This window comes from Lissotriton vulgaris, unplaced genomic scaffold, assembly GCF_964263255.1.
Source record: "Lissotriton vulgaris unplaced genomic scaffold, aLisVul1.2 SCAFFOLD_530, whole genome shotgun sequence".
NCBI lineage: Eukaryota > Metazoa > Chordata > Amphibia > Caudata > Salamandridae > Lissotriton > Lissotriton vulgaris.
In genome coordinates this window covers 12413-84501 of record NW_028254364.1, presented here as the reverse complement: position 1 = coordinate 84501, position 72089 = coordinate 12413, and the positions used below count along the sequence as shown (strand labels likewise).

Genomic DNA, 72089 nt, shown 5'->3' with positions numbered 1-72089 from the left:
ATATTGGGTTTAGTTGAAATACCTGAGTCCTACTATATAAATAATTGTCTTAATTATGAGAAAAGTAAATCCATTTAATATGAACCAATTATGAGATGTAGTTCTACACATATTGGGTGTTATGAATCTTCCATTCAACAATGGCGTCCCTAACCGTGATAATTGCACTCATACATTTTATCGCAAAGGCGCTCTCATATTGGGTTTCAACCGAAATACTGTTAGTCTCCCGTTATAATACTGGTTTTAATAAGGAGGTAGATCAACTTTGGAAAACATCACTCGAGAAAAGCAAATCCATTTAATAAGAACCAAATACGAGATGTGGTTCTACATATATTGGGTGTTATGAATCTTCCATTCAGCAATGGCGTCCGTAACCGTGTGTAATGGCAGAGTTTTTGGCTTTATTTAGTAGTGATATAGATCATTAATCTTGCTCGCATCTAGTATAGGTATTCATAGCCTGTGTTGGCCCTTTTAAGCCCTTTTTCCAGACCTAGAAGAGAATAGCTGCTTAATATGCCTTTATTCTTGACTTTAACCTGTCTATTGCCTATTGGCTTTGACATATTAGACACTTTGGTATGGTTTATGTAGGTATTCTGACAGAGCTAAGGAGCATTTCACCCCTTTCAGGCCTACAGGCCTAGAGCTAGAGGGACTCCATCTTGATGAAGCTGAGAGGCTTTTCAGGGCAAAGGCAAAGTTTATAGTTAAGGCTGTTTTTCACTTGGAGAGAACCGGTCTGGGCCGGCCCTTATCGGTAGGCTGTATTATTCTCTGTGTTGAAGACACCACAAAAGGCTGGCCAGCTGGGTGTGTGTCCTTGATGCGAAGTGATGCAGAGACCTGGTGGGCGGCAGGCTGATGGATGGAACTTTCCATGAGGAAACAGCATTCTATATCAGTGAAGTGCAGAGGCGGAGTCAGTCAGTCAAGCAGAGGGTCAGTCAGCCAGAGAGTCAAGCAGAGAGGGAGTCGAGCAGAGGGAGTCAAGCAGAGAGTCCAGCAGTGGAGTGGAGTTGGCAGAGAGAGAGAGAGGGTTCAAGCTGGAGAAGAGCTGAGTTGAATAGTGAGCTGGAACTGAAGGAAGCAGTCAGAAGCAGTTGCTTATCAGGAGGAGGTGTGAATAGCTGGAGTCTGAAGTAATGCCTTTTAGAAGAGACAGAGGAGAGATCGTGGACTAACCTATGGGAGCAGATGGAGTTAATTGGACATTGGCGCAGAGACAGAGTGAATAAGCTAGTGGAGTGAACGGTGATCAGAGCGGCAGGAACCATTAAGATTGAAGATGGAAGGTGGAGACAGTTCGTGTGGGGGAGAGGAGTCCAGAGACAGAGTGATCAGCGCAGAGGTGTACCCAAGAGTGCAGGAGGGAGAGAGAGTCTGAGATGAGCCAAGGCACAGACGAGAGAGGAACCCAGATGACAGCTAGAACAAGACTTCACACTAATCAGGTGATATTGTTTTCATCACATTAGTTACACTTACACTTTATGTCTAATCTTTTCCCTTTCAGCGGAGTGTTCCTGTTATGTTTAATCCTTCTCTTTCAAGCGGTGTGTTCTACCTATAGTCTTTGTCAGATCTGTGTAAATGTTTATATTGTTATAATAAAACAACCCCCAGTTTGTAGAAAACTGGCACGTGTCCCCTTGTATTCTTGTTCACTGAAGGTAAATGTATCTCCTAGGTAGTTACTAGGTACGTGAATGGATGAGTAATCCCAATCAGGTAAGTGGTGATCACATAAATAGGGAGTGAGTGGACCTTTGATGCCAAGAGCAGGGAGTACACTATATAATCTGGAACTATATTCAAAGTTATTATTGTAGTTTCATCCCGAGTAGACAACTGAGATATTAATATTATTGTAGTAGCAGACCCTTAGTGAAGAGACTTCCCAATATATATATATATATATGTATAGGTGTTCATAGGAATGTGGTCGTCGTTGATATGCGGCGTTAGTGAGAGCACTGAATATGAGATCAGTGTGGATACCCACTGGATTGTGGCTTGAGTAAATGAGAGCACTAGGTAGTCGAACTAGTGTGTAGTTTCGCAGGATTGCGAACAGTTTGGAAAAGGGAGCATTGGGTTCTGCAGGCCCGTGTGTAGACACACCGGATTGTGTGTCATATCTGCCCTAGGGTAGAACGGTCTGGGTCAGGGTGGCCGCGAGACCAACTGATGTGAATAAGTGTGGTGTAGGGTATGGATATCCCTAGTAATCAGTGAGTATTCTTAGTATCCCTATAGATTTAGTGGTGTTCTTAATAATATGAGCTTGTATAGTGCGAGTTCCCCATCCTCAGGTAGGTACCAGGTGCCTGGATAGGTGGTCCTGAGGAGGGAAGGTGAGTACGTTCTGGCTGGGTTGGAGGGGCCCCTGGGGGCTGATCCCACCTACTCAGAAAATCCAGCCATTACACCGTGATAATTGCGCTTATATATTTTATCGAAAAGGCGCTCTCACATTGGGTCTCAACCAACATACTGCTAGTCTCCTGTTATAATACTGGTTTTAACAAGGTGGTAGCACAACTCTGGAAAATATCTGGCGAAATAATTCGCGATTATAATTTTAATTCTTTTCGTACCAAAACCATAATTAAAAAAAACGATAAAATAATATAGTGCTCCTATAACAATTAAAATAACATGGGCATGACATCTCACCCACCTAGAGATAAAACTATGAAACTGATCCTCCATAGTAAAACGATGGCTCACACTGCGAGTCCACTATAAGATGGCGGCCGTTTTCACATGCTTTGTTGCGCTCGTGTATAACGAGCACACACTGAGAAACAGCTGATACCAATTTGCGGGCTATTTAAACCCGCAATTCCTGAACGTATCTCGAACTAAAAACTCGAGACCGGGACCGAGGGAGAATGCACACGCTGTTCGTGATTCAAGTAAGTAAGGACTGGGGGGGCTTTGAATTCACCATTAGCGATTTTAGTATTTTACCTCTCCTTTAGTTAAAGCCTTTGCCATAACGGGGGTTAGGAACGCTCCTTCTCCTTGATAGGGTGCTGGAGGTTCATTTAGATGAATACTCGCTAATCCTATGTGCAGTATGCTCTGTTCCTTTACTCTACTGCGGTTGCCCTCCATGATGTATTGCAGTTTTATTTAAATGCAAATCCTAAAAAGGACCATGTCAGTTTTATTTAGTTTGGGTCTATCGTATTTCTTAGGCTCATATGGAACAAGATTAGCACACTTGCGGCGGTTTAGCCGTGATAGTTGGGATGGAAAAATAAATATGTTCTAGCTAACATTTAACTTGGGTGCTGGGAAAAGATGCGGTTAAATTTGGCTGCTTTTTTCAGTTTTCCTTGATAAATAGGAGAGGAAACCTCAATTACTATATTTATTAGTGACCCTCAATAGAATACTTTTTATACAAACTATGGAAGACTTTGTTCTACTCTCGCTATTCTTATAGGTAGCGTTGTACTACATGACTTCAGGCTTTGGTTTTACTTCGGAAACGATTAAGTTATTAAAAAATTAGTTGATCTACTAAGTTGAGAATAAAATATTACTTGATGCAGTTTTTAAAAACGATTATTATTTTAACTTTAGAACAAGGTAATCATGGACACCATACAAATGGGTTGTGGATAATGAAAAAACTTTTCTGACGGCCTATCTACTATGATGTATACTGATTAGAAGGATTTGACTACTATCCTTTATAATAAGGTATGTGGCATATATGCTTGTTTCATATGTAAAACAACACACTTATATTTGTGTGGTTTATAATTATACAATATTGTCCCTCTCTTAAAATAGGCTATTAATGCCACGCACAACTGAAGCTCTGAATATAAAAGTCTTGAGAGAAAACGTATCGACAAACATCCTCTATATCTTTCGGTAAGGTCTGGTCCTGGATTGTTTAACCTAAATCCGGAGTGAAGCTTAGACTTTATATAGAATATGGAAATGATTCTCCCTTCCTTCCATTGTTACTCTAAATCTCCCTTTCAACAATCAATAAATATTTGGGTGCTTTAGAGTTTTTACCTCACTTTTCAAAGAGTAACACAGGCTCAAGAGCAAATCCTTTCAGTAGGCGATTTATGCTTGATGATTTAGTGATATGTAATTGTGTTATTGTAATCATGATGTATCACAAACTTGTGTTTTAATTGTAAATAGTCTTTGTATAATATATGTATTTTGTATATCTGTTTTTTGTAGCCCTGAAGAAGTCCTTCAGACGAAAAGCGTTGGCTACGTTTTTTACTTGAAGACTTTGAATAAAAGCAAGAAAGAAAACTTTAAGTCCTACTGAATTGTTTTTCTTGATTATTGTTTTGACTACTATTGTCAATTGTACATTGTGTGGGGTGCTGAACCGTTGTGTTGGAAATTATGTGTTTCTGCCATGTTTGGAATTCAGCATGGGGACACTCTGTAATGGAGTTACCATTGCGCTTTATAAGCCGCAAAAATAATAATAATAATAATAAATAATAATAGTTTGTGCATAAGAAGTACTGTACTGCGGGTAGATAAACAAGAATGTCAACAAATACAGTTGCACTGTATACGAATTTCTTTATTATCAATGGTACTTTTCTGTGATTTAAAATTGAGACAGAGTTGAAATAATGTAAAAAATTAAATAAGAAATAAGCAAATTTAGGTTGCCCTTTTCAACTTTCCGCAAAGCTTGCAAAGTTTAAGTCAAGTAATATATTGTAAATTAATGTGAACATGGCAGATATTCCATGACAAAGAAAATAACAATGTGCTGTCTAGTTGTTTTTTAATACATGTAAAAATGAATGATGTACCTAGGTCATGAATGCTAGAAAAAGGACAAGCTAGACAGCAGGACTATGGTCCTGTGGTGCTTAAAACACATAGACTGTCCCTTGCATAATGCGCTGGTGAATCAATAATAAAATCAAAAGAATTTCAGCCCTGCGGTGCTGTTTCTGATTCCTGTCGACACTGGAGAGTTTTGTAATGGAGTTGTGAAAACATATCTATATTCACTTAAAATAAAACAAAGGTTACAGGGACGTTCTAGTTAGAAACCTTCAAAATCCACAGGAAAAAAACAAAGTCTACAGGAACATTATAGTTAGGCTAACATTTCACTCGTACAAATCCAGCCACTGAAATGCAGAAGTTATTGTTACGTCAACTAACTATAACTTACGCCTCTGCAATGCACTGCTTAAGAACTCACATATTACATCATGTATGACATGGTCAGTGACATCACTGATGCCATCACTGATGACATCTCAAATTACAACACCACTGATGACATCATCTAAAGAACTACTCACACACCTACTCACACAGCGCCGTCATAATGCATGGGCAGGCTGGGAAGTTGCCCAGGGGCCTCACAAGCACAGGGGGCCCATGCAGAATTTAACACTTATTTTCTGTTAAATATTTTTTGTTCCTGTGAGTGGTTGTATAGGCAGGGCCCAGTTTACTGCTTTACCCTGGGGCCTGTAGTACTGTTAAGACAGCCCTGCACTCACACCCCTAAATAACCTCTTGTGTGCCAACTCATACCCACACACATACCAGTACTCATACACCATACTCACATACCCACTCACTTCTCCATAAAGCTGCCACTCACACAGACACTCACTCTCTCATACAGGCACTCACATAACCATTCACTCAACTATACAGCCACTCATACAACCAGTCACTCACCCTTACAGACAGTCATAAAGCCATACACTCACCCATACAGCTACTCATACACCCCCTCATTTACCTAAACAGTCACTCCCACAACCACTCACTGACCCATATAGCCTCTCAACACAGCCATTCACTCACCCATAGGAGCACTCACTCACATACCCGCATAACCACTTACATAGCCGTTCATATATTCAAACACTCTCATATCTGCTTTCTCACCCATATAGTAATTCACCCAAACACTCACTCTCCAATACAACTATTCACACAACAACACACACTCAACAACTCACTCACCCATACAGCCATTTACACACCCTGTCAGTCACTCATACAGTCATTCAGACACCCACTCACTCACCCATACAGTACCTCACACAGCCACTCCCTCACCCATACAACCCCAGACACACCCACTCACTCAGCAACATAGTTACTCAAATATCTCTTCACTCACACACACAGCTAATCACTTACCTATGTATTCATACATACAGCCACTCACACACCCATATAATCTCTCACACACTCATACAATATAATAATAATCCACATTTGTAAAGCGCAAACAATCACCCGTAAGGGTCTCCAGGCGCTGGGGACAGTCAGGTCACATGGTGCTGGGCTAATCGGCCGCCGGTGCCAGGAATCGAACCCTGATCCCAAGATTCCAGCGTCAGTTGCCCAGGCCACGGCGCCACACCTCTCCTCACAACCACTCAGATACTCAGTCACACACCCATACAACCACTGACACAGTAACTCACGTACAGACCTAGTCAGAAATCCACTGACTCACCCATACAGTCATTCATGCATGCACTCACCCTTTTTTTTATTCTATTCCTTAATGCTAATGTATCTGTAACCTTTAGTTTTTTAAGTATGTGTGTAAATATAATCTGTCTGTATTATAGCTACCTACTGGCATCTGGCAGTAAGTAAGCTATATTTATCTATCTATCTATCTATCTATCTATCTATCTATCTATCTATCTATCTATCTATCTATCTATCTATCTATCTATCTATCTATCTCTATATTCACTGAACAAACCATAGGTTTCAGGCACATTATAATTAGAAATTAGCATTTAAAAAACCTTAGAAATTCACTGAAAAAAACATAGGTTTCAGGGACGTTACAGTTAGTTGGATATTTCACTCATACAAAACCATAGAAATTCCCCCGTTATAGTTAGTTCAGCTAACTATAACTCACGCCTCCGCAATGCACTGCTGATGACGTCACATATTACATCATTCATGACATGGTCAGTGATATCACTGATGACATCACTGATGACATATCAAATGACATCACTGATGACATCATTGAGTGAATGTGGTTTTCTTTACAATTGAAATATGGATTATATATATATACCAAGCTGTAATGAAGAATGAGTGGATGTATAAGTGTCTGGATGGAGGATTTTGTAGGTGTGTGACTGACTGCTTAAGTGAGTGATTAAAAGTGTCTCACTAAATACATGGGTTAGTGACTAAACTGTGTCGATGTCTGTATCAGTCTGTCTGTTGTTGTATAAGCTGCTGAATCAGTTGGTCAGTAGCTACATGAGTGTCTATATGGGTTATTGATTAGTTGCCTGAGTATTTGTATGGGAGGCTGAGTGTGTGTGGTTGGGTGGGGGTGTGACTGTGCATAGATGTGTGAGTGGTTGATTGACTGGGTGTATGAGTTTAAGAGTGCATGTTGAAATAGTTGTATGGGTGGGTGAGTGTGTGTTTGGGTCTGTTGGAGAGTGAATAGATGTCTCATTGGTACATATCCAAATAAGTACATATGTAAAAGGCAGTGTATGTGAGAGTTGGTATATACAAATGACTGTATGTGAGAGTCAGTGATTGTAAGAGTAGCTATATAGATGAGTGTGTACTTGTATCAGTGGTTGTATAATAGATTAAGAATGTTTTACTATATGTTTGAATAAGTGAGGTGGTGTGTGTATAACTGTATAGGTCAGAAAATGAAAGTGTGATTGATTCTTTGCCTAACTCACTAGGTGTATGAGTAACTGTGGAGAACTGCTGCTGTATGAGTGTCTGTGTAGGTGTATGAGTGTATATGATAGTGCTGTATTGATGATTGACTGCATGTATGAGTGATTCTATGGGTGAATGAGTGGATGTATGTGTAGACCTAAACATCAGTAACTAGATATGTAGTAACAGGTATTGGTGTGTCCATGGTTTCAATAAATGGTATTCTGTATTTTGGAGACGTTGTATAAAGGTTATATTAGGATGTGCGCTCTACAAATCTCCCTATTATTATTATTATTATTATTATTATGTCATCAGTGATGTCATCAGTGATATCATCAGTGATGTCACTGACCATGTCATGAATGATGTAATATGTGACGTCATCAGCAGTGCATTGCGGGGGCACGAGTTATAGTTAGCTGAACTAACTATAACGGGGGAATTTCCATGGTTTTGTATGAGTGAAATGTCCAACTAACTATAACGTCCCTAAAACCTAAGGTTTTTTCAGTGAATTTCTAATGTTTTTTAAATGCTAATTTCTAATTATAATGATAATTAAACCTAACTTTTTTTTCTGTGTTTTTAAATTATCATCCCATTCTCAACCTGGTCAAAACTGCAAACCTCACCACTTTTCCATCGATACCTTCCGCCAAACAAATTGCCACAAATGAGAGCCACAACTAACACTAATGATATGCAAAGAGGGCGTTCACGTGCAAAAAAACACAAAAACACCACTTCTCCATATTTTCAACGATCAGTCAAATCTGCAATGCAATCCAAAAAGCAGGCGATAAGCCAAGTTACCAGTAAGAAATTAAGATCAGCCTTTAACTGCTGTAAGGAAGTTGACTGTCTGTAGTGTGAATTGGAGCCCAACTCACAGCCACATCTAAAGACCAACATGTGATAGAGCTACTGATCATTCAGCTCTGATACCCAAGAAGGCCACAACACCCACTGCCACCCCCACCAAGACCTCCTCCTGGACCATCCCCCTACTACCACGAGCCAGCGCAAAACAGGATAACGGACCTTCTCAAAACGCCATGGCCCCTCAGCCGTACTATATCTGAATGTATGGGAGATGTTGGAACTATGTATGTGTAAAGGATTCAAGTCTCTGGATTCTGTTGAAGGCGATACTGGGAGCTTCGGCCCCCACTAAGTTCTCCCTCCGCATTACTGGCCAGAGAAGCACCCCAAATCTCGGGAGTGCACAATGGCAAATCAGAGCCCCCTTCCGCAAAGGAGGCACCCTCCGGTGCCAGTTCCACATCGGGGGTCAATCCGTGTCTGCTGGTTCCTGCTACTTCTTCTTCCGTGTCAGAGTTCAGTCTTGTTTCAGACCGGGGCAGGCTAAAACCCGCCGGAGCAGCAGGTGATGGATAAAACATCTTGAAGTTTGAAATCCTCAAACTTCAAGATGGTGGACAACCTCGCCAACCTCGGACTCAAGCAACTGGTGAACACCCCCATCCACTACGCCAGCCACACGCTCGACCCCGTCTTCTCATCCAGCAAGCACATCTCCTTCAGCCACGCCACCGTACTTCACTGGACCGACCACAGCTGCGTCCACTTCAGCTTCAGAAGAACTATGACCCACCACAACCCGCAACAGATCCCCCGCCGAAGCTGGAGCAAGATCACCGCCGAGCAGCTCAACGCCTCCCTCAGCCAGAACACTCCCTCCAGCACAACGGACCCCAACAAAGCAGCCAGAAACCTCACCAAGTGGCTGACCGCCTGCGCCGATGACCTCGCGCCACTAAATAACCCTCCCAGCAGACCCGGCAGCAAGAAAACTCCCTGATTCAGCGAAGCACTCAAGGAATCCAAGAAGAACTGCCACACCCTCGAGAAAGCCTGGCGGCTCGACCAGACCACAGACAACAGGACCGCCCTCAAGCACTCCACCCGCAAACACCATCAGCTGATCCGCGCTACCAAGAAGACGGCACTCAAAGAACGACTGGACAACAACGCCCACGACAGCAAGGAACTCTTCAGCATCGTCAAAGAGTTCTCCAACCCCAGCACCGGAAACAACGACATCACTCCCTCGCAAGACCTCTGCAACTCACTCGCCTCGTTCTTCCACCGCAAGATCGCCGACATACACAACAGCTTCGACGCACAGACCATGCACCCTACCACCGAACCAACGCCCGCCACCACCACCCTCTGCAACTGGACCCGGATCCGCACCGAAGACACCACCAGCACGATGAACTCCATCCACTCTGGATCACCAACCGACCCGTGCCCACACCACGTCTTCAACAAAGCCGACGCCATCATCACACCCCATCTCCGAGACACCATCAACTCCTCCTTCCACACCGCCACCTTCCCGGAGAGCTGGAAGCACGCCGAGCTGACCGCCCTCCTGAAGAAACCAACGGCGGACCCCACAGACCTCAAGAACTACTGTCCCATCTCGCTCCTTCCTTTTCCGGCCAAAGTCATCGAGAAGACCGTCAACAAACAGCTTGCCACCTTTCTCGAGACGAACGGATCCCTCGACCCCTCGCAGTCCAGGTTTCGGGCCAACTACAGCACCGAGACCGCCCTAATCGCAGCCACTGATGACATCAGAACCCTGATTGACAACGGGGAAACAGCGGCCCTCATCCTCCTGGACCTCTCTGCGGCGTTCGACACTGTCTGCCACCGCACCCTAGTGAAGCGCCTCAGCAACATCGGAATCCGAGAGAAAGCGCTGGAGTGGATTATCTCGTTCCTCACCGGAAGAACCCAGAGAGTCCGCCTCCCTCCGTTCAGATCCGAGGCCACCGAAGTCATCTGCGGCGTACCACAAGGATCTTCACTCAGTCCAACCCTCTTCAATGTCTACATGAACCCCCTCGCAGCCATCGCACGCCAACACAACCTCAACATCATCTCCTACACCGACGACACCCAGCTCATCCTCTCCCTCACCAACAACCCCACCACCGCCAGAGCCAACCTACACGAAGGGATGAAAAACGTCGCCGACTGGATGAGGAACAGCCGCCTTAAACTGAACTCAGACAAGATGGACGTCCTCATCCTGAGATCATCACCCTCCGCCTGGGACGACTCCTGGTGGCCCCCGGCCCTGGGCACCGCTCCCAAACCAACGGACCATTCACGCAACCTGGGCTTCATCCTGGACTCCTCCCTGTCAATGACCAGACAAGTCAACGCCGTCTCATCCTCATGCTTCAACACCCTGCGCATGCTCCACTAGATCTTCGGATGGATCCCAACTGAAACCAGGAAGACCGTCACCCAGGCACTCGTCACCAGCCGACTGGACTACGGGAACACCCTCTAAGCCGGAACCACAGCCAAACTTCAAAAAAGACTCCAACACATCCAGAACGCCTCCGCACGACTCATCCTGGACATCCCCCGACACAGCCACATCACCGGACACCTGAGAGACCTGCACTGGCTCCACGTCAGCAAGAGAATCACGTTCAGACTCCTCACCCACGCACACAAGGCTCTCCACGACTTGGGCCCCAAGTACCTCAACGACCGCATGACCTTCTACACGCCCACCCGCCAGCTACGATCGACCAGCCACGCACTCGCCACCGTACCACGCATCCGCAGAGCCACTGTCGGAGGAAGATCCTTCTCCTACCTGGCAGCCAAGAATTGGAACTCCCTCCCCACCCACCTTCGGCGAACCCAAGACCATCTCTCCTTCAGGAAGCAGCTCAAGACCTGGCTGTTCGAGCAGTAACATACCCCTCTACCCCAGCGCCTTGAGACTCTCCTGAGTGAGTAGCGCGCATTACAAATGCCGTGATTGCTTGATTGATTGAAATGTTCCGGGTCACTGTTTCACCACCTCTTCTTGCCATGACCTGGGTGCTCTTCAAATGGACTATTACCCAGGGATTCTTTTCATATGGGAGATTAAACTTGCCGTTTGTCAGAAGATTCTTTAGCAGGACCATGTCGCCCACTTTTAATTGGACTGGCCGAGCCCTTCAGCGTCAGCTGATTTGAGCATGAGCACTTTCCCGGTGAGCCTCCACATGATCATCATTTGGACTCTCCGGACACCACTGCAGGTGATGTGGAATGGAGTCAATGACTACTCGGCCCTGTGTTTCTTTCTCTTGACACAGTAACAAATCCCAGTGTGGGGGGTGCCTGGACCCCTGGCACACGGCCTTCTTCAGTCTGGGAGGCTGTGCTGGATACCCCCTCATCCCCAGCACACTCCCATCATGCCTCACTGCCCTTGAACCCTCACTCTCTGCTCCAGTGTGAACCCAGTGTTTCTTTCTCTTGCGACATGGCCCAGAGTGGAGGGCGCCTGGACCCCTGGCACACGGCCTTCATCAGTCTGAGAGGCTGTGCTGGATACACCCTCACTCCTAGCATACTCCCATCATGCCTCACTGCCCTTGAACCCTCACTCTCTGCTCCAGTGTGAACCCAGTGTTTCTTTCTCTTGAGACATGGCCCAGAGTGGAGGGCACCTGGACCCCTGGCACACGGCCTTCTTCAGTCTGGGAGGCTGTGCTGGATACCCCCTCACCCTCAGCGTACTCCCATCATACCTCACTGCCCTTGAACCCTCACTCTCTGCTCCAGTAAGAACCCTGAGTTTCTTTCCCTCACAGCAGGATCCGTCGCACAGAGTGGCTTGGTGTTCTGGCAGGTTCTCCTCATCGCCCTGGGGGCCCTCGGCTGCTGTGTCCTGCTCGTGGTCATAGTCTGCACGGTAAGTTCACAACACTCATGTCCTTCTCAGAGCAGTGTGGCTGCAACTATTATCAGAGTGGGGTCCCATCAATATTACACTCCTGAACTCATAGCCACGCCCCTTCGGCAAGAGAATAATAAGGGTGTGCTAGGTAACTGGTGGTGTGTATATATTACTAAAGCATGGTGCGGTAGAGCTCCGTCTTTCAAAGGCATCAGATTCTACATTAAATTGGCTGTTAATTTGAAGAGAAATACAGTGTTACTTATAAAACAAAAAAGCACACAAATGATAATGCATGTAAATTGGGTATTGCATCACCAAGAAAGTGTTTTTTTATCCTATAATAATCTTTGTTTCCATCACACTTCAGAATTCCAAAAATAGCGCATTATTTTTGCATTCCTAACTTTTGATATATTTTGAAATATTTGTGCATTTCATTTATACTTTACGTTTGTCCAAAAAATGACTCATGGCACTCGTTCATTTTACAAAATCCTCTCCCTTTGAAGTCAGAGAAGGAAACGTAAACATCAATTTCCATGCTAAAAAAATAAGCAGCAGTTTGTCACATGCCATGACATGTCTAGATGAGTAACTGTGAATTAGCCGCAGCCCAATGCACTAATGCACTTTTTCTGTATGTGGGCACTACTTGCACTTTCCCTGTATTGATTTTGTCTACTCACTCTTTTAAGAAACGTATGTAATGTATGAATTTAAGATTGACTTTGTAATTATTGTGATGTTTTTAAAATGAAATATGTAATGTCTTGTACTTTTATGGATTGCAATATATCCGAAATAAAGTCAATTTGAATTTGAATTTTGACTCATGGCACCCGTTCATTTTACAAAATCCTCTCCCTTTGAAGTCAGAGAAGGAAACGTAAACATCAATTTCCATGCTAAAAAAATAAGCAGCAGTTTGTCACATGACATAGCTGGACATGTTTTGCCCTCTGCCTTTTAAAGCACGGCAAATGTGACAAGGTAAAAGCAAAATGTAAAGGCATCTTTAATGCTCATTCACCTGTGAGGCTCCAGCATGTTTATTTTGAGGGGTGCTGAGGCACCCCCATTTTCTAGTGCCCCTAGATTTTGACTCCCTTCCCAAGCTCAACTATGTTCATATACAAGCCCAAAGCGGAGCGATACAGCCCAAACGAAGCCCAAAAGTGTGACACAAATAGGACAAATGAAGCCCAAAGTGGTCCGCATATAGCCCAAATGAAGCACAAAGTGGAACGATATAGCCCAAATGAAGCCCAAGGTGCTCACACATAGCCCAAATAAAGCCCAAAATGGGCCACATATAGGCAAATGTAGCTGGAACATTGCAGCTCTCAAAAGTAGCCTTCAGCATAAACGTTCAAATAAATCTACAATTTCTATTTTGAATGGTGTATCTATAAGACTCAGAGTGCTCAAAATTCGAACCATATTTTAAATATTGAGAAAGAATATTGAGAATTACAAAAATGTTGCTTTGTTTCTTCTCTTGCCATGTTGTAGGAGGGAGAATTATGATCTTCTCTGCGGTCTGTGGGACGCACAAGTATCTTTGAAACTAAAGCAAGCCTCACGATTTGACCAAACATTTGATGAAATCGTTAGGCTTGGGTGGATCCCTTGAAACCATGCGCTCCTGTACCCTGGTCTGAGAAAATGAGGAGTGCTTAGACACAAGCCCGGTGATCTACTTTATATTACTATTCACCAACTCAATGATCTTAAAGCCAGCCAAAAGTTGCAGGGCCGGACTGCCCAGTTTGACGCGGCATTAGTACCCCAGAGGGCTGAGGCGGGTCTTTTCAAGCTGGTTTGTAGGGCAGGGGTCTCTCCTTCAGCCTTGCCTAGTTTTCTTTTTTTTCTTTCTTTTTTTAAATTTTTTAAATTTAATATTTCTTTTTTAAACTTTCTTTATTAAAAAAAAAAATCACCCCATTTTTCTCCCATGACATCAGCACATGTTCACTTCAAAATAAAACAACAGAGATGCAGGCATTAGTCGATGAAAACATCAGAAAAAGACAGTACATTAAATTAAAAGGGTTCGTAAGTCCATCTGCTAGGATATAGACAAAAAAAGACTGTTTTATAAATTGTAGTCATTCATAAATACTTCCAACATATATGAATTGCAAAATAGGCTGTACAAAAGTGAACAAACAATGCAAGTGGTGACTTGTAGTGCTCAGTGCTTATGGCGCAAGAGTGACAAATAAACTGTACAAGTATTATATACAAGGGGGTAACAATAGTTTAGCGTGGCCTATGCTCTTTCAAATATGCAACTGTACACTGCATTTATCAGTATTAGATACAGGATTTTGATGCAACAGGTCCACTATCTTATTTGTCGACGTTTCGACCGTCTGAAAGCGCACATGGGGCGTCAAAGCGGGTCTTCCTCAGTACTGTGTGGGACAGCGGACAGCCTTCATGCAAACACAGCTGGGTTTAAGGTGGAGGTTGAACTGTGTTAATCTGTCGGCGTAGCAGTTAATTGCGCCCCCGACGGTTGTACATAGCGGCTCACAGGCGCTGAAAGCCAAACCTCACTCCTAACTGGGTGTAGGTGTTGTAGATCAACCCAGACGGATCTCCACATCAACTGTTCAGGACAGAAGCTATTTCCAGGTTCCCAAATATGTGATGGAGTCAATAATATTCCCCACTTTTTCGAGTAATAGGTATTGGATTACGGATGCTCAACGCCGAAGGAGAGATATCTTCATGCTCGGCGTGGCCCCAAATCAGTTTTGCTCAGACTAGCTGGAGCAACGCTATTAAACATCAGCTGTTTCCTGTGCAAGGACGCAGACGGCAAAGCATGTCGGACACTCGTCTCAACGCAATGCGTCGGGCAAGTAGGCTGTCGATCGGCTCCAAACCCCTGTAGTTTGCCATAGCAAATGAAGGTATATTTATACCTTGAAGGTGTTTAGGAATGCCATAGTTTGGCGTAAAGTCGGGCTTATGAACGTTATGAATGAACCCCTAAGGAATAGTTGTTAATTGTAAAACTAACTGAGTTCACGGAGAAATCAATATTCAAGCAAGGGGAAATCCCTAAAGGCTTAAGCTGGTTTTCCAAGAATTCCTTTTTTTATGCCTATATAAAGGCAATGTGAATTGTACCTGTATAAGGGCATGAATCGAGAAAATTCACTCTGAGCCTAAAACACAACACAACACCCACTCCACTTTCTTATGTACAACATTATTAAGTTCTAAACACATAAAAACATATCTAAACATGATATGTTAAAAACCCACCCATGATACATAAAAATGCATTAGTACTGGTTGTACACAAAAAGAGCATTTGTGCTGTATGCATTTAAAGCAATGTTTCATTCAAAGCATGAAGTTTGGCATTTGAAAATGCTATCCGAATGAATCACGAAAATACATTTACAAAATGGCTCCTAAATACAGAAGTAATGGTCGAGACCATTTCCTGGCAGAATATATAAACTGTTTGAATATGGACAAGGTTGAATATTGGAAGTTTTTCAAATAGTTCTAGTTCTCTATGAATAGTTCTACTGTAAGCAGATTACTTTGTGCCTAAAAATGAAAAATGTAAATTTGGTAAAATTAATAATCATAGTTAGATCTTTGTTTTGAAAAATGAAGGTCGAATTCAGAGTCTCTCAGAACACTGTGTGCCAAATCAAAAGTCAGAGTTATTGTTTGGAGAAAACATCAAATCCTCTAAGTCTCTAAAGAATTTGTGTACCATTGTAGGTGAGAGTTGGATTACCTTGTTAAGAAGATCAACAGCACATAGATGTGAAGCATCGCCATCAGCTTTGGTCGCATTAGCAATGTTCTAATTGGTAGGTACCTGTGTGCCTGTTTCCTCTCGTACCTCAGCAGTAGCATTTTGCGTCTGTGAGATCTCAATGAATGCTGTCATCAGAATTGGAAGCCTTGAAGCCCATAGGATTCAATAACAAATACCGATTCGGTAATTACCGAATCGGTAAAATTACCGATTTTACAAGGGGGACAGGGTGTCACTTTGACACCCTGTTGCACCCCTGTAACTGGCTTGTGCGCCATGTGGCACACAGACATGCCCTTAGGGCATGTCTGTGTGCCACATGGCACAGGTGTACATGCACAGATGTGCATGTACACAAGAATTCGTAATTTATCATGCAATTGTATTACATGGTAAATAACGAATTCTAAAGGCCCTGTAGCACTGTTAGAAGTGCTACCTACATAGGAAAATACAGATTCGGTAATTTAACCGATCGGTAAATTTACCGAATCAGTAAAATTTACCGGTTCTGTAATTTTACAGAATAAGTAATTTTACCGATTTGGTAAAATTACTGATTCGGTAAAATTACCGAATCTGTATGTTTTCAGTGCCCCTACATACCAATGTCAAAATACCGGTCGGAAACGGCCGAAAATCGGTATTTTCGGCTGATTCCGACCGGTATTTTGACACCTACATCTGGCCCATAATTATTAAAAGTCTCAAAGTCCCAATCATCAGAAAAGGTACTAGATGAAACAAAGTCATTCAAGGAAATGTTGAACTGGTGTGGAATCTTCAACAGCTCCGCCAGACCAAAAATGTCATAATCAGTTCTGTCCCGAACGGCTGTGATGTTCACTGATGACAAGTCTCTCTGTTCACGATGAGATGATTTGTGTGGCTTAAGGAGTAAGTTGATGTTCTTACTTGCTGTGTCCTTTTTAACATATCTTCAATTTATCATCATTCCCAAATGTATTACCAGGGTCAACCAAAGTAGAAGAAAAAGCACACCCAACACAATCCAAAGTTCAATCCATTGTGAAACCAGATAAGTCTTTTCCAGGTGATGAAAAAGTTCTGTTGCTTGTTCGTTGAAAGTTCTTTTTGCTGGAATCGTTTCACGTTCTCTGGGATCCTCAGAAAACGTATCAAAGTAAATGAAATAGCTAGAGGCAGTTCTGTCAATTGTTGGGATTGCATCAGGATTCGTAGAATTCGCTGGAACCACTTGATCACTTGTTACATTTGTATAGTCAGATGCTATTTCATTGTAGACAGGCGTTTCTTGATAAACTGTTATTTGGGTCTCAAGTGTTACAAGTTGCATAGCTTTGTTGCTTAGTCCTTCATTTCGCACTGCAGATTCTTCAAAGGTGATGAGTCTCTCAGTTTGAACCTCTTGGATAGTAGCCAGATTACGGCGTCTGGTACATCTTTGGAGTCCACTTGGCCTACTGCTTATGATCGGCCACAAGATGTGGTTTGACCAGGTTGATGGACATGAACCTGTTCTCCTTTTTACCAGCCAGGGGCAGAAGTATCACTGTTCTTGATCCGTGGATGTCTAGGACAGGTACTTGTTGTCTGTAAGAAGGCCCAAATTCCTTCTTGCCCGCGATCTTTTCTCTGACTAGATCCCCAATCTTTGGAATCCAGACAGGACTTGCTGGGACAGTCAGTTTCACTTCAGTTGTTGTTGGCTTCAGGAGTACGTTACTTTGTTTTTTCCTTATTTCATTTAAATCCTTCAAAACAGCCAAACGATCATTGATATAAAAGGGTTTTTGTTTTACCACTTAAGTCTGACACTCGAGATCCAAAATTATCATTCTGGTGCCAAAAGGATTTCATATGGAGTGATACCCCCTAGAGAACTTCTTGACAGATTATTAAGACTACGTTGGACACTTATTAGATGTTTGACCCACCCGTCACCCGAGCCTAATATCCTAGCTGTTATAGATTGCTTTATGTCCCAGTTTGTTCTCTCCACTACTGAATTTCCCTCAGGATGGAATGGACTAGAGTACTGCAATGCAATGTCCAATTTGGCCATGGCCTCCGTATAAGCTCGAGAGCTAAACGCAGGACCCTGGTTAAAATGTAGCATGCCGACTGCGTATGTGCCGATAAAGACTCGCAAATCTTTTATAACAGTTTGTGCGCCAGCCGAACGCTGAGGCCACATCCAAATGAATCTTGTATTAATATTTGTGGGATTGCATTTGCCATAGGGACGTCTGCGTGTAGATAGTCTAATGCTGTCTAACAATGGTGTCTGTACTGGGCTGGCTATGCTATAGTCAGGTATCTGGCGGTGTTCTGTGCTGCGATCTCTATTGCAGCCTATGCAGTCAATGACAAACATATGAATATGAGCATCCATTCCTGGCCACGGGTACGTCTCTTTTACCTTCAATATAGTTTTAGAGATCCCTTGATGTATCAGACCCTCTCCCAAATGTGCTTCGTATATCAAAGCTACTCTACGTTTCCTGCTTGGAATCACTCAACCCCCCACTCCAGGGATTTGAGCAAAAGGAACAGAGTTTGCATCAATTATGTATGAGTATTCGAGTGGAAACTTATTAGGTAAAACTGCACCGCTGCCTTTGCATGGTGCTTTGACAGCTAGCATTATTTTGTCGTCTATTTTCGTTTTGGAACGAGTGATTGCAACTACGGAAGCCGTTTGCACAGCTGCCTTTGCGGCTTCATCAGCCTTGAATTCACTGCAACGTGAACGCCATCACGTTGATGACTCAGTGTATGTATCACGTGAATGTTTTGTAGTTCTTGTCGTACTTGTTCCCAAAGCAATTTATGCTTGATTGTGCCACCTTTTGCATCTTTTAAAACGTTTTGAATCCAGTTCTGTAAGTATTCATTGTAAGACTGAACACAATAATACGAATCGCACACTGTGAGTGTGGGGAATTCGAGATCAGTATTTTCAAGCACCATCTTGAATGCTTGTAGTTCAGCTCGCTGAGTTGTGTAATATCCTAGAGATTGAGTTTTAGTGACCATAGGTCTGAATTTGCCATTGAGCCATACTTTTCTAGAGGCAGAATTTAAATAGGCAGAGGACATTCTTGTTCATATTGTAGAAATGCTTGTGTTTTCAAATAAGGGTCAAAAACATTTTCATCGTCTGTTGCAGTAAGAGAATGAACCCATTGTATCCATCTCGGATGTAAAGCTTTTGCATTCGGAATGCTCGCTTTTGTCACTGCCTCTAAGGCAGGTACAGGAGTAACGACCATTATGCGTTTACCCTGTGCGAGGGCTCTCCCTTTTGCTACTGCAGTTTGAACCGCTGTCAGAATTTTTTCTGTTGAAGTGAATTTCATTTCTGCTTGTGTGTACAAGTGTGCTTTGTAAGCTATTGGTACTTTTTCTCCTTTCGTTAAAGGTTAAGTACGTGAATCCACATTGTCCTGGAATGATTCGGATCATTAGTTTGCGTACGTTTACACGTGTTTGTAAATGTTTTGTTGCTAACATGTCTGTTTGAAATGAACGCAAAATTTCTGTATGTTTTACAGTCCAATTAATTGTTTTGAAATCAGGTTTAATTAATTTATAGAGGGGTTTAACCCTTTCTGCATAATTTAGAATGTATGTTATTCCGAAATGTAAGAATCTTAGAATTGACTGTAAGTTTTTCAGTGTTTTTGGAGGTTGGAGCAGCGCACATTTCTCTAGAAAGTTTGCTGCCAGGCTTTTGCCTTCACTTGAAAGTTTGTATCCTAGAAAATGGATGTTGAGATGGGCAATTCTTGATTTTTTTAAATTGAATTTGTACCCTTCAGAGGTGAAGCCAAGTATGATGGTGTTCACCCTGTTCAAGTGCCTGTCTAAGTCATCGTCTGTTAGATAGATGTCATCGACATATGATAATGCTTCATCATCATAGGTCTGTAGTAACTATGTTACTCTTGCTGAAAATAACCGAGGACTGTTCTTGAATCCCTGAGGGAGACGACAGAAATGACGGTGTGTCCCCATAATTGAAAAAGCGGTCAAATACCTACTTTCATGTGCAATGTTTTGACAGAAGAAACTGTTAAAAATATCTAATGTGTTTTTTTATTTTTTATGCACAATGTTATTCATTAGTGCTGCACTGTGTGCATTTTGTACTGCAAAAGTTTTGCAACAAGAGTTTAAATGTCTGTAATCCAATACTAGACAATATGTATTGTCTGGTTTGGAGACAGGAAACAAAGGATTGTTCATTGACGAGGTGAATGTTTCAATCACCCCCTGGTATTTAAGTTGATCTAAGATCTCCCTGACCTGTTTTTTTAGCTACTTGCTTAACTGGATACTGCTGTTGTGCAGTTGGTTGATTTTGTAGTTGGATTTTATTGTGAGGAGAATCCTCATCCTATTTTACATGATTTTTGTATAGTGCAGGAGCCTGGGCTACTGCCCATTTCCTGGCATAAGTATATTTTAAATGAATTGGAATGTGATTGGAGAAGGCTGGCATAATGAGGTCTTCGCCATGTGGGCACTCCCCGACAAATTGTGGTGGGCAGTCTTGTTCAGCTAGAAAAATGTCATAACTCTGAGAAAGCCACTCCCAAGAAAGTGCTCTTATTTTTCTAGTTATGTCCCCCTCCATCCGGAGTGTTACTTCATATAACTTTAGGGGGGACGCTAACCCTGGTATCTGCAGTTTCAACTTGGATGTACTCATTCAAGTTCACTGTCTCCAGATGATCCTTCAAGTTCTTGCAAGCTATGGTGACTTCTGCTGCGCTGTCCAACATTGTCTGACCCCTCACCCGTTCTTGTGTTGTGTCCTCAAGATCCTCTGCATGTCTGATTTTTAGACCTGCTACCTAATTTTGGTGAATTGAGTTTTCTTATTTTTCTGAACGTGTTTATCGTCCTTGGACTTCACACATTCTTCCTTGTATTCTGACCGTCCTCTTCTTTCGGATTTCTGGAACGAAGTCTTAAAGGTACGAGAGGAACGTGTATCAGAATCTTGATATCTATCAGGTTTTCTCAAATTATCCCCGTTCCTGAGGTCATACCTTCTTTCTGAGGGCTCCTTTTGAGGAGACCTACCTCTGGATTGAGAACGCTTATCTTTAGAAGTTTGTTTAGTGTTCTCCCACTTCTTTTTAGGAGGAGTAGGAGTGTTTTTTATAAAGACTTTCTGAGAGTTGGGGTTTAACTGATTTCCCACCCAGACTGTTTCTGCGTAATTCTTCATAGATTTTTTCAATTATTCTGGCCAGTTCTTGTGGTTGCTCAGTTACATCAAATTCCCTTAACTTTTGGCGGATCGCCACCGATGCTGCTTCACCTTTAATATTAGCTAATATTATTGTTGAGACCTGTTTGAGATCTTTCAGTAATTTCATACCTAAATTTAAAGCTGGCTCTGTCCCGTATTCATTTTGAATCTGTTTCAGGACGTCTGGTATTACCGCCATAGACTGAACACTATGTGTTTTAGTGTAGATTGCAGCAAAGACTGTACCCCAAGTGTCACAGTCCTCCAGATGTGGTGCGATCTCTATTGGTAAACAGATTGTTAGAATTCTGTGTTTCTCATGAGGGGCAGTATTAGGAAATACTGCCTCAATTTGAGTAATTTTTTGAGCTATCCAGAATGGAATTTGTTCCCGTTTTGCGGGTAATTTACCAACGACTGAGTGTAAAGTCTGTGGTGTAATTTTATTTGTGTTCCCCTGGTAAGGGGGATGTTGTGGAATCATTATTGCTGGTTGGACTGTAAGACTCTGCATGACATATTGAACCAATTGTCTATAGATTTTGATTAGCTCTTTGAGTTGAGCTTATAGTTCTGCATCCGTCATTACATTGATTTCAGGATGTGGAGTATAGCTTGGTAATACCAGCCATGTTGCTCCTGGTCTACCTAGTGGACCGAGCCTGGTAATTTGATTTATATGTTTTAGGGCGCCATTGAACCAGAGCGCATGTTCCTGGTAAGTTAGTGGAATTTCGATATCCTCGAAAGAAATGTATTCCGTTGGTGGTTCATCTCCTTTGTAGAAGTGAAACACTTGTGTTCTTGGATCTGCTTCAGGGAAGATTATCCAAGAATAGAATACCTCTGTCTGGTGATATTTATGTGCCTCTATTACAAAAACTACCCTACCACCTCTCGATGTTAGGCCATTTTTAATAGTTTTATAGTGATGATTTTTCTTACATTTTCAGGAATGCATATAGCATCCTCGTCGGTTTCTTGAGAACCTGAAAAGTTTAATGCTTGTATGACGTCATCGCCTGTAGCTCCACCAGCCTCGGTGTTGTTGCCGTTAATCAACATTGTCTAATTTTGGAACACTGTATCCTTCAACGTTGAAAAAACCAAAAATCTAATACATAGGATTTTCTTCCTACTCAGCTATGGCGGATATTTTCCTTTTATCCACTCCAGACATCTATTAGAGTATTTACGGAAAAAGGGGTCTCTGAGAAAAGCACGGCTGAATTACTTTAGTATCTAGCGTTAAATTAGTGCCTTACCAAACATTGGGCTCCATATAGTGTAGTTCCTATATTCCCAAAAGGCTCTGCACATTGGAATAATATATCCTATAGATTTGACGCAGGACTGAGGTCAACTAGGTCTCTATCGAATATACTAAACTTAATTGTGTGTGTGCCAGCTAACTCAGAGGTCACTAGAAACTTTCTCGAATACACAAGAAGGGATTTGTTTCTGACAACAGCAGAAACATGACAACTTGCTTCCCAAGAAAAAGAATATAACTCTCAGAGTCATGGACACAATAGATAAGTATTTCACTTAGTCAATCGTGCAAGCTTCGTTTCTACAGAGTTGCAGAGAAATAGAGAGACGGGCGTTTTCAAAAAAAGGTTTATTGAACAGTCTACTTTCTCATGCAAGAGAGGTGAACTGCTACAATTGTTATGCAGACTGCAAACTATAATGCGTACATCATAAACAGTAATATGAATAATAATATAAGAGCATTGCATGGTTTCTAAGCCATGTAAAAATACATACATAAATAACATAGACTAAAATTACTCAACTGGTGCTTCCAAAATACGCCTACCTCAATGTACCTAACCTAAGTCTAGTACTAGGGAAGAAGTAAGTGTTGTTTAGCATAGGTTTAGTTTTTTACCAAGAATCTACGGTTTCTCTAGGTTCTAATCAGCTCCATACCTTAGAATGAAGGAGGTTTGGTATCTCTGTTTTTGGGACTCGATTTCCCAACACCCCACAAGGGGAGCTGGAAACACTGGAGCTGGATTCTCGACAGGAGAAAGGCAGCTTCTGATCAGTGAGTCAGCTGGAGAGTTGGCTTCCTTTGGCACTTGCTATAGCGAGCTGCATCGGGCAAGTAGGGTGTCGATCTGCTCCGAACCCCCGTAGTTTGCCATAGCAAGTGAAGGTATATTTATACCTTGAAGGTGTTTAGGAATGCCATAGTTTGACATAAAGTCGGGCATATGAACGTCATGAATGAACCCCTAAGGAATAGTTGTTCATTGTAAAATAAACTGAGTTCTTGGAGAACTCAATATTCAAGCAAGGGAAAGTCCCTAATGGCTTAAGCTGGTTTTCCAAGAATTTGTTGTGACATTTTGTATGGGTGGAAGTAGCCATGCCTGTATTTGGTCTGCATGGACTGTGCCTAAATATGGGCTTGATTATTTTTGCCTATATAAGGGCAGTGTGAATTGTAGCTATGTAGGGGCATGAATCGGGAAAATTCACTCCGAGCCAAAAACTCCACACAACAGAACACCACACTCCACCCATGGAACGCTTACACTCCACCCATGGAACATCAACACTCCACTCAAGGAATACCAACGCTCCACCCATGGAGCACATACACTCCACCCATGGAACGCCCATGCTCTGCCCATAGAGCTCCCACACTCCACCCAGGGAACACCACACACCACACATAGAATGCCCACACTCCTCCCATGGAACACCACACTCCACCCATGGAAAGCCCACATTCCACACATGCAACATCCACTCTCCACCCATGGAACATTCACACTCCACCCATGGAGCGCCTTTTAGCACAGAGTGATCCAAGGCAATGACTTGAGCTGCCCTGTGTTACTTCAGATTTACTATGCCATGCAGAGCCGCGGAAGGTGGCTTTGCATGGCACGATAAATCTAACTTAAGGGCTTGCGTTGCCCGTCGTTGCCTTGAGCGATTCAACTGCAACGCAAGGGCTTAGTAAATCTGGCCCTGGGCTAGTTGATAACATAGACTAGGAGCAGGCAGGTAACTAGCAGAGTTAGGTCAAGTTTTCACTGATGCCCAAACAGAGTAACATGTAAACAATGCCATCATAATTAAAAGAGGCAGTACATTCTTAAGATATCGAAAAGTATTAAATAACACATTTAATTATGTAAATAACCAACAAAGGTATTAAAAGTGCAATAAGGAACAGAAACGGCAGCAGAGACTGGAGAAGGCTGAGGGAGTGACGTGGAGCTGTAGCTTTGTTCAGCATAAAATGAGGGCTAGCTCTGTTGTCTGAAGCTTGACGGCCCAATTCACAAAGGGACTTACGTGTTATAAAGTTACGAGTGTGGGGTCTCTGCACTTGTGGCAGAATCTCTGCACGGTGCCCTCTCTGCAGTGCGTTGTGTGGACATTCTGTGCTGAGTACACTCACTACACCACAAGTGCAGGTACTCTGCCACGAGTGTGCAGACTCCACCCTTGGTGCACATACACCACTGCGAGCGTGCAGAGTCCGCTACGAGTGCATAGACTGAGCCCCCAGTGCGCGCACACCACCACACATGCGCAGACTCCTCCATGAATGCGTAGACTCCGCCCCAGTGCACACGCACCACCAAAAGTCCGCAGACTCTACCACAAGTGCACAGACTCTGCCCCAGTGCTTGCACACCACCACAAGTGTGCAGACTCTGCCACAAGTGTGCAGACTCCACCCTCAGTGCACATACACCACTGCGAGCGTGCAGAGTCCACTACGGGTGCATAGACTGAGCCCCCAGTGCGCGCACACCACAACACATGCGCAGACTCCTCCATGAATGCGTAGACTCCGCCCCAGTGCACACGCACCACCAAAAGTCCGCAGACTCTACCACAAGTGCACAGACTCCGCCCCCAGTGCTTGCACACCACCACAAGTGCGCAGACTCTGCCACAAGTGCATAGACTCCGACCCCAGTGCATGCACACCACCACAAGTGCGCAGACTCTGCCACAAGTGCGTGCACACCACCACAAGTGTACAGACTTTGCCCCCAGTGTGCACACACCACTGCGAGTGTGCAGACTCCACCACAAGTGCACAGACTCTGCCCCAGTGGGCACACTCCACTACGAGTGCGGAGACTCTGCCACGAGTACGCAGACTTGGTACACATAGCTTTACTACACATAAGTCCCTTTGTGAATCTGGCCCTGCGTCTCTTAGATGTGTGCATCCGAAGAGATATCTCAGTTGTCTGTGCCCTGATTCTCTAAGATCACGGTAAGGCAGTGAATGTCTTTGTTTTCTAAGATCTGATCCTGAACAAAACTTGTGACATGACGGATAACTCGGCAGTCGAAGTCCTAAATATAAACTGTGGGATAGCTCTGCTTTTTGAAGCCTGGGCATAGCATGAGGCATTGCTCTACTGCAAACATGGGATTTCTAAACATGACATTACACACTGGTCATCATGGGAGGCTCCACCCCAGAGGTTCATAGTGAGCTGCAGCTCTGCTGATCATAAGCCGAGGTCTAACTCTGCTGTCTGAAACCTGAGCCTAACATGAGGGATACAACTGCTGTCTGAGGGCTAAGTCTGTGAGATCTGCTTATCCTGACGTAGGTCTCTGTCTGATATATCTACATATAAGATCTGTTTAGTCTGATGCATAGCTCTGTTGTCAGAGTTGTGTAACCTGAGGGATAGCTCTGTTATCCGAGACCTACGGCTTTGTTACTTATGTAACCTGATGAATTGCTTGAGACCAAAGCCTTTAGGAGTTGGGTAACCTGAGGGATAGCTCTGTTGTCTGAGACCTAAGCCTTCCAGAGCTGTGTAACCTGAGGGATAGCTCTGTTGTCCGAGACCTACGGCTTTGTTACTTGTGTAACCTGATGAATTGCTTGAGACCAAAGCCTTTAGGAGTTGGGTAACCTGAGGGATAGCTCTGTTGTCTGAGACCTAGCCCTTCCAGAGCTGTGTAACTAGAGGGTTAGTCTTGCTGTGACAAACTTAAGCCTTCGAAAGCAGTGTAACCTGAGGGCTAGCTCTGTTGTCTCAGACTTAAGCCTTTAAGAGCTGTGCAACCTGAGAGATAGCCCTGTTGACTGAGCCCTAAGCCTTCCAGAGCGGTGTAACCTGAGGGATAGCTCTGTTGTCTGAGACCTAAGGCTTTGTTAGCTGTGAAACCTGAGGGATAGCTCGAGACCTAAGGCTTCTTTAGCTGTGTAACCTGAGGGATAGCTCTGTTGTCTGAGACTGCAGCTTCGTTAGCTGTGTACCTTGAGGGATAGGCTTGCTGTCAGAGACCTAAGCCTTCAAGAGCAGTGTAACCGGAGGGATAACTATGTAATTTGAAGGACAAAAGGTGCCAGACTGTTATGTCCTGAGTGTTGGCTCTGCTGTCTGCGACTCACGGACACCTGAAGTGCTCGCCCTGCTGTACAGCCATGTACACTATTCTTACTAAAACCCCAGTGATGTGACATTGTTCTAGGAGAGCAGCGAGCTGGCTCACAGGAAAGTACACTCTGGACCAGCCAGGGCAGGGCTACACATGGCATCTCCAGCACTCATCCTGCACAGGTGGGATGGTTTTGTATAATAAACGAAGGCGCTATTCCTTCTCCCCAGCTGTCCTTCTGCCGGTCCAGGCAGCATCACCACTGTCCGCAGGCCCCATTTCAGGCGTTGATGTTGAGCGTGTTGTTGCCGAATCCCCGTGAATTGAACCAGGAATAGCACTGTCCGAAAGAAACACACGAAGAACAAGTGAGCACAAGCACAGAAACCAAGGCATTATTTTCATGTTACATTATCTGTAGTTACATGACATCCTTTCTGGTATGGCTTTTCAAAATGGCTTCCTTCAGGGTGCGCGGTAGCCAGGGGTGGCATCTCCGCAATGGCGAGGAGCGTCGCCCCACTCAGACCGAGCAAATGAAAAATAAAACGATGTTTAAGCATCGTTTAAATGTTTATTGTCGGCTCTGAGCCAGCGCTGTAAGAAGAGACGGGCTGAGGTATGGGAGGGGGAAGAGAATCGCTATGTGCATTCCATTAGTGCACATATGTGTTTTGGCCGGCCGTCTCAGATCGACCAAAACACACATGCGCATTTAGGCTTCTCCAGCTCGGCTGCATTGAACAGCGGGGCTGGAGAAACCCCACTGAGTCCCTGAGCGGAGCGGAGCGTCTTTTCAGCCCTCTCACGCCAATCCCTGCACTGCCCTGCAGCACAGTGATTGGATGGAAGTCTGTCCCAGGGGCTGCTAGGACCAGGAAGAACAGAGGAGGAGCAACAGGAGGCCGGGAGGCGGCCTGCGCCTTCAGGTAAGTTTTTTAAAAATCAATATATTATTATAAATACACCACACACAATGCGACCCCTCCCATGACGCAACGCCTCCTGCATTCCCTCGACCCATCCAACCACCGTGTGCTTGTGGCATCTGCCACTTGCTGTAGCCATAGCCACATCTTTATGTTCAGTGTCACCAGTGTGTGTTCATGCAGGTGGAACTAGAAACTCCTCTAGTACTGAAAAGGGAATGAGTTCAAATGTTCTTAACACTTCTCTGGCCTTCATTATGTGTGGTTCTTCAAATGTGCCAGTAATGTGGCCCCCAGAGGTCCCCTTATGAGGTGGAACGGTGTCTGCTATGCTTCCTCATTTAGAGCCTGATTTAGATCTTGGTGGACGGGCTACTCCATCACAACGGTGATTGATATCTTGTCTGCCAAAATCTAACTCCCATAGGATATAATGGGATTGATATTTCAGAGGACGGGATATCCGTCACCGTTCTGACGGGGTAATCCATCCGCCAAGATCTAAATAAGGCCCTAAGGATACAATGGCATTTATATTTCAGTGGATGGGATATCCGTCACCGCTGTGATGGAGTAACCAGTCTGCCCACATCTAAATCCGTCCCTAGGATACAATAGCATTTATATTTCAGAGGACAGGATATCCGTCACCGTTATGATGGATTAACCCGTCCGCCGCGATCTAAATCAGGCCCTAGGATACAATAACATTTATATTTCAGAGGACAGGATATCCGTCACCATTGTGACGGAGTAACCCGTCCGCCGAGATCTAAATCAGGCCCTAGGATGCAATAGCATTTATATTTCAGAGGACAGGATATCCGTCACCGTTATGATGGATTAACCCGTCCGCCGCGATCTAAATCAGGCCCTAGGATACAATAACATTTATATTTCAGAGGACAGGATATCCGTCACCATTGTGACTGAGTAACCCGTCCACCGAGATCTAAATCAGGCCCTAGGACACAATAGCATTTATATTTCAGAGGACAGGATATCCGTCACCGTTGTGATGGAGTAACCCGTCCGCCGAGATCTAAATCAGGCCCTAGGATACAATAGCATTTATATTTCAGAGGACAGGATATCCGTCACCGCTGTAATGGAGTAACCCGTCTGCCGAGATCTAAATCAGGCCCTAGGATACGATAGCATTTATATTTCGGAGGACAGGATATCCGTCACCGTTGTGATGGATTAACCCGTCCGCCGAGATCTAAATCAGGCCCTAGGATACAATAGCATTTATATTTCAGAGGACAGGATATCCGTCACCGTTGTGATGGAGTAACCCGCCCGCCGAGATCTAAATCAGGCCCTAGGATACAATAGCATTTATATTTCAGAGGACAGGATATCCGTCACTGTATTGATGGAGTAACCCGTCCACTAAGATCTAAATCAGGCCCTAGGATACAATAGCATTTATATTTCAGAGGACAGGATATCCGTCACCGCTGTGATGGAGTAACCAGTCTGCCCACATCTAAATCAGGCCCTAAGATACAATAGCATTTATATTTCAGAGGACAGGATATCCGTCACCGTTGTGACGGATTAACCCGTCCGCCGAGATCTAAATCAGACCCTAGGATATAATAGCATTTATATTTCAGAGGACAGGATATCCGTCACCGTTGTGATAGAGTAACCCGTCCGCCGAGATCTAAATCAGGCCTAGGATACAATAGCATTTATATTTCAGAGGACGGGATATCTGTCACCGTTGTGACGGAGTAACCTGTCCGCCGAGATCTAAATCAGACCCTAGGATACAATAGCATTTATATTTCAGAGGACAGGATATCCGTCACCGCTGTGATGGATTAACCCGTCCGCCGAGATCTCAATCAGGCCCTAGGATACAATAGCATTTATATTTCAGAGGACAGGATATCTGTCACCATTGTGATGGAGTAACCCCTCAGGAGATCTAAATCAGGCCCTAGGATACAATAGCATTTATATTTCAGAGGACAGGATATCCGTCACCGTTGCGACGGAGTAACCCGTCCGCCGAGATCTAAATCAGGCCCTAGGATACAATAGCATTTATATTTCAGAGGACAGGATATCCGTCACCGTTGTGAAGGAGTAACACGTCCGCCGAGATGTAAATCAGGCCCTAGGATACAATAGCATTTATATTTCAGAGGACAGGATATCCGTCACCGCTGTAATGAAGTAACCCGTCCGCCGAGATCTAAATCAGGCCCTAGGATACAATGGCATTTATATTTCGGAGGATGGGATATCCGTCACGTTTGTGATGGAGTAACCGGCCCACCGAGATCTCAATCAGGCCCTAGGATACAATAGCATTTATACTTCAGAGGACGGGATATCCGTCACCGTTGTGATGGAGTAACCCATCCGCAGAGATCTCATTCAGGCCCTAAGGATACAATGGCATTTATATTTCATAGAGTGGGTTATCCGTCACCGTTGTGATGAAGTAACCCGTCCGCCGAGATCTAAATCAGGGCCTAAGTTTCCAGTTCTATGTCTTTTGTTAATTCTCTTTTCCTCCTTCGCCATCGTCTTACAGGTGTCTTGTTGTCTCTATTGGTAGCAAGCCTCACAGAACAACCGAGCAAACCGTAAGTCAGACACCAAAATGATGAAATTACGAATGTTGTAAACCATCCTACAGTTTACCCTTCACACCGTGTCAGAGATAACTATGAATGGAGGATCATAAACTTAGCTTGATAATGTGATGAGCTTTCATTTTTCTTTCATGGTATAAATATTTTGAGGTCATAAGCATTGCATTTGGTGTGAGTTATGGTTTGCATGGCTGTTGCGTGGGTTATGGATTGTGGTCCAAAAATAATAAGCACATTTCAGTGGTTTTAATTTATATCTATAACTGGGTTGTAACTGGGGTTTTCAGATACATTTCTAAGTTATTTTGTGAAAAGTACATTAAGCTGTTATAACAATACCAACCACAGTTTAACCTTTGAGTGATTTACAAATAATGAGCCTGAGGCAAAGAGGGAGTGCACCTATCACAGTTAATGAACCTGTCAGGCTTTTGTGGTGCTCTGATCTGGAAGAGCAGCCTCCCAGTCTTCCTAACAGGAGTAAAACTCCATGCTGCTATTCAACATGGATGATCAGCACACACATGTATAAACATATAGTACACATCTCATTGTAATATCTTATCAAGACATGGGATGCACTAACTTATTTTGCATGTTCCTTATTTTTTTTTATATTAAAAATATTCCTTTATTCTTATCTTCGTAAAATCAGATATCTCGTGCAGCCAACGCGTTTCGCCTCTTCCCAAGAGAATTCTTGAGGGCTTGGTTTGTTATTTAATATATCGAGGTCTCAAAATCCTGTTCTCTTGTTTTGAACATATCATAAGTTCATCTCCAAAGAATATTCCATGTGTTCTGCTGGTCCCATGCACTTGTTATCCAACCCTTCTCTCATAGCTGCATCAGGGTGTTTGACCAACACGCACAAGCAAGCTACTGTTTACAACAAATACGATTTTGATGCCAACATGGGCCCTGGACATGTCTCAGGGGCCACCTGAGGTGGCTCGCCGGGGCTGCCTGAGAGGACTCTGGTGTTACCACAGCAGGAGCACAAGCGGGCAGGGCTGGGGTGCAGTGAAATGGCATGTGAGTACCAGGGCAGTTGAGCAAGGACAGCATTGAGGTGCATCAAAGCCGGTTGAAGGACCCGGTGCTAGTGTAGCGGGAAATACTACAGGTCCAGCTGAAGCCGGTCTTGTCCCTCAGCGCCCCTCCCCCGCAGCAGCAGCACTTTGTATCCAGCAGTGCTGAGCCACCAGGAGATTTAACAGAAATAGCTCGGATCTGATGTGAAGGAAAGACTCACATTTACTAATTGTACCAACGTTATAGTACGCAAAATGTGGAGGTGAGCTTCCAAAACCGATGAAAACTGGGCATAATATTGCCTCTGCCTGGCTAGATCCTTTCCCCCCCACATTTCAGCAATGGTTGGCTCGATTGCTCTCTACATTTATGTTGGAGAGAGCGATATATGAAAGGAAGGGAAAGAAAGCGAAATTGCTGGACAGCAAATCTGGGCTCCTCTTCTAAGATGGAGGCAGCAGTTTAATTGAAACTAATAGAAGTGGTATAAGCCTGGTTTAAACTGGCGAAAATCATTTGAAATGAGATGTGTGTTAACGCAATGTTCTGTATTTCTCCTTAATCTTATAATTGTATCTTTTTCTTTTTTTGTCTATACCCTAGCAGATGGACTTACGAACCCTTTTAATTTAATATACTGTCTTGTTTCTGATGTTTTCATCGACTAATCCCTGCATCTCTGTTGTTGTACTTTGAAGTGAACATGTGATGATGTCATGGGAGAAAAATGGGGTGAATTTTTTTTTAATAAAGAAAGTTTAAAAAAAAGAAAAGAAAAGAAAAAGAAAAAAGAAAACTAGGCAGGGCTGAAGGAGAGAGCCCTGCCCTACAAACCAGCTTGAAAAGCCCCGCCTCAGCCCTCTGGGGTACTAATGCCGCGTCAAACGCCCTGCAACTTTTGGCTGGCTTTAAGATCATTGAGTTGGTGAATAGTAATATAAAGTAGATCACCGGGCTTGTGTCTAACCCTCCTCATGTTCTCAGACCAGGGTACAGGAGCGCATGGTTTCAAGGGATCTACCCAAGTCGGATCACACCGTTTGGTGAAATCGTGAGGCTTGCTTTAGTTTCAAAGCTACTTATGCTTCCCACAGACCGCAGAGAAAATCATATTTCTCCCTCCTACAACATGGCAAGAGAAGAAACAAAGCACCATTTTTGTAATTCTCAATATTCTTTCTCAATATTAAAAATATGGTTCGAATTTTGAGCACTCTGAGTCTTATAGATACACCATTCAAAATAGAAATTGTAGATTTATTTGAACGTTTATGCTGAAGGCTACTTTTGAGAGTTGCAATGTTCCAGCTACATTTGTCCTATATGTGTCCCACTTTTGGGCATCGTTTGGGCTGTATCGTTCCACTTTGTGCATCACTTGGGCTATATGCGGACCACTTTGGGCTTCATTTGGCCTATATTTTTCCCACTTTTGGGCTTCATTTGGCCTATATTTTTCCCACTTTTGGGCTTCGTTTGGGCTGTATCGTTCCACTTTGGGCTTGTATATGAACATATTTGAGCTTGGGACGGGAGTCAAAATCTAGGGGCACTAGGAAATGGGTCTGCTTCAGCACCCCTCAAAATAAATATGCTGGAGCCTCAAAGGTGAATGAGCATTAAAGATGCCTTTACATTTTCCTTTTACCTTTGCCACATTTGCCGTGCTTTAAAAGACAGAGGGCTAAACATGTCCAGCTATGTCATGTGACAAACTGCTGCTTATTTTTTTAGCATGGAAATTGATGTTTACTTTTCTTTCTCTGACTTCAAAGGGAGAGGATTTTTTTTGGACAAAATGTAAAATGCACAAATATTTCAAAATATATCAAAAGTTAGGAATGCAAAAATAATGCACTTTTTTTGTAATTCTGAAGTGTGATGGAAACAAAGATTATTATAGGATAAAACACTTTCTTGGTAATGCAATACCCAATTTACATGCATTATCATTTGTGTGCTTTTTTGTTTTATAAGTAACACGTTAATTCTCTTCAAATTAACAGCCAATTTAATGTAGAATCTGATGCCTTTAACCCTTTCCACGCTGAGGACGAGCTGGGCTCGTCATGGCGTAGCCTCCTCACACGCTGATGACGAGCCCAGCTCGTCACGTAACATGCGTTTTTAAAAATCTCAGTGTACGAGCGGAATTCCGCTAGCGCGCATGAGGTTAAACGACGGTGCTCTACCGCACCATGCTTTAGTGATATATACACACCACCAGTTACCTAGCACACCCTTATTATTCTCTTGCCGAAGGGGCGTGGCTATGAGTTCAGGAGTGTAATATTGATGGGACCCCACTCTGATAATAGTTGCAGCCACACTGCTCTGAGAAGGACAGAGAGAACCCTGCATAGGTGTTGTGAACTTACCGTGCAGACTATGACCACGAGCAGGACACAGCAGCCGAGGGCCCCCAGGGCGATGAGGAGAACCTGCCAAAACGCCAAGCCACTCTGTGTGACGGATCCTGCTGTGAGGGAAAGAAACACAGGGTTCTTACTGGAGCAGAGAGTGAGGGTTCAAGGGCAGAGAGGCATGTTGGGAGTGTGCTGAGGGTGAGGGGGTATCCAGCACAGCCTCCCAGACTCATGAAAGGCCGTGTGCCAGGGGTCCAGGCGCCCTCCACTCTGGGACATGTTACAGTCTCAAGAGAAAGAAACAGAGGGTCCACACTGGAGCAGAGAGTGGGGGTTCAAGGGCAGGGAGGCATGATGGGAGTGTGCGGGGGGTGAGGGGGTATCCAGCACAGCCTCCCAGACTCATGAAAGGCCGTGTGCCAGGGGTCCAGGCGCCCTCCACTCTGGGATTTGTTACTGTCTCAAGAGAAAGAAACAGAGGGTCCACACTGGAGCAGAGAGTGGGGGTTCAAGGACAGGGAGGCATGATGGGAGAATGCTGGGGATGAGGGGGTGTCCATCACAGCCTCCCAGACTCTCAAGAGAAATAAACACAAGGTGCACACTGGATCAGATCCTGATGATAGACTGGAGGGAGAGTTTAACATTGAGGCAACTCTACCAGCTTTTGCAGAGTGGCTCACCACCATCAGGGCACTTTGGGTCTGAGTCAGACCCCCACAATGCCCTATGAGCTCCTCACACCTCTGCCACCATCGCCCTGCCCTCAAGGGCAGCCAGGAGGTCCCAGCATTGCCTGGAGCTGCTTTAACTGTTCACGTGACCACAGAGAGGCCGGGGGTTCTGGGAAGCAGGCCTGGAAGGCAAGGGATCTTCTGTGCTCTAGCTCTAGTCCTGGGTCCCACTGGCACGGGAAGAGCTTGGCACATAGGCTTGCCCTGTGGTAGGTATAATGTCTCACCCATGAGGTAATGGGTGCGCCCAGCAAGGCATGGGGACCACGGCTATGAGAGAGGGGTGTTTCAACTGTTCCCTCACAGGCCATCGACCAGATAGTATTGCCCCGGGTCATGTGACCTTGAATTATTAAACCGGCTTCCACGGACGTGACGTCAGTAGGCGCCCGAATGCGGGAGCAGTAAGCAACTAAATAAGGCTCTGTGTCATTATTTAATTACCGGCCTCCGGTATTCCCTACGCATAAACCCCAGTTGATGGACAGAATGCAGAACACTGTCATACAATCACCCCAGTACAGAGATCTGGGCCTAAATCCATCGTTTTTTTGCACTCCACACCACCCCAGTTCAGACATGGCCATATGCAAATCAGTCTGACCCTGTGCCTCATGGGAACAGTCCAGCCCGAACTGCCAAGCCATGCCTTCCCTGGACCGGAAACAAGCTTCCGAGGACCGGTTTCTCGCATTCCAGCCGTCTTCAGCCCGGCTTGCTTGAAACCAGTGGTGTGGAGAGCATGGGACTCACGTCTGAGCATACCCATCCCACTCAGGGTGGCAAATGCAAAAACCACAGTTGATGGACAGAATGCAGAACAATGTCATACATTCACCCCAGTACAGAGATCTGGGCCTAAATCCATCGTTTTTTTGCACTCCACACCACCCCAGTTCAGACATGGCCAAATGCAAATCAGTCTGACCCTGTGCCTCATGGGAACAGTCCAGCCCGAACTGCCAAGCCATGCCTTCCCTGGACCGGAAACAAGCTTCAGAGGACCGGTTTCTGGCATACCAGCCGCCTTCTTCAGCCCGGCTTGCTTGAATCCAGTGGCATGGAGAGCATGGGACTCACGTCTGAGCATACCCATCCCACTCAGGGTGACAAATACAAAAACCACAGTTGATGGACAGAATGCAGAACAATGTCGTACATTCACCCCAGTACAGAGATCTGGGCCTAAATCCATCGTTTTTTTGTACTCCACACCACCCCAGTTCAGACATGGCCATATGCAAATCAGTCTGACCCTGTGCCTCATGGGAACAGTCCAGCCCGAACTGCCAAGCCATGCCTTCCCTGGACCGGAAACAAGCTTCCGAGGACCGGTTTCTGGCATTCTAGCCGTATTCAGCCCGGATTGCTTGAATCCAGTGGTGTGGAGAGCATGGGACTAACGCCTGAGCATACCCATCCCACTCAGGGTTACAAATGCAAAAACCACAGTTGATGGACAGAATGCAGAACAATGTCGTACATTCACCCCAGCACAGAGATCTGGGCCTAAATCCATCGTTTTTTTGCACTCCACACCACCCCAGTTCAGACATGGCCATATGCAAATCAGTCTGACCCTGTGCTTCAAGGGAACAGTCCAGCCCGAACTGCCAAGCCATGCCTTCCCTGGACCGGAAACAAGCTTTGGAGGACTGGTTTCTGGCATTCCAGCCGTCTTCAGCCTGGCTTGCTGGAATCCAGTGGTGTGGAAAGCATGGGACTCACGTCTGAGCATACCCATTCCACTCGGGGTGACAAATGCAAAAACCACAGTTGATGGACAGAATGCAGAACAATGTCATATATTCACCCCAGTACAGAGATCTGGGCCTAAATCCATCGTTTTTTTGCACTCCACACCACCCCAGTTCAGACATGGCCATATGCAAATCAGTCTGACCCTGTGCCTCATGGCAACAGTCCAGCCCGAACTGCCAAGCCATGCCTTCCCTGGACCGGAAACAAGCTTCCGAGGACCGGTTTCTGGTATTCCAGCCGTCTTCAGCCCGTCTTTTTTTAATCTAGTGGTGTGGAGAGCATGGGACTCACGTCTGAGCATACCCATCCCACTCGGGGTGACAAATGCAAAAACCACAGTTGATGGACAGAATGCAGAACAATGTCATACATTTTCTCCAGTACAGAGATCTGGGCCTAAATCCATCGTTTTTTGCACTCCACACCACCCCAGTTCAGACATGGCCATATGCAAATCAGTCTGACCCTGTGCCTCATGGCAACAGTCCAGCCCGAACTGCCAAGCCATGCCTTCCCTGGACCGGAAACAAGCTTCCGAGGACCGGTTTCTGGTACTCCAGCCGTCTTCAGCCCGTCTTGCTTGAATCTAGTGGTGTGGAGAGCATGGGACTCACGTCTGAGCATACCCATCCCACTCGGGGTGACAAATGCAAAAACCACAGTTGATGGACAGAATGCAGAACAATGTCATACATTTTCTCCAGTACAGAGATCTGGGCCTAAATCCATCATTTTTTTGCACTCCACACCACCCCAGTTCAGACATGGCCATATGCAAATCAGTCTGACCCTGTGCCTCATGGGAAGGCATGGCTTGGCAGTTCAGGCTGGACTGTTCCCATGAGGCACATGGTCAGACTGATTTGCATATGGCCATGTCTGAACTGGGGTGGTGTGGAGTGCAAAAAAAGATGGATTTAGGCCCAGATCACTGTACTGGGGTGAATGTATGACATTGTTCTGCATTCTGTCCATCAACTGTGGTTTTTGCATTTGTCACCCTAAGTGGGATGGGTATGCTCAGACGTGAGTCCCATGCTCTCCACACCACTGGATTCAAGCAAGCCGGGCTGAAGACGGCTGGAATGCCAGAAACCGGTCCTTGGAAGCTTGTTTCCGGTCCAGGGAAGGCATGGCTTGGCAGTTCGGGCTGGACTGTTCCCATGAGGCACAGGGTCAGACTGATTTGCATATGGCCATGTCTGAACTGGGGTGGTGTGGAGTGCAAAAAAACGATGGATTTAGGCCCAGATCTCTGTACTGGGGTGAATGTATGACATTGTTCTGCATTCTGTCCATCAACTGTGGTTTTTGCATCCGCTATTCCCTACAGCAGAGTTGGGGGCCGAGGTGTCGAGACAGACGACACAACAACTGGTGACGAGGTTCGGCATTCCCTGCTCTCCAGCTCTGTGGCGGCCCTGTTCGTGGGCTCTGCGCCACGCAGTGCTCATGCCACAGACGCACGTGGCTCGCTCGGCACTATCAGTGGTGGGGCCCTGCCCTAAGGGTGACATGGCAGAATGGTGGCAGCAGTCTGGCCTGGGACCTCGAAACCAACATCCACGGTGAGTCCTGTCCTGGCCATATTATGCAGCACCCCACTGATCAGCACAGGGCCCACAGTAACGCGCATGCGCCTCAGGTCTCTGTCACTCCCTGCACATCTACAGCCTCTCAGTGGCCTGCGCAGCCTGGTGCACCTTTCCGTCCTGGGACTGGACAAAGCGGACGGCTTCTCCCGCCAGCCTGGTGCAGTGGATTGATCTGCCGGAGGGGAGAAGTAAAGTGACTGGCTCCCGCGCGCAGCACGCCAGACGCCTGTCATGTCATCCATTCCCCCTATCGAACCATTCGTGGTAGAGGGGCCCCCTTCAGCACAGGCACCCAAATGGATAGAATGGCTAGAATGCCTGTTAATATATTTTGAGGCCACAAATGGGGAAGGATATCCACAGAATCACCAAGTCTCTTGCAGAGGCAACACCCAAGACACACCACACCCTCATCAATGCCCTCACAGGACACTTCGAGCCAATTGCGAACCAAGACTATGAGCGCTTCATTTTTCGCCAGGCGCAACCGCTACCTAATGAATCTCTCGACACTTTCCATGCCCGGCTCAAGATCCTTGCGAGCACGTGTGGGTTCCATGATGAAACGGAGGAGGTCAGAGGGCAAATAATTCAGGGCTGTGCATCGGCGAAGCTCAGAGAACAGATCGTTGAGGAGTCAGGCAAATCGCTGACAGACATATTGACACTGGGGCATACCAAGGAGTTGCCCAAAGACATATGGAGGCGGCGTTGCAGAGACCTGTTAAAGCAGAACCAGTTAAAGTGGTGACCCAGTGTGCCTCGATAAAGAAGGAACCAGTGAGTGCCTCACCGAGGAACATTCGAAATTGTGGCTATTGCGGAGGGGTGCCCCACAATGCAGCGGAAGGAGACGAACAGATGGTACATATGATTGGAGCGGCGACTCGAAAACTCTGCCGTCTTCCCCAATGCCACATCAAAGTGGACCAGAAAGACCTCACCGCCATTTTGGACACAGGGGCCACCATAAACATCATGTTGGCAGCCATGTACAGCACCATGCAGCCTGCTCCCCATTGGGACCCACGACAATCACAGTCTTCACCTATGGACAGGTAAAGATAAGAGGCAAATGCAAGACGAAGGTCACCCATGGAACACAGTCCATCCCCACCGCGGTGTATGTGACGGAGGGCGGGCAGGGCATGCTACTGGGGTGTTGAGCAGCTGAAGACCTAGGAGTGGTAACCCTTGCTTTTGGGATCCATCAGGAATCAGTCCAGCACCTCTTGGCGGAATTCGCATCAGTGTTTGAAGGGATTGGAAAATTCAAGGTTAAGGAAATACACCTCCACATGGACCCCATGGTGCAACCAGTAGCGTTATGTCATCGGAGGGCGGCCTTCTACCTGCGTCCTCTGGTCGAGAAGGAGTTGATCAAGCTCGAAGAAGCTGGCATGATTGAGAAAGTGACCGGACCTACTCCGTGGGTGGCTCCAATTGTCGTCACCCGGAAGCCTAAACAACCCGCGCTGTTAGACTATGTGTGGACATGAAGCTACTCAATGCCGCTATCATAACGAGCGACACATCACCCGCACCATTGATGACTTGATTGGAGAAATGGCCGGACCATGCTGGTTTTCGAAGCTCGACCTCCAGTCAGGGTCTCATCAGCTAGTGCTGGATCAAGCGCCCCGAAATATAAGGACATTCTCCACCCATTTCAGCCTCAGAAGATACACTCATCTGAGCTTTGGGATATCCAGCACAGCTGAAGTTTTTCAAAATGTCATTCATGAACTGATCATGGACATCCCGGGGGTAATATCAATCAATCAATCAATGACACTTATAGAGCGCGCTACATACCCGTAGGGTCTCAAGGTCAGCAATGACATCATGATCCACGCCAAGACCATTGCAGAGTACAACTCCAGATTGACTCAAGTATTACAGAGAATCCAAGAGTCTGGACTCACGCTCCACAGGGAGAAATGTGAATTGCTCAAGACGAAGCTAAAATTCTTCGGCTGTGTATGTGTTTTCAGCAGCAGGAGTAAATCCAGACCCAGACAATGTCAAAGACATCAAGAATGCCCCAGCACCCACCAACGTAACTGAAGTCCGCAGTTTTCTCAGAATGGTCAATTATTGTGGCCGTTTCATTTGTGACCTTACGACCCTCTCTCAACCACTAAGAGAGCTCACAAAGGACTCCGTCCTGTGGGTGTGGATCACCGAACATGTTAAGGCATTCAAGAACATCAAAGAGGCCTTATCGGCTGCAACCACGTTAGCATTCTTCGATCCTCAGAAATTAACTATGGTCACTGTGGACGCTGGCCCAAAAAGATTAGGAGCTCTGTGATGCAACGCAGTCATGCTGAGGAGGACTGGGCATCGGTGCCTTTCGCCAGCCGCTTCCTAACTGACTCCGAGCAGCCGTACTCTCAGATAGAAAAGGAGGCTATTGCGATACATTCGGGGGGCCGCCACTTCCATCTCTATACATACGGAAAGCCTTTTGTGGTGGCGACAGATCATGAGCCACTTCTATCCCTGTTCTCAGGAACTTCGTCAAAACCACCCCCAGAATAGAAAATTGGATGTGCAACTGCAATTTTACAATTGTCAGGTGAAATATCAACCAGTATCTTGGAACCCCGCTGATTACTTATCTCGCCATCCGAGGGTGGCAACGGACTAGGAAGAAGAAGACGCGGCGGACACCGAGAAATATGTCTGCTGCATCACGGCCAGATCGTGTCCCCTTCCACTTTCCATGGACGTTTTGAGAGAAGAAACCAACAAAGATGAGTGCTTACAGCGAATAAAACAAGTCCTGAAACATGGGAACTGGCACTGTGCGAGGGAAGAATGGAAGATAATTACCTGCGAAGCACGGCGTGTCATGGAGAGCTTATTTCACATCCGGGAGGAAGTCACAGAAGATGCCACAGGGTGCCTGCTGCGAGGACACAGGCTGGTCATCCCATCGTCCCTGACAGCAAGAGTAGTCCAACTCGCTCATATTGGCCACCTGGGAATGGTTAAGACTAAGTCATGGCTGCGGACCAAAATGTGGTTTCCACTGATATGAACATGTGGAGGCAGTAGTCCGTTCATGTCAGTTGTGCCAGGCTACAGGAGAATCCCCTCATGCCGCTCCAATAATAACGGAGCCTAGGTCCAGGCGAACCTGGACGTGTGTAAGTCTTGATTTTGGAAGTCTCCCGGACGGAAGACACACTCTCGTGGCCATCGGAAATCATTTAAAATATCCAGAGGTCAAGATAATCACCACGCTAGTGCAACTGAGGTTATCCCGAAGATAGAAAAAGTGATGGCGACTCATGATATTTTTCAGGAATTGAAGACAGATGACGGTCCCCCGTTCCAGGGGCAGGAAATGGCCACCTACCTAGCCTCCTTAGGCATCAAGCACAGGAAAGTCACCCCTCGGTGGCTGAAAGCCAACGGGGAAGTGGAAAGGTTTATGAGGACTTTGAACAAAGTGATACACAAAGCCCATGAACGCCATCAGTCAGTGGAACTTGCCATTTTTACATTTTCAAGAAGATACCGACAAACACCTCCCTCCACCACGGGGGTTGCCCCCTGGCATCTGTCCATGGGCCGAGTAGTCATTGACTCCATTCCACATCACCCGCAGTGGTGACCGGAGAGTCCAAAAGATGATCATGTGGATGCCCACCGGGAAAGTGCTCATGCTCAAATCAGCTGACGCCGGAGGGCTCGGCCAGTCCAATTGAAAGTGGGCGACATGGTCCTGCTAAAGAATCTTCTGACAAACGGCAAGTTTAATCTCCAATATGAAAGGAATCCCTGGGTAACAGTCCATTTGAAGAGCACCCAGGTCACGGCCAGAAGAAGGCGGTGAAACAGTGACCCGGAGCATTTCAAACTTCAAGATGTTTCATCCATCACCTGCTGCTCCGGCGGGTCTGAGCCTGCCCCGGTCTGAAACAAGACTGGACTCTGACACGGAAGAGGAAGCAGCAGGAACCAGCAGACACGGATTGACCCCTGATGTGGAACTGGCACCGGAGGCTGCCTCCTGTGCGGAGGGGGCTCTGATTTGCCATTGTGCACTCGCGAGATTTGGGGTGTTTCTCAGGCCAGTGATGCGGAGGGAGATCTGAGTGGGGGCCGACCCTCCCAGTATCGCCTTCAACAGAATCCAGAGCTGACACGCAAGGAAGGACTACTGCACGTAAGACTGTTCCAACTGATCCCAAAGTCTTGGTGCTGCTGAGTATCGCTGCAATGAGCATCATTTGTTTGCTTGTTTTGTTTGTTTATTTTTGGGGAGGAGCGTAATGTCGCAAACCTGAGGTAATGGGTGCGCCCAGCACGGCGGGGGGGCCACGGCTAGGAGAGAGGCCCGCAGGCCATCCGCCAGATAGTATTGCCCTGGGTCATGTGACCTTGAATTAATAAACCGGCTTCGGCGGACGTGACGTCAGTAGGCTCGCGACCGCGGGAGCAGTAGGCAGCTAAATAAGGCTCTGCGTCATTATCGACACAACAGTAGATAGCACAGGGGTGCTGAGTACTGGGAAATGGATCAAGGCCATTGGTCGACCCGGCTGTATGAAGGGAGGCAACACCACAACTCCCAGAATGCCTTAGTTTGCCAAACAAAAGGCCAGAAACAGAAATGACATTTTGCAAGAGTTAGCTGAGTGAGTGAACTCAATGAGTGTCTCCCAAGGGCACTTTTAAGAGTGACCTCTAACAGAGGATGCTTACGCTTCAAGAGGGAGCCCCAGGAGTGAGCTCTAAGAGTGAGTCACAGGAGTGAGCTCTCAGAGACAGCCCCAGGAGTGAGCTCTCAGAGACAGCCCCAGGAGTGAGCTCTAAGAGTGAGTCACAGGAGTGAGCTCTCAGGGGCAGCCCCAGGAGTGAGCTCTAAGAGTGAGTCACAGGAGTGAGCTCTCAGAGACAGTCCCAGGAGTGAGCTCTCAGAGGCAGCCCCAGGAGTGAGCTCTCAGAGACAGCCCCAGGAGTGAGCTCTAAGAGTGAGTCACAGGAGTGAGCTCTCAGGGGCAGCCCCAGGAGTGAGCTCTAAGAGTGAGTCACAGGAGTGAGCTCTCAGGGGCAGCCCCAGGAGTGAGCTCTCAGAGGCAGCCCCAGGAGTGAGCTCTAAGAGTGAGTCACAGGAGTGAGCTCTCAGAGACAGCCCCAGGAGTGAGCTCTAAGAGTGAGTCACAGGAATGAGCTATCAGAGGCAGCCCCAGGAGTGAGCTCTCAGAGACAGCCCCAGGAGTGAGCTCTAAGAGTGAGTCACAGGAGTGAGCTCTCAGAGACAGCCTCAGGAGTGAGCTCTCAGAGGCAGCCCCAGGAGTGAGCTCTCAGAGACAGCCCCAGGAGTGAGCTCTCAGAGGTAGCCCCAGGAGTGAGCTCTAAGAGTGAGTCACAGGAGTGAGCTCCCAGAGGCAGTCCCAGGAGTGAGCTCTCAGAGGCAGCCACTGGAAGTGAGCTCTAAGAGTGAGTCACTGGAGTGAGCTCTCAGAGGCAGCCCCAGGAGTGAGCTCTAAGAGTGAGTCACAGGAGTGAGCTCTCAGAGACAGCCTCAGGAGTGAGCTCTCAGAGGCAGCCCCAGGAGTGAGCTCTCAGAGGTAGCCCAAGGAGTGAGCTCTAAGAGTGAGTCACAGGAGTGAGCTCCCAGAGGCAGTCCCAGGAGTGAGCTCTCAGAGGCAGCCACTGGAAGTGAGCTCTAAGAGTGAGTCACTGGAGTGAGCTCTCAGAGGCAGCCCCAGGAGTGAGCTCCCAGAGGCAGTCCCAGGAGTGAGCTCTCAGAGGCAGCCCCAGGAGTGAACTCTAAGAGGCAGCCCCAGGAGTGAGCTCTCAGAGTGAGTGACAGGAGTGAGCTCTCAGAGGCAGCCCCAGGAGTGAGCTCTAAGAGACAGCCCCAGGAGTGAGCTCTCAGAGGCAGCCCCAGGAGTGAGCTCTAAGAGTGAGTCACAGGAGTGAGCTCCCAGAGGCAGTCCCAGGAGTGAGCTCTCGGAGACAGCCCCAGGAGTGAGCTCTAACAGTGATTGACAGGAGTGAGCTCTCAGAGGCAGCCCCAGGAGTGAGCTCTCAGAGACTGTCCCAGGAGTGAGCTCTAAGAGTGATTGACAGGAGTGAGCTCTCAGAGGCAGCCCCAGGAGTGAGCTCTCAGAGACAGTCCCAGGAGTGAGCTCTCAGAGGCAGCCCAAGGAGTGAGCTCTAAGAGTGAGTCACAGGAGTGAGCTCTCAGAGGCAGCCCCAGCTGTGAGCTCTGAGAGACAGCCCCAGGAGTGAGCTCTCAGAGACAGCTCCAGGAGTGAGCTCCCAGAGGCAGTCCCAGGAGTGAGCTCTCAGAGGCAGCCCCAGGAGTGAGCTCTAAGAGGCAGCCCCAGGAGTGAGCTCTCAGAGTGAGTGACAGGAGTGAGCTCTCAGAGGCAGCCCCAGGAGTGAGCTCTAAGAGACAGCCCCAGGAGTGAGCTCTCAGAGGCAGCCCCAGGAGTGAGCTCTAAGAGTGAGTCACAGGAGTAAGCTCTCAGAGGCAGCCCCAGGAGTGAGCTCTCAGAGACAGCCCCAGGAGTGAGCTCTCAGAGGCAGCCCCAGGAGTGAGCTCTAAGAGTGAGTCACAGGAGTGAGCTCTAAGAGTGAGTCCCAGGAGTGAGCTCTCAGAGGCAGCCCCAGGAGTGAGCTCTCAGAGGCAACCCCAGGAGTGAGCTCTCAGAGGCAGCCCCAGGAGTGAGCTCTCAGAGGCAGCCCCAGGAGTGAGCTCTAAGAGACAGCCCTAGGAGTGAGCTCTAAGAGTGAGTCACAGGAGTGAGCTCCCAGAGGCAGTCCCAGGAGTGAGCTCTCAGAGGCAGCCACTGGAAGTGAGCTCTAAGAGTGAGTCACTGGAGTGAGCTCTCAGAGGCAGCCCCAGGAGTGAGCTCTAAGAGTGAGTCACAGGAGTAAGCTCTCAGAGGCAACCCCAGGAGTGAGCTCTCAGAGACAGCCCCAGGAGTGAGCTCTCAGAGGCAGCCCCAGGAGTGAGCTCTAAGAGTGAGTCACAGGAGTGAGCTCCCAGAGTCAGCCCCAGGAGTGAGCTCTCAGAGACAGCCCCAGGAGTGAGCTCCCAGAGGCAACCCCAGGAGTGAGCTCTCAGAGGCAGCCCCAGGAGTGAGCTCTCAGAGACAGCCCCAGGAGTGAGCTCTCAGAGACAGCCCCAGGAGTGAGCTCTCAGAGACAGCCCCAGGAGTGAGCTCTAAGAGGCAGCCCCAGGAGTGAGCTCTCAGAGTGAGTGACAGGAGTGAGCTCTCAGAGGCAGCCCCAGGAGTGAGCTCTAAGAGGCAGCCCCAGGAGTGAGCTCTCAGAGGCAGCCCCAAGAGTGATCTCTCAGAGACAGCCCCAGGAGTGAGCTCTCAGAGGCAGCCCCAGGAGTGAGCTCTAAGAGTGAGTCACATGAGTGAGCTCTCAGAGGCAGCCCCAGGAGTGAGCTCTAAGAGTGAGTCCCAGGAGTGAGCTCTCAGAGGCAGCCCCAGGAGTGAGCTCTCAGAGGCAGCCCCAGGAGTGAGCTCTAAGAGACAGCCCCAGGAGTGAGCTCTCAGAGGCAGCCCCAGGAGTGAGCTCTAAGAGTGAGTCACAGGAGTGAGCTCCCAGAGGCAGTCCCAGGAGTGAGCTCTCAGAGGCAGCCACTGGAAGTGAGCTCTAAGAGTGAGTCACTGGAGTGAGCTCTCAGAGGCAGCCCCAGGAGTGAGCTCTAAGAGTGAGTCACAGGAGTAAGCTCTCAGAGGCAACCCCAGGAGTGAGCTCTCAGAGACAGCCCCAGGAGTGAGCTCTCAGAGGCAGCCCCAGGAGTGAGCTCTAAGAGTGAGTCACAGGAGTGAGCTCCCAGAGTCAGCCCCAGGAGTGAGCTCTCAGAGACAGCCCCAGGAGTGAGCTCCCAGAGGCAACCCCAGGAGTGAGCTCTAAGAGGCAGCCCCAGGAGTGAGCTCTCAGAGACAGCCCCAGGAGTAAGCTCTCAGAGGCAGCCCCAGGAGTGAGCTCTCAGAGACAGCCCCAGGAGTGAGCTCTAAGAGTGAGTCACAGGAGTGAGCTCTAAGAGTGAGTCCCAGGAGTGAGCTCTCAGAGGCAGCCCCAGGAGTGAGCTCTCAGAGGCAACCCCAGGAGTGAGCTCTCAGAGGCAGCCCCAGGAGTGAGCTCTAAGAGACAGCCCCAGGAGTGAGCTCTCAGAGGCAGCCCCAGGAGTGAGCTCTAAGAGACAGCCCCAGGAGTGAGCTCTCAGAGGCAGCCCCAGGAGTGAGCTCTAAGAGTGAGTCACAGGAGTGAGCTCCCAGAGGCAGTCCCAGGAGTGAGCTCTCAGAGGCAGCCCCAGGAGTGAGCTCTAAGAGACAGCCCCAGGAGTGAGCTCTCAGAGGCAGCCCCAGGAGTGAGCTCTAAGAGTGAGTCACAGGAGTGAGCTCCCAGAGGCAGCCCCAGGAGTGAGCTCTCAGAGACAGCCACAGGAGTGAGCTCCCAGAGGCAACCCCAGGAGTGAGCTCTAAGAGGCAGCCCCAGGAGTGAGCTCTCAGAGACAGCCCCAGGAGTAAGCTCTCAGAGACAGCCCCAGGAATGAGCTATCAGAGGCAGCCCCAGGAGTGAGCTCTCAGAGACAGCCCCAGGAGTGAGCTCTAAGAGTGAGTCACAGGAGTGAGCTCTCAGAGACAGCCTCAGGAGTGAGCTCTCAGAGGCAGCCCCAGGAGTGAGCTCTCAGAGGTAGCCCCAGGAGTGAGCTCTAAGAGTGAGTCACAGGAGTGAGCTCCCAGAGGCAGTCCCAGGAGTGAGCTCTCAGAGGCAGCCACTGGAAGTGAGCTCTAAGAGTGAGTCACTGGAGTGAGCTCTCAGAGGCAGCCCCAGGAGTGAGCTCCCAGAGGCAGTCCCAGGAGTGAGCTCTCAGAGGCAGCCACTGGAAGTGAGCTCTAAGAGTGAGTCACAGGAGTGAGCTCTCAGAGACAGCCCCAGGAGTGAGCTCTCAGAGGCAGCCCCAGGAGTGAGCTCTAAGAGTGAGTCACAGGAGTGAGCTCTAAGAGTGAGTCCCAGGAGTGAGCTCTCAGAGGCAGCCCCAGGAGTGAGCTCTCAGAGGCAACCCCAGGAGTGAGCTCTCAGAGGCAGCCCCAGGAGTGAGCTCTCAGAGGCAGCCCCAGGAGTGAGCTCTAAGAGACAGCCCTAGGAGTGAGCTCTAAGAGTGAGTCACAGGAGTGAGCTCCCAGAGGCAGTCCCAGGAGTGAGCTCTCAGAGGCAGCCACTGGAAGTGAGCTCTAAGAGTGAGTCACTGGAGTGAGCTCTCAGAGGCAGCCCCAGGAGTGAGCTCTAAGAGTGAGTCACAGGAGTAAGCTCTCAGAGGCAGCCCCAGGAGTGAGCTCTCAGAGACAGCCCCAGGAGTGAGCTCTCAGAGGCAGCCCCAGGAGTGAGCTCTAAGAGTGAGTCACAGGAGTGAGCTCCCAGAGTCAGCCCCAGGAGTGAGCTCTCAGAGACAGCCCCAGGAGTGAGCTCCCAGAGGCAACCCCAGGAGTGAGCTCTAAGAGGCAGCCCCAGGAGTGAGCTCTCAGAGACAGCCCCAGGAGTGAGCTCTCAGAGACAGCCCCAGGAGTGAGCTCTCAGAGACAGCCCCAGGAGTGAGCTCTAAGAGGCAGCCCCAGGAGTGAGCTCTCAGAGTGAGTGACAGGAGTGAGCTCTCAGAGGCAGCCCCAGGAGTGAGCTCTAAGAGGCAGCCCCAGGAGTGAGCTCTCAGAGGCAGCCCCAAGAGTGATCTCTCAGAGACAGCCCCAGGAGTGAGCTCTCAGAGGCAGCCCGAGGAGTGAGCTCTAAGAGTGAGTCACATGAGTGAGCTCTCAGAGGCAGCCCCAGGAGTGAGCTCTAAGAGTGAGTCCCAGGAGTGAGCTCTAAGAGACAGCCCCAGGAGTGAGCTCTCAGAGGCAGCCCCAGGAGTGAGCTCTCAGAGGCAGCCCCAGGAGTGAGCTCTAAGAGACAGCCCCAGGAGTGAGCTCTCAGAGGCAGCCCCAGGAGTGAGCTCTAAGAGTGAGTCACAGGAGTGAGCTCCCAGAGGCAGTCCCAGGAGTGAGCTCTCAGAGGCAGCCACTGGAAGTGAGCTCTAAGAGTGAGTCACAGGAGTAAGCTCTCAGAGGCAACCCCAGGAGTGAGCTCTCAGAGACAGCCCCAGGAGGGAGCTCTCAGAGGCAGCCCCAGGAGTGAGCTCTAAGAGTGAGTCACAGGAGTAAGCTCTCAGAGGCAACCCCAGGAGTGAGCTCTCAGAGACAGCCCCAGGAGGGAGCTCTCAGAGGCAGCCCCAGGAGTGAGCTCTAAGAGTGAGTCACAGGAGTGAGCTCCCAGAGTCAGCCCCAGGAGTGAGCTCTCAGAGACAGCCCCAGGAGTGAGCTCCCAGAGGCAACCCCAGGAGTGAGCTCTAAGAGTGAGTCACAGGAGTGAGCTCCCAGGGTCAGCCCCCGGAGTGAGCTCTCAGAGACAGCCCCAGGAGTGAGCTCTCAGAGACAGCCCCAGGAGTGAGCTCTCAGAGGCAGCCCCAGGAGTGAGCTCTAAGAGACAGCCCCAGGAGTGAGCTCTCAGAGGCAGCCCCAGGAGTGAGCTCTAAGAGTGAGTCACAGGAGTGAGCTCCCAGAGGCAGTCCCAGGAGTGAGCTCTCAGAGGCAGCCACTGGAAGTGAGCTCTAAGAGTGAGTCACTGGAGTGAGCTCTCAGAGGTAGCCCCAGGAGTGAGCTCTAAGAGTGAGTCACAGGAGTAAGCTCTCAGAGGCAGCCCCAGGAGTGAGCTCTCAGAGACAGCCCCAGGAGTGAGCTCTCAGAGGCAGCCCCAGGAGTGAGCTCTAAGAGTGAGTCACAGGAGTGAGCTCCCAGGGTCAGCCCCAGGAGTGAGCTCTCAGAGACAGCCCCAGGAGTGAGCTCCCAGAGGCAACCCCAGGAGTGAGCTCTAAGAGGCAGCCCCAGGAGTGAGCTCTCAGAGGCAGCCCCAGGAGTGAGCTCTCAGAGGCAGCCCCAGGAGTGAGCTCTAAGAGTGAGTCACAGGTGTGAGCTCTCAGAGACAGCCCCAGGAGTGAGCTCTCAGAGACAGCCCCAGGAGTGAGCTCTCAGAGGCAGCCCCAGGAGTGAGCTCTAAGAGACAGCCCCAGGAGTGAGCTCTAACAGTGATTGACAGGAGTGAGCTCTCAGAGGCAGCCCCAGGAGTGAGCTCTCAGAGACTGTCCCAGGAGTGATCTCTAAGAGTGATTGACAGGAGTGAGCTCTCAGAGGCAGCCCCAGGAGTGAGCTCTCAGAGACAGTCCCAGGAGTGAGCTCTCAGAGGCAGCCCAAGGAGTGAGCTCTAAGAGTGAGTCACAGGAGTGAGCTCTCAGAGGCAGCCCCAGCTGTGAGCTCTGAGAGACAGCCCCAGGAGTGAGCTCTCAGAGACAGCTCCAGGAGTGAGCTCTCAGAGGCAGCCCCAGGAGTGAGCTCTAAGAGTGAGTCACAGGACTGAGCTCTTTGAGGCAGCCCCAGGAGTGAGCTCTGGGAATGAGGGGGCTGAGCGCTGTCCATGAGTGAAATCCTCTAATAGAGTCCTAGCACATTAGGAAGCCTCCTCATTGCTGCTATGAGGGTGAGTTTCAGCTCCTGAGTGAGCATCAGTGAGTGAGTCTACGCAGTGCTGGCACCGGGGAGGTCAGTCCTTGTGTATGTCAACAAGAGCAAACTTCTGAAGATGTGTGAATTCAACTGGGAGACTGATCACTCAGACAGGTGGTGGAGGGCAGGGGGCAAGGGTGGCAGAGGCCAAGGAGATCAGGGGCCAAGGAGGGCAGGGGGCAAGAGGGGCAGGGGCAAGGAGGGCAGGGGGCAAGAGGGGCAGGGGCAAGGAGGGCTGGGGCAAGGAGGGCAGGGGTCACAGAGCGCTCACTTACCAGGGGGACCTCCTGCGATGGTCGTAGTGGGGGGCGACGCACTGGATGCAGTGGAGGGTCCGGGATTAGTTGCTCTGGACACGCCAGTGATTACTGCAATGGTTGGTGCAGTAGTGGCAGAAGTTGTGACTGCAGTGGTAGCTGCAGTAGTGGCTGCTGTAGTTGCTGCAGTGGTAGCTGCAGTAGTGGCTGCAGTGGTAGCAGCAGTGGTGGCTGCAGTGGTTGCTGCAGTGGTGGCTGCAGTGGTTGCTGCAGTGGTGGCTGCAGTGGAGGCTGCAGTGGTGGCTGCAGTGGTAGCTGTGGTGGTGGCTGCAGTGGTGGCAGCAGTGGTTGCTGCAGTGGTAGCAGCAGTGGTGGCCGCAGAAGTGGCTGCAGTGGTGGCCACAGTAGTAGGAGCAGTAGTGGCTGCAGTTGTGGCTGCAGTGGTGGCCACGGTAGTAGGAGCAGTAGTGGCTGCAGTGGTGGCCACAGTAGTAGGAGCAGTAGTGGCTGCAGTGGTGGCTGCAGTTGTGGCTGCAGTGGTGGCCACAGTAGTAGGAGCAGTAGTGGCTGCAGTTGTGGCTGCAGTAGTAGGAGCAGTAGTGGTTGCAGTTGTAGCTGCAGTTGTGCCTGCAGTAGTAGGAGCAGTAGTGGCAGAAGTTGTGGCTGCAGTGGTGGCTGCAGTGGTGGCTGCAGTGGAGGCTGCAGTGGTAGCAGTAGTGGTTGCTGCAGTGGTGGCTGCAGTGGTGGCAGCAGTTGTTGCTGCAGTGGTAGCAGCAGTGGTGGCGGCAGTAGTGGCTGCAGTGGTGGCCACAGTAGTAGGAGCAGTAGTGGCTGCAGTGGTGGCTGCAGTGGTAGCTGCAGTGGTGGCTGCAGTGGTTGCTGCAGTGGTTGCTGCCGTGGTAGCAGCAGTGGTGGCTACAGTAGTTGCTGCAGTGGTGGCCACAGTAGTAGGAGCAGTAGTGGCTGCAGTTGTGGCTGCAGTAGTAGGAGCAGTATTGGTTGCAGTTGTAGCTGCAGTTGTGGCTGCAGTAGTAGGAGCAGTAGTGGCAGAAGTTGTGGCTGCAGTGGTGGCTGCAGTGGTGGCTGCAGTGGAGGCTGCAGTGGTGGCAGCAGTGGTTGCTGCAGTGGTGGCAGCAGTTGTTGCTGCAGTGGTAGCAGCAGTGGTGGCGGCAGTAGTGGCTGCAGTGGTGGCCACAGTAGTAGGAGCAGTAGTGGCTGCAGTGGTGGCTGCAGTGGTAGCTGCAGTGGTGGCTGCAGTGGTTACTGCAGTGGTTGCTGCAGTAGTAGTAGCAGTGGTGGCCACAGTAGTTGCTGCAGTGGTGGCCACAGTAGTAGGAGCAGTAGTGGCTGCAGTGGTGGCTGCAGTTGTGGCTGCAGTGGTGGCCACGGTAGTTGGAGCAGTAGTGGCTGCAGTGGTGGCCGCAGTAGTGGCTGCAGTTGTGGCTGCAGTAGTAGGAGCAGTAGTGGCTGCAGTTGTGGCTGCAGTGGTGGCTGCAGTAGTAGGAGCAGTAGTGGTTGCAGTTGTAGCTGCAGTTGTGGCTGCAGTAGTAAGAGCAGTAGTGGCAGAAGTCGTGGCTGCAGTGGTGGCTGCAGTGGTGGCTGCAGTGGAGGCTGCAGTGGTAGCAGCAGTGGTTGCTGCAGTGGTAGCTGCAGTAGTGGCCGCAGTAGTGGCTGCAGTGGTGGCCACAGTAGTAGGAGCAGTAGTGGCTGCAGTGGTGGCTGCAGTGGTAGCTGCAGTGGTAGCAGCAGTGGTTGCTGCAGTGGTGGCAGCAGTGGTTGCTGCAGTAGTGGCTGCAGTGGTGGCCACAGTAGTAGGAGCAGTAGTGGCTGCAGTGGTGGCTGCAGTGGTAGCTGCAGTGGTAGCAGCATTGGTTGCTGCAGTGGTGGCTGCAGTGGTTGCTGCAGTGGTGGCTGCAGTGGAGGCTGCAGTGGTAGCCACAATGGTGGCTGCAGTGGTTGCTGCAGTGGTAGCAGCAGTGGTTGCTGCAGTGGTGGCTGCAGTGGTGGCTGCAGTGGTAGTAGCAGTGGTGGCTGCAGTGGTGGCTGCAGTAGTGGCTACAGTGGTTGCTGCAGTGGTGGCTGCAGTGGAGGCTGCAGTGGTAGCCGCAATGGTGGCTGTAGTGGTTGCTGCAGTGGTAGCAGCAGTGGTTGCTGCAGTGGTGGCTGCAGTGGTCGCTGCAGTGGTAGCAGCAGTGGTGGCTGCAGTGGTGGCTGCAGTAGTGGCTGCAGTGGTTGCTGCAGTGGTGGCTGCAGTGGTTGCTGCAGTGGTTGCTGCAGTGGTGGCAGCAGTGGTGGCTGCAGTGGTGGCTACAGTAGTAGCAGCAGTGGTTGCTGGAGTGGTGGCTGCAGTGGTGGCTGCAGTTGTTGCTGCAGTGGTGGCTGCAGTGGAGGCTGCAGTGGTAGCAGCACTGGTGGCTGCAGTAGTTGCTGCAGTGGTAGCAGCAGTGGTTGCTGCAGTGGTAGCAGCAGTGGTGGCTGCAGTGGTAGCAGCAGTGGTGGCTGCAGTAGTAGCAGCAGTGGTTGCTGCAGTGGTGGGTGCAGTGGTTGCTGCAGTGGTTGCTGCAGTGGTAGCAGCAGTGGTTGCTGCAGTAGTAGCAGCAGTGGTGGGTGCAGTGGAGGCTGCAGTGGTGGCTGCAGTGGTGGCTGCAGCAGTGGTTGCTGCAGTGGTGGCTGCAGTGGTTGCTGCAGTGGTAGCAGCAGTGGTTGCTGTAGTGGTTGCTGCAGTGGTAGCAGCAGTGGTTGCTGCAGTGGTGGCTGCAGTGGTTGCTGCAGTGGTGGCTGCAGTGGTGGCTGCAGTGGTGGCTGCAGTGGAGGCTGCAGTGGAGGCAGCACTGGTGGCTGCAGTAGTTGCTGCAGTGGTAGCAGCAGTGGTTGCTGCAGTGGTAGAAGCAGTGGTGGCAGCTGTGGTGGCTGCAGTGGTAGAAGCAGAGGTGGGTGCAGTGGAGGCTGCAGTGGTGGCTGCAGTGGTGGCTGCAGTAGTAGCAGCAGTTGTTGCTGCAGTGGTAGGTGCAGTGGTTGCTGCAGTGGTTGCTGCAGTAGAGGCTGCAGTGGTAGCAGCTGTGGTGGCTGCAGTGGTTGCTGCAGTGGTTGCTGCAGTGGTAGCAGCAGTGGTTGCTGCAGTGGTAGCAGCAGTGGTTGCTGCAGTGGTGGCTGCAGTGGTGGCTGTAGTGGTTGCTGCAGTGGTGGCTACAGTGGTTGCTACCGTGGTGGCTGCAGTGGAGGTTGCAGTGGTAGCAGCAGTGGTGGCTGCAGTAGTTGCTGCAGTGGTAGCAGCAGTGGTTGCTGCAGTGGTAGCAGCAGTGGTGGCAGCAGTGGTGGCTGCAGTGGTAGCAGCAGTGGTGGCTGCAGTAGTAGCAGCAGTGGTTGCTGCAGTGGTGGCTGCAGTGGTTGCTGCAGTGGTTGCTGCAGTGGAGGCTGCAGTGGTAGCAGCAGTGGTGACTGCAGTGGTTGCTGCAGTGGTAGCAGCAGTGGTTGCTGCGGTGGTTGCTGCAGTGGTAGCAGCAGTGGTGGCTGCAGTGGTGGCTGCAGTGGTGGCTGCAGTAGTAGCAGCAGTGGAGGCTGCAGTGGTAGCAGCAGTGGTGGCTGCAGTGGTTGCTGCAGTGGTAGCAGCAGTGGTTGCTGCAGTGCTTGCTGCAGTGGTAGCAGCAGTGGTAGCAGCAGTGGTGGCTGCAGTGGTAGCAGCAGTGGTGGCTGCAGTAGTTGCTGCAGTGGTAGCAGCAGTGGTTGCTGCAGTGGTGGCTGCAGTGGTAGCAGCAGTGGTGGCTGCAGTAGTTGCTGCAGTGGTAGCAGCAGTGGTTGCTGCAGTGGTGGCTGCAGTGGTAGCAGCAGTGGTTGCTGCAGTGCTTGCTGCAGTGGTAGCAGCAGTGGTAGCAGCAGTGATGGCTGCAGTGGTGGCTGCAGTGGTAGCAGCAGTGGTTGCTGCAGTGCTTGCTGCAGTGGTAGCAGCAGTGGTTGCTGCAGTGCTTGCTGCAGTGGTGGCAGCAGTGGTTGCTGCAGTGGTGGCTGCAGTGGTAGCAGCAATGGTGGCTGCAGTAGTTGCTGCAGTGGTAGCAGCAGTGGTTGCTGCAGTGGTGGCTGCAGTGGTAGCAGCAGTGGTTGCTGCAGTGCTTGCTGCAGTGGTAGCAGCAGTGGTAGCAGCAGTGGTGGCTGCAGTGGTAGCAGCAGTGGTGGCAGCAGTAGTAGCTGCAGTGGTAGCAGCAGTGGTTGCTGCTGTGGTGGCTGCAGTGGTAGCAGCAGTGGTGGCTGCAGTAGTTGCTGCAGTGGTATCAGCAGTGGTTGCTGCAGTGGTGGCTGCAGTGGTAGCAGCAGTGGTTGCTGCAGTGCTTGCCGCAGTGGTAGCAGCAGTGGTAGCAGCAGTGGTGGCTGCAGTGGTAGCAGCAGTGGTGGCAGCAGTAGTAGCTGCAGTGGTAGCAGCAGTGGTTGCTGCAGTGGTGGCAGCAGTGGTAGCAGCAGTGGTTGCTGCAGTAGTTGCTGCAGTGGTAGCAGCAGTGGTTGCTGCAGTGGTGGCTGCAGTGGTAGCAGCAGTGGTTGCTGCAGTGCTTGCTGCAGTGGTAGCAGCAGTGGTAGCAGCAGTGGTGGCTGCAGTGGTAGCAGCAGTGGTGGCAGCAGTAGTAGCTGCAGTGGTGGTAGCAGTGGTGGCAGCAGTGGTGGCTGCAGTAGTTGCTGCAGTGGTAGCAGAAGTGGTTGCTGCAGTGGTAGCAGCAGTGGTTGCTGCAGTGCTTGCTGCATTGGTAGCAGCAGTGGTAGCAGCAGTGGTGGCTGCAGTGGTAGCAGCAGTGGTGGCAGCAGTAGTAGCTGCAGTGGTGGCAGCAGTGGTGGCAGCAGTGGTGGCTACAGTGGTGGCAGCAGTAGTGGCTGCAGTGGTAGCAGCAGTAGTGGCAGCAGTGGTGGCAACAGTGGTGGCAGCAGTGGTGGCTGCAGTGGTGGCAGCAGTAGTGGCTACAGTAGTGGCGGCAGTGGTGATGGCAGCTGTCGTAGTGTTCTGTGCATTGATTAGGCGTGGACCTGTAGGAAGATAAACAGAGCATACATTGGTTTCTGTGTGCAATCAGTTTCGGAAGTACCCCCCCCCCCCCCCCCAGACCCGCCCCTTCCTCCATGAGCAAGTTCTTTGTCTACCACAGAAGCCCCCAGGGTGGGAGAGCACTGAGGATCATCCTGTTGTTGGGGAGTGGGGGGGGAGGACTTTGGAGTGGGGGTGTGCTTATACAGACAACCTCCTAGAGTCTCTGGACATCTAAGAACTCCTGCGACACTGGGCAATCTGTTGTGGAAAACATACAACTTCTTGCTTAGGGTAAAACTGAATGTTCCATGTTATGTCTCTATGGCCCTGCTGCTCTGGGCTCTAGGGTACAGTGGGGTCCTTTCAGGGCAGCCACCAGCACAGCTGGCTAGCCCCCACACATCTGCTGCTCTGGGCTCTAGGGTACAGTGGGGTCCTTTCAGGGCAGCTACCAGCACAGCTCGTTAGTCCCCACACATCTGCTTTTCTGGTGGCCTCATAGGTTCAGCAATACGTTAAATGCTCTTGTGGTGCCTAGGTGTAAGAAGATATCCCCAGGGTAGCAACAACTGTGTGTTACCCCAGAACAGTACCTAGTGTACCAGCACCATCCAGAAGCCACTGGCAGCCAAGTGTGCAGCGAGCAGATCACCAACAGGGTGGCACAATGAACCCAGGACCTACACACTCTGCCCCAGCATCCCGGTAGACCAGACCCATTGATGAACCTTCCTTCTTGCTACCTAAGGTCACCTGACCCCCTGCAGGCTCGTGGCGGGGGACCCCGGTATCATGGCCCTGCTCCCCTCCCCAAAGCTCCTTCTGGCTGAAGTTTGCAGGCCCCAGACAGCCAAGCTTCACATCTGCATGATCTGCCAAGCTTCACATCTGCATGATCCAAGAAGCTCAACATCTGCATGCTCAACATCTGCATGCTCCACCAAGCTTCACATCTACACACTATGCCAAGCTTCACATCTGCACGATCTCCAAGCTTCACATCTGCATGATCGGCCAAGCTTCACATCTGCACAATCAGCCAAGCTATACATCTGCATGATCTGCCAAGCTTCACATCTGCATGATCTGCCAAGCTTCACATCTGCATGATCTAAGAAGCTCAACATCTGCATGCTCCACCAAGCTTCACATCTACACACTATGCCAAGCTTCACATCTGCACGATCTCCAAGCTTCACATCTGCATGATCGGCCAAGCTTCACATCTGCACTATCAGCCAAGCTATACATCTGCATGCTACGCCAAACTTTACATCTGCATGATCTGCCAAGCTTCACATCTGCACTCTCCACCAAGTTTCACATCTGCACGCTCCTGCAAGCTTCACATCTGCACGCTACACCAAGCTTCACATCTGCACGATCCACCAAGTTTCACATCTGCACGCTCCTGCATGCTTCACATCTGCACGATCTGCCAAGCTACACATATGCACGCTCCACCAAGCTTCACATCTGCACCATCCACCCATCTTCACATCTGCACGCTCCACCAAGCTTCACATCTGCACGCTACGGCAAGCTTCACAATTGCATGATCCACCAAGCTTCACATCTGCACAATCCACGAAGCTTCACATCTGCACTCTCCTCCAAGCTTCACATCTGCACGATCTGCACTCTCCTCCAAGCTTCACATCTGCACGATCTGCACTCTCCACCAAGCTTCACATCTGCACGATCTGCCAAGCCTCATATCTGCACTCTCCGCCAAGCTTCACATCTGCATGCTCCGCCAAGCTTCACATCTGCACTAACCGCCAAGCTTCACATTTGCACTAACCGCCAAGCTTCACATCTGCATGCTCCGCCAAGCTTCACATCCGCACGCTCCGCCAAGCTTCACATCTGCATGATCCACCAAGCTTCACATCTGCACTAACCACCAATCTTCACATCTGCACGCTCCGCCAAGCTTCACATCCTCACTAACCGCCAAGCTTCACATCTGCATGATCCGCCAAGCTTCACATCGGCATGATCCGCCAAGCTTCACATCCGCACTAACTGCCAAGCTTCACATCTGCATGATCCGCCAAGCTTCACATCTGCATGATCCGCCAAGCTTCACATCGGCATGCTCCTCCATATGGTCATCCAGTAACAGCCCCCACTTTACCCCACTATTCTCATATGCCTCCTATCTGCCCTCTACTGTGTGTGCTCACATCCGAGTGGGTGAAGGACAGGGAAAAGGTGATTGTGACATATATACATCCATTATACATGGAGAAAGATTAAAAAAGTGGCTGCTCCTTAGAGTTAGGTGTTTAAGCAGGAACAGTTGACCTATTCCAGGCCAGAAGGTTCATATCTTGAATAATTGATGTATATATGACACAGCCACCTTTCCCCTGTCCTTCACCCACACGCTCCCACTTGACCCCCATGCCTCTCCCTTCTTCTACTCACACTAAGAGCCCTGTATATCACACATTGACTGTGATGGAGTTGTGCAGCGGTGCTGCCATCCTCTTAATGCTTTGACGTCAATTGGCTCGTGGGCATTGGGAGCAGCTGGGGGTCACTGGTGGCAAACGAGCTGCTGTGTATCCTCTCTCGGATATTGTGTTTCAGTGAAGCCTTGGGGGTGGGGCTTCTGCATAGAGTCGTATGCAGCGCTCTGCACATCATGCTATGCTACGGTCTGCTTTCTTATGCTGTGCGTTGTAATGTTGTCGTATCTTGTGTTATGCAGTGTCATGTTCTGTTCTGCTATGCTGGGCTGTCTTTAATATTCTTTATGGTGTGTTGTTCTGCTGCATCATGGTTTGTTCTTCTGAGGTGTGTTTGCTACTCTGACTCTGTCTTATACTGTGGGGGGCTTTGTTACACAGTGTCATGCCAAGCTTTCGAATAACATACATGCGTTATGTAATATGCTGTTGTTTTGTGTACATTATGTTGTGTTTAGTGTCCTCCTTTGCTGTCTCATCCTATATTATGAGCTGTTATGCTGTGTGTATGCCACGCCAGGTCATGCCGGGTCATGCCGGGTCATGCCGGGTCATGCCACTGCACCAGCCTTTCTTTGGTGGTGTTTCCCTTTCTTTCTGTTTCTGGTTTTACAGCCTCGCTGCAGCAGGCACAAGAACCCGCCGTCCTGTCACCACACATGCGTTGTCATTGGATTGCTGGAGAGGGCTCCTCCCAGGTCTCTCCTCCTGACGCTGGACTGACCATGCTGTGCCTGGGGGCAGCTATCCAAGAAGGGGCTCATTTTGGGGAAGGTTGGTGTCAGGGATATAGTGCTTATCAAGCTAAAGACATGTCTATGAGCTACACACGTGGCATGTGTCACCGCATGTGGAGTACGAATCGGCCTCATTCGTTCCTTTGAGTCTTTCGAAGCTCCACTGCCCTGGGACTCCCCGGGCGGCCATGAGAGCCCCATGGAGCTGCGCCCCAGCCGCTGCGCCACCGCCATCGCCACGGACTGACCCTCTGCCTTCGGGGGACTCTGCTGAGAAACAGGTCCAGCGCCACAGCAGGAACCAGCAAGCGAGGGAGACGGAATACCAAGGGGGACTCTCTCGAAAATATACTTACAAAGTCGCATCCAAATGACATCTTTTTAAAAGCTTAATGGATCAGCGCGAGTTTCTGGGTGGAATGGGTGATGGAATGTGTCAGCCTCCAGGGAAAAGGTGCATGAGAAGACAAACTAAGGGAAAACACCTCCTAACACCTGCCTGCGACAGGTGAGCCCTGAAACCCCACCCTGGCCCAAGGAGCAAAGCCAATGTAAGTAAGAACTCATGGTTACTCATGGGGGTCCCCAAGGATCTGCCCGGTCTCCTATCCTCTTCAACCTCTTCTTGGAACCTCTAGCTAACTCACACAACTCCAGAAACATTCTCTTCCATATGTATGCGGACGATACACAACTTTATCTGAAAATCTCATCTCCGGATGACATCATCGCACTTAACTCTACCCTTATGTCTACACAAAATTGGTTAACTGAGAACCAGCTCCTGCTCAACACCTCCAAAACTGAATTCCTTCTTCTCTCGCCTCCAAACCACGTCCCCCAACTGGACCTTTGGTTAAATCACCTCACGGCTTTCAACTGCACCCCTCTCATCATAGACTCTGCCAAATCCCTCGGAATCACCCTGGACAAACACCTAAATATGAAAAATCACATCAGCAATGTGTGTAAGGGAGCAGATCACTTGATGAGGACACTTAGAAACATCAAACTATTCCCCCGACAATCCGACTTCAAGCAGGTGGTCCAAGCACTGGTCCTGCCGAGGCTGGACTATGGCAGCCCTACTCTCTGTGGCCTTCCAAATATCCCCTGGCACCACTGAGCGCATCACTGAACGCTGCGGATAGATTGGTGTCAATACCAAACTAAATGAGCACATATCCCCAGTCTAAAAATCTCTTAAATGGTTGCCCTACGAAGCTAGAATTCAGTTGAAGATTGCCGTTCTGGCGCACAAAGCTCTGCATCTCAATATTCCCAGATACCTGGCGCAAAAGCTTAAATTATCCTGTGGTGGTAGAGCCTCAAGAAGCGCTAACACTTGGCTTCTAAATCCACTCATCCTTAGCAAAAAGAGAACTTGTCACCGAGCCTTCTCCAGCGCGGCCCCAAGATATGGAACTCCCTTCCACCGAAAATTCGCAAAATCTCCTCAACAGCTGCTTTCAAACTGGAAGCCAAAAGAGCCTAATGGATACATTTTTACCATGGCTGAACTAGGTTTCTCCTGCTTGAAGCTAGTGATCCCATATTCATTGTACAAACATTTGTTGCTGTTCTTCCTTACCACATAGTGTGCCTTCCTGCGTAGCCTGCTATATACTTGTTTATTGTGTTACTCGTCCTGTCTTATTTGCCTTGTAATTATATGATTATTCATTGTTATTCATTGTTATCTTTTTAGTCGGCATTGTATTTATATCCTTCCTTCTGTCATTTTTGTAAAGTGCTCTGATAGCCTTCGGGAGCTCTGAACCAGTGTATCCTAAGGGGCAGAGCACTGAGAGGGCCTGTGTATCATCAGAGGCAGAGCTCTGAACCAGTGTATCCTAAGGGGCAGAGCACTGAGAGGGCCTGTGTATCATCAGAGGCAGAGCTCTGAACCAGTGTATCCTAAGGGGCAGAGCACTGAGAGGGCCTGTGTATCATCAGAGGCAGAGCTCTGAACCAGTGTATCCTAAGGGGCAGAGCACTGAGAGGGCCTGTGTATCATCAGAGGCAGAGCTCTGAACCAGTGTATCCTAAGGGGCAGAGCACTGAGAGGGCCTGTGTATCATCAGAGGCAGAGCTCTGAACCAGTGTATCCTTAGGGGCAGAGTACTGAGAGTGCCTGTGTATCATCGGAGGCAGAGGTCTGAACCTGTGTATCCTTAGGGGCAGAGCACTGAGAGTGCTTGTGTATCATCAGAGGCAGAGCTCTGAGTGAACCAGTGTATCCTTAGGGGCGGAGCACTGAGTGTGTGTTAGAATGTGTAGTGGTAAGAAGCCACCTACTACTAATAATAAGGCCCCAGTCAGAATATATGGCCCAGTTAAGGTCTCAATAAATTATTCTCTATCTAAACCCTTGGTTGATGGCTGCGAGCAGCCAGGCTTAACATAGGAGACAGGCGTGCAAAGCATTTAAAGCCACCAAGACATTAAATAAGTAAGACATAACACATAATACAAATCCAACACTAACTTATAAAAATAGGAAATATTTTTAAGAACAAATTGATATTAAAATGACAAACATCCAATGTAGGGAACTGGTCATATGAGTTTTTAAAGAATAAACACTGTCTAGTGCCTAAAAGTGACACTTTGGGACATCTGGGCGTGCTTTTACCGGGACAAAGTCAAAGTTTCAGGCTGACCACGATGGAACGTGGGTCGTATACACTTAGCGGAAGGGCCAGATCAAGCATTTACCTTCTGACTTAGTCACTTTTTAAAATCTTTTCTCTTGGTGTCGAGTGACGCTTCTCGTCAGGCTGGGTTTTGAGTCAACAATGGCGGCTTGGCTCAGTGAGATGCCTTGGTCAATTCCTGGGTGTCATGTCAACGGCAAAAAGCTTTGGAGCTTCAGCGGGTTAAACTTGGATCTCAGGCCAAGTAGCGGTTCAACGTCGCCAGCTATACTCTCTACAACGGGCCGGTCACTATATGGAGCTTTTTTTACAAAAATTCTCCAAATTTCTGGATCTTCTTCCAGAAGGTCCTTTTTAGGTTCCAAAGTGTCCAAAACACCAATCCAAGGTTCTGGAAGCTCCGAGTTGCTCCTTGGGATGTTGGAACTACATCTCCCACAATCAACCTGGCTAAATCCTTTAAAGTCCAGCTGAAGGTGGTCACCTGGTGTCATCAACGGGCCGGTCACTATATGGAGCTTTTTTTACAAAAATTCTCCAAACTTCTGGATCTTCTTCCAGAAGGTCTTTTTTAGGTTCCAAAGTGTCCAAAACACCAATCCAAGGTTCTGGAAGCTCCGAGTTGCTCCTTGGGATGTTGGGACTTCGTCTCTCACAATGAACTCGGCTAAATCCTTTAAAGTCCAGCTGAAGGTGGTCACCTGGTGTCTTGTTGCTGGAGATGGTGCAGGTGGAGCTCTTTTAACCTGTTGCTTTCAAGGAGTCCACTCCTTCTCTTTTTAAAGCAAGGCAAAATCCTTAGGGCTGTAGTCCCGAAGTCTGCAGCAGGCGCAGTCATTCCGAGTGCAGTCCTCTTGGTGCAGGCCAGGGATCCTGCAAGGCAGTCCTTCTTCTTCTTGTAGTTTCAGGCAGGGATCTGAGTTGCTGGGCAGCTCTCCCATATTTATCCACTGTTCCTGAGCGACAAGCAGGTGGGCCCCCCGACCAATGAGGTACAGGGAGACACCAAAAAGTAGGAGCACTTCCTTCAAAGTGTGGCATATTCGTGTGCAGAAAGCACTGTTCCTTTAAAATCAAAATGGAGAAACTCTCTCCAGGAGGTTAAGATCTGGCTGAGCCAACCCTCTTGAGTGGCTAGGTTTCCCTAACACTCCCCATCCAGCTCCTCTACTAATCCAATTGCTGGGGCCCCTGTCTGGCTGATGGTGTAGAATATGGGTGTGAGCCTGTGTCCTGTCATAGCTGTCATTCCCTCTTTCAAGACCAGTTTGGCTATCCGGCCCCTTCTTGCCTTTTGTTCTGCACCTCCAGATCTCCTCCCACCAGATGTCCGTTGTCTCCATACAGGCCAATTCCCGCCTCATCAGTGCATTCTGGCTCAGCCTGTCAATGGATGGCTAATCAGGAGAGGTTGGTGCAAGGCTTGACTTTAGCACAGCAGAAAACCAAGTTATATAACTTATTTTCTGTGATAGTTATAATAAATGTAACCTTAGTAAATTGTGGGATTTGTTCTATCATTTTAGTACTTTGAAGTAAATGTTTAGCTCGCTCCTATCAATAGTTTTACTTGATTAAAGTCCTCCCCTGTTAGCCTACGGAGCCAATGTGCTACAATGGGGAAAATGGAATTGGCAGCTTTTTCCTCACCAGGGCATATAAAACATATTTTATAATATCCCTGCTTATGGTTACAAGTCACCCCACCATTGGGGCACCTAGGGGAGACCCTAGGGGTGATATATGTAAAAATAAGGTTGTTTGAGACTTTGGAATTACCTTTAATTCCAATGTCGAATTGGCATAAAATTTACTTTTAAAAGCCGCCTGCAAAGCAGGGCTGCCCTTACAAAGACAACAGGCTGCACAGCAGTGCACAAGCAAGAGCATTATATCTACAGGGCCTCTAACCTACCTACACGCACTACCGTGTACTAGGAGCTCACAGGTAGGTAGTCATGCCAATTGTAATTATACGTAATTACCATATACCTTTTAAACAGTGCACTGACCCTGGGCTTGGTTAGTAGAGCCCAGGGCACAGTCGGAGTCACTTACCACCAGCATCAGTCAAAAAGTGGAGGTGATCAGGGCAAAAAGGATGACTTTCTCACAGTGTGCCTAGATATGAGCGATCCTGTGTATCTTTGGATGCAAAGCTCTGAGTGAACCAGTGTATCTAAGGGGCGGAGCACTGAGTGTGTCTCAGTATCTTGAGTTTTGAGAGATCCTGTGTATCTTTGGATGCAGAGCTCTGAGAGATACAGTGTATATAAGGGGCGGAGCACTGAGTGTGTCTCAGTGTCTTGAGTTTTGAGAGATCCTGTGTATCTTTGGATGCAGAGCTCTGAGAGATACAGTGTATATAAGGGGCGGAGCACTGAGTGTGTCTCAGTGTCTTGAGTTTTGAGAGATCCTGTGTATCTTTGGATGCAGAGCTCTGAGAGATACAGTGCATATAAGGGGCGGAGCACTGAGTGTGTCTCAGTGTCTTGAGTTTTGAGAGATCCTGTGTATCTTTGGATGCAGAGCTCTGAGTCAACCAGTGTATCTAAGGGGCAGAGCACTGAGTGTGTCTCAGTGTCTTGAGTTTTGAGAGATCCTGTGTATCTTTGGATGCAGAGCTCTGAGAGATACAGTGTATATAAGGGGCGGAGCACTGAGTGTGTCTCAGTGTCTTGAGTTTTGAGAGATCCTGTGTATCTTTGGATGCAGAGCTCTGAGAGATACAGTGTATATAAGGGGCGGAGCACTGAGTGTGTCTCAGTATCTTGAGTTTTGAGAGATCCCGTGTATCTTTGGATGCAGAGCTCTGAGTCAACCAGTGCATTATGAAGGGGGGAGCACTGAGTGTGTCTCAGTGTCTTGAGTTTTGAGTGATCCTGTGTATCTTTGGATGCAGAGCTCTGAGTGAACCAGTGCATTATGAAGGGGGGGAGCACTGAGTGTGTCTCAGTGTCTTGAGTTTTGAGAGATCCTGTGTATCTTTGGATGCAGAGCTCTGAGTCAACCAGTGTATCTAAGGGGCAGAGCACTGAGTGTGTCTCAGTGTCTTGAGTTTTGAGAGATCCTGTGTATCTTTGGATACAGAGCTTTGAGAGATACAGTGTATATAAGGGGCGGAGCACTGAGTGTGTCTCAGTATCTTGAGTTTTGAGAGATCCTGTGTATCTTTGGATGCAGAGCTCTGAGTCAACCAGTGCATTATGAAGGGGGGAGCACTGAGTGTGTCTCGGTGTCTTGAGTTTTGAGAGATCCTGTGTATCTTTGGATGCAGAGCTCTGAGAGATACAGTGTATATAAGGGGCGGAGCACTGAGTGTGTCTCAGTATCTTGAGTTTTGAGAGATCCTGTGTATCTTTGGATGCAGAGCTCTGAGTCAACCAGTGCATTATGAAGGGGGGAGCACTGAGTGTGTCTCAGTGTCTTGAGTTTTGAGTGATCCTGTGTATCTTTGGATGCAGAGCTCTGAGTGAACCAGTGCATTATGAAGGGGGGAGCACTGAGTGTGTCTCAGTGTCTTGAGTTTTGAGAGATCCTGTGTATCTTTGGATGCAGAGCTCTGAGTGAACCAGTGTATCTAAGGGGTGGAGCACTGAGTGTGTCTCAGTATCTTGAGTTTTGAGAGATCCTGTGTATCTTTGGATGCAGAGCTCTGAGTGAACCAGTGTATCTAAGAGGCGGAGCACTGAGTGTGTCTCAGTATCTTGAGTTTTGAGAGATCCTGTGTATCTTTGGATGCGGAGCTCTGAGTGAACCAGTGTATCTAAAGGGCAGAGCACTGAGTGTGTCTCAGTGTCTTGAGTTTTGAGGGATCCTGTGTATCTTTGGATGCAGAGCTCTGAGTGAACCAGTGCATTATGAAGGGGAGAGCACTGAGTGTGTCTCAGTGTCTTGAGTTTTGAGAGATCCTGTGTATCTTTGGATGCAAAGCTCTGAGTGAACCAGGGCATTATGAAGGGGCGGAGCACTGAGTGTGTCTCTGTATCTTGAGTTTTGAGGGATCCTGTGTATCTTTGGATGCGGAGCTCTGAGTGAACCAGTGTATCTAAAGGGCGGAGCACTGAGTGTGTCTCAGTGTCTTGAGTTTTGAGAGATCCTGTGTATCTTTGGATGCAGAGCTCTGAGTCAACCAGTGCATTATGAAGGGGGGAGCACTGAGTGTGTCTCAGTGTCTTGAGTTTTGAGTGATCCTGTGTATCTTTGGATGCAGAGCTCTGAGTGAACCAGTGCATTATGAAGGGGGGAGCACTGAGTGTGTGTCAGTGTCTTGAGTTTTGAGAGATCCTGTGTATCTTTGGATGCAGAGCTCTGAGTGAACCAGTGTATCTAAGGGGTGGAGCACTGAGTGTGTCTCAGTATCTTGAGTTTTGAGAGATCCTGTGTATCTTTGGATGCAGAGCTCTGAGTGAACCAGTGTATCTAAGAGGCGGAGCACTGAGTGTGTCTCAGTATCTTGAGTTTTGAGAGATCCTGTGTATCTTTGGATGCGGAGCTCTGAGTGAACCAGTGTATCTAAAGGGCAGAGCACTGAGTGTGTCTCAGTGTCTTGAGTTTTGAGGGATCCTGTGTATCTTTGGATGCAGAGCTCTGAGTGAACCAGTGCATTATGAAGGGGAGAGCACTGAGTGTGTCTCAGTGTCTTGAGTTTTGAGAGATCCTGTGTATCTTTGGATGTAAAGCTCTGAGTGAACCAGGGCATTATGAAGGGGCGGAGCACTGAGTGTGTCTCAGTATCTTGAGTTTTGAGAGTTCCTGTGTATCTTCGGGCACAGAGCTCTGAGTGAACCAGTGTATCTAAGGGGCGGAGCACCCAGTGTGTCTTAGTGTCTTGAGTTTTGAGAGATCCTGTGTATCTTTGGATGCGGAGCTCTGAGTGAACCAGTGTATCTAAAGGGCAGAGCACTGAGTGTGTCTCAGTGTCTTGAGTTTTGAGGGATCCTGTGTATCTTTGGATGCAGAGCTCTGAGTGAACCAGTGTATCTAAGAGGCGGAGCACTGAGTGTGTCTCAGTATCTTGAGTTTTGAGAGATCCTGTGTATCTTTGGATGCGGAGCTCTGAGTGAACCAGTGTATCTAAAGGGCAGAGCACTGAGTGTGTCTCAGTGTCTTGAGTTTTGAGGGATCCTGTGTATCTTTGGATGCAGAGCTCTGAGTGACCCAGTGTATCTAAGAGGCGGAGCACTGAGTGTGTCTCAGTATCTTGAGTTTTGAGGGATCCTGTGTATGTTTGGATGCGGACCTCTGAGTGAACCAGTGTATCTAAAGGGCAGAGCACTGAGTGTGTCTCAGTGTCTTGAGTTTTGAGGGATCCTGTGTATCTTTGGATGCAGAGCTCTGAGTGAACCAGTGTATCTAAGAGGCGGAGCACTGAGTGTGTCTCAGTATCTTGAGTTTTGAGAGATCCTGTGTATGTTTGGATGCGGACCTCTGAGTAAACCAGTGTATCTAAAGGGCAGACCACTGAGTGTGTCTCAGTGTCTTGAGTTTTGAAGGATCCTGTGTATCTTTGGATGCAGAGCTCTGAGTGAACCAGTGTATCTAAGAGGCGAAGCACTGAGTGTGTCTCAGTATCTTGAGTTTTGAGGGATCCTGTGTATGTTTGGATGCGGACCTCTGAGTAAACCAGTGTATCTAAAGGGCAGACCACTGAGTGTGTCTCAGTGTCTTGAGTTTTGAGGGATCCTGTGTATCTTTGGATGCAGAGCTCTGAGTGAACCAGTGTATCTAAGAGGCGGAGCACTGAGTGTGTCTCAGTATCTTGAGTTTTGAGGGATCATGTGTATCTTTGGATGCGGAGCTCTGAGTGAACCAGTGTATCTAAGGGGCGGAGCACTGAGTGTGCCTCAGTATCTTGAGTTTTGAGGGATCCTGTGTATCATCGGATGCAGAGCTCTGAGTGAACCAGTGTATCCAAGGGGCGGAGCACTGAATTTGTCTCAGTGTCTTGAGTTTTGAGGGATCCTGTGTATCTTTGGGTGCAGAGCTCTGAGTGAACCAGTGTATTAAAGGGGCGGAGCACTGAGTGTGTCTCTGTATCTTGAGTTTTGAGGGATCCTGTGTATCTTTGGATGCAGAGCTTTGAGTGAACCAGTGTATCTAAAGGGCGGAGCACTGAGTGTGTCTCAGTGTCTTGAGTTTTGAGAGATCCTGTGTATCTTTGGATGCAGGGATCTCTCAGGTGGTTGGGCTCTGGGTGAGTAGCTGTTTTAGAATGAACCTTGAGTGAGTAGTTGTGGTCAACAGCACTGCTCCGAATACAAACCCAGTGACTCGGAGTTATCAGTGACTCTGGGCTCCTCATCTCATCTTCCTGCCTGTTTCTTATCAAGATCAGAGGTCCGAGTGACTCAGGGGAACACCAATGACATCGATGAGAATACATCGCGGCGCTATCGCACCGCGATGTTTACATCGCATTGTCGCATGGGCGAATTTTGCGGATCTCGCGTTCGCGAATTTTGCGGATTTGCGGATTCGCAATCCGCAAAATCCGCGAATTCCCGCGAATTTGCGGATTTTTTTTTTTTTTTGTGTTCGCCCGTGTTTCTGCCAGTTCGCGAGGGTTTTTACAATTTCGCAATTTGCGAACTTACCTGTCGGGTCGCAAGTTTTGCGAACTTGTTGTTTCTACGTGTCCAGCCTGTTTGGGACACTCTTCTTCATCACTGCCACTCTCTGTCACCACTGCCACTCTCTGACTACTCATGCCACCCTCTGGCCCACCCATGCCACCCTCTGTTTCATCACCACACCCTCTGGTTGTCCAGTGTACATTATTTTCGGCAAAGCAAAGCACACCTTCCCTGCCTCAAGTGACCTGAATTAATTTGGGGCTGATTAATGTGTCACAGAATATTTTTTTAGCTGGCACCTGCTTCCTTAGTGTGCCCTGATTAGTGATCTTTTGCACTTGCTAAGTGCTTTCATTGTTGCAAAATTAGTTACAACACCTGCCCTGCCCCAACTGACAATAATGAATTAGGGGCTGATTAATGGATTTTAACTTCCAGCCTGGCTCCTGCTTGTCTCCCTTAGCTGTAATTCAGGACCTTTGTGGCATATGTGTAACTATTCTGAGGTTCAGAGCAGGGTCACATAATAGTTTCAACTGGCAACTGAACTCTGGAGGGGCCCCTCAGGAAGCACTACAGGAAATGGCTACTAATGATGAGCCTGAACTTTTGAACCTGGTAAGTAGTTACTTTCAGTTTTGCTAAGATCGTATTTCTGCAATTTTGCACTTATTCGCGGGGCGCGAACTCACGCGAACAGTGCGAGCAGTGCGAGCAAAATCCGCTGCTCGCGGATTTGCGGATTTTGCGGGAAATTCGCAAATCTCGCGGATTGCGGATTTCCCGAAAATCCGCAAAATCCGCGAGCGGAACGGATTTTCCGCCCATGCCTAGCATCGCAGCATTTTTGTGCGAATGCTACAACGGCGCGATGGCATTAACATCGCATGCAATTACAACGCATGCGATGTTAAAATGCCATTACAACGGGGGAAAAGCACCTAAAACCCCGGCCTAACATAAATTGTAGAAAAACGGAAAATGGGACTATGCCATTGGAACGCAAGAATTCAGCAAAAACTAACGAAGAAAGGAAAAGGGGGGAAACACCTAAAACCACGGAAACGGACTAAACCGATTCATAAACAATATTTTATAAAAAAGATAAGGGGTGACAAAAAAAACGGTAACATATCTTGTACATAAACGGAAACACTTAGAAAACGGGCTAACACATAGCCTGAGGGATAGCTCTGCCGACTTTGGTGTTGTCAACCAGAGTTCGAGCCTCTTATCAACTGGCAAAACAGCGCTACATGCCTTTTTTACTACTGGATTAGGGCTGGATGCCAAACCTAAAAGTGCAGCGCTACATTACACTTTTATTAATGTATTATGGCATTTTTTGCCGCTAAAGCAGCGATATTCTTATCGCCCTATTAACAAGGCGGTGCTAACATGCATTAACTCATATTAGCAGCCGAATCTGCGAGGCATCTCATGACAGCGATAGATATCGCTAATGAGATGCAAAGTAGGCGGTATTAACAACACTGGCCCTGAACAGCGGGACGATAATAAAAGGCGCGCTAAGACCCCATTATCGCATGATCCTCACGCCTGAATAAAACCTGATTTAGCATTATAGCCTATGGGAGGTGGATTATATGGTTAAGTACACACTACCCTATTACCACGCTTTCCATTAGCGCTGTGAAATCCTCGCTGGATTTCACACGCTAATGATTATCGCAATCTATCACTGGATTGTACTTTGCCTGTTAGCAAAGCATTGCTAATACACCACTAACACGGCGATGTAATTCAGAGATAGAGGGCGATAATGAAAAAAGCGCGATATGTGATATTTATTGCGTGTTCTTGATAATATGGCCCATAGGAGTCTAAGGCAAGAGGGGTGTCAGCACCGAGGGAGGGGGCAGAGGAGCGCAGGACATGTGCAGGAACTGGGAGACAGCAGATGTGCCTTGAGAAGAACCCCACATCTGGAGGGGACACCCACATACAGGGGCCACCAGCCAACCAGACCGCCCCTCATTATCGAACTGCACATCTGGAGGGGACTCCCACATACAGGGCCTCCCCTCATTATGGACCCCACATCTGGAGGGGACACCCACATACAGGGCCAACCAGACCTCCCCTCATGAACGACCCCACATCTGGAAGGGACACCCACGTACAGGGCCAACCAGACCTCCCCTCATTATCGAACCGCACATCTGGAGGGGACTCCCACATACAGGGGCCACCAGCCTACCAGACCGCCCCTCATTATCGAACCGCACATCTGCAGGGGACACCCACATACAGGGCCAACCAGACCTCCCCTCATTAACGACCCCACATCTGGAGGGGACACCCACATACAGGGCCAGCCAGACCTCCCCGTATTATCGAACCCCACATCTGGAGGGGACACCCACATTCAGGGCCAACCAGACCTCCCCTCATTAACGACCCCACATCTGGAGGGGACACCCATGTACAGGGCCAACCAGACCTCCCCACATTATCGAACTCCACATCTGGAGGGGACACTTACATTCAGGGCCAACCAGACCTCCCCGTATTATCGAACCCCACATCTGGAGGGGACACCCACATACAGGGCCAACCAGACCTCCCCTCATTATCGAACCCACATCTGGAGGGGACACCCACGTACAGGGCCAACCAGACCTCCCCACATTATCGAACTCCACATCTGGAGGGGACACTTACATTCAGGGCCAACCAGACCTCCCCGTATTATCGAACCCCACATCTGGAGGGGACACCCACATACAGGGCCAACCAGACCTCCCCTCATTATCGACCCCACATCTGGAGGGGACGCCCACATACAGGGCCAACCAGACCTCCCCTCATTATCGACCCCACATCTGGAGGGGACACCCACATACAGGGTCCACCGGCCAGCCAGACCTCCCCTCATGCATCCGAGTACTAATGGCTTCCTATCCGCAGCGCATTGACTTCAAGGCACTCTGCGTGGCTTCCAGAGCCTTGAATGCCCTTGGACCAGAGTATCTGACACAGATCAGGTGCCGCCGCCCAGACCCTTGGGTCCTACTCACCCTGAATGTGGAGAGCTCACTGAGGGAGGGGGGGGGGGCAGGGTCTTCATTCACTGAGCGGCCAATGGGTGGAGCGCCCCTCCCTCTGTCTGCAGAAAAGCACAGCTCCTTGTGCTCTTGGACAGACCCGAAACCACGCTTTCGAATCAAGAGCTCTTTATTTATACCCTCTGGCTAGTGTCTCCTCCACGAGACTCCCACGTGCTTCTGTTTCCTCTCTTTCCATAGCAGGAAGCGCTTAGACGCCTCTAGGCGGTGAAACACTATTCAGAAATAATGTTTATCTTATTTCTAGGGCCACACTCCTCTTCCCCTGAGGGGGTTTAAAGGCCCGAGTCATGGCACACACTGGATTCACACAGTGTACACGAGCGCCGCCCGACCTCTGCCCCCGGGCACTGCCCAAAGTATAACTCCGTGGAAGCGAGTCTGCCAGGGGTCGCTGTGCCAAGGTGACTGCCCCTCACACGTCACACCAAGGGGCACCAGGCCTCTTACCTGCCAGGCACAGCCACAGCATCACAAGCACTCGCATCCCGAGGCCTCGCTCCATCGCGATCCCAGATCAAGAGTGGCAGAGCCTCGAGCCGGTGATCCACTCCCCACCTGACCGATCCCTCGGGATCCCGGCGCCTCTGACACGCAGCCGGTGACCCTGGCACTTTATGTAGCAACCGCTGGGAGTGCGTCTTTCATGGGCAATTACGTGCTGGGAGAGGCTGCAATCAAAAGGGAATTAAAACCTCATTAGGTGTCCAGAGAAGGAAAGGATACCTCGAGTGGCGGCCCGTTCCAGAGAGGGGGGGTCAGTCCATCAAGGGAACTGTTCATGGTGCGAGTACTAAACATCTTTACAACGTGTGTGTGGATGTCGCAATCTTAACATCACCCAAACACGTTACAAAGAGTTAAAACACTTGAGAGGGAAGCGGTGCCCATTGTTAGGATTCACAGCAAAGCAAACCTTAGCCAGGGATGGCCCGGCTCGGCCCGGCACAGATCGAAGAGCCCTTGGAGGGGGCTTGAGACGCGAACAGATCACAGCGCATGAGGAGGCAGACAAGGACAGAAGACAGACACCGACCACAGACGGGGAGGGTTCGAATCATGGCCCGGATTGAGGCCAGCAGCCAGCATGGACGCTTTACGATAGAAGCAACGACTGTCAAGATTAACTTTGAAGAGAGACCTCTGTGCGTAGCAGCAAGGCCTGGCTCGTGACGTCAGTGGCCAGGTGGCGGCTGGTTGTGGCCGTGTCCGAGGGCTGCGTGTGCAGGTCAGCAGTGGCACTGTGCCCCAGGACGTGCCCGTGATGGGCACTCAAGACTGATGCTACTTAAGTCTTCATGAGGATACATTCTCATTTGGTTTAGGTTTGCGCAGTCTTTTTAGGGTCTGTTAAGAGGCCCCGCCCCTCTCTGACATACTTACCAAATGTGGCTTCTTCGGTTGGCTCTGCTGGGGTAGAGCACCATTCCTAGCCTCGGTTCTTACATAGGGGAGCAGGAACAGCGCCCCTTCCTTCCCTCCCGGTGCCTTGAGACCCTCACGGGTGAGTAGCGCGCCCCACAGACCCCTGGTTGAGTGAGTGAATGAGAGGGGCGCGCCTGGCGCGGAGCAGCACGGTCCATGGCCACGAGGCTCTGCTTTGTGGCCACAGGGCTCGCACTTCAAACCTTGGAGCGCGAGGGCCATTTTGGGTTTATTTCTTTACTCTGCAGCCCAGCACCCTTGCGACCATGGCGTGTTGAGGCGAGCTCTCCCATTGGGCAGTGCATGTTGCGTCCTCACACCGGGCGGGTCATTGCGCGAGGTTGCCCTTGCCTCTAGTATGGGGGTGCTCTTC

The 72089-nt window shown here is 48.8% G+C and overlaps 1 long non-coding RNA gene across 1 annotated transcript; it reads right to left on the bottom strand.

Annotated features, from left to right (window-relative positions):
- Positions 1–25633: 25633 nt before the first annotated feature.
- On the bottom strand, positions 25634–49896 carry LOC147659566 (uncharacterized). The gene is made up of 3 exons (XR_015307209.1): positions 49770–49896; positions 33835–33935; positions 25634–27217 (listed from the first exon to the last, which is right to left on the bottom strand). It is a non-coding gene; the product is annotated as an uncharacterized LOC147659566 (long non-coding RNA).
- Positions 49897–72089: the final 22193 nt, after the last annotated feature.